Source organism: Myodes glareolus, chromosome 22 (genome assembly GCF_982192425.1).
Source record: "Myodes glareolus chromosome 22, mMyoGla1.1, whole genome shotgun sequence".
NCBI lineage: Eukaryota > Metazoa > Chordata > Mammalia > Rodentia > Cricetidae > Myodes > Myodes glareolus.
In genome coordinates, this window is record NC_142047.1 from 7,416,064 (window position 1) to 7,488,152 (window position 72,089).

Consider the following 72,089-nt stretch of genomic DNA (forward strand, 5'->3'; position numbering starts at 1 on the left):
CCATTGTCTTCTGGTGCCAAATGTAAGCATGTTACATGCTCCTCTGTGCTTTATTTCTTCATTGGATTCGATTTGATTATTCCCTTGGACAAGTTTAGAAACTGGACAGTTGAGACACTTTTTTTCTGTACCCTGACTTTCAAGACACGCTACTGGACACACTGGTCCCACATCTCTCTGTTTAGGAAATAATAATTTATTATTTTGTCATGATCTCTCTTTTATGTTTTGTTTCTTAAGCTCCTTTTAACTCCGAGTGGAACGTGCCTTCTGCCTTCTGTTTCCTGTTTTGTTTTGTTTTTATCTTTTTGTTTTTGTCTTTCTTTTTCTGGGGGAAGCTTACTTCATGGAACCAGTGGCCTGTGACTGTGTCTTCACAATAAGCAGTAAAAAAATTGAGAAACGGTTGAAACCTCCCTGGTTACAAATGAGGATCCCAGTCTGTCCTGGTTATTCTCTGTGGTGGGCTGAATAAGAACAGCCCCCATAGGCACATAGGGAGGGGCACTACTAGGAGGTGTGGCTTTGTTGAAGTAGATGCGATCTTGTTGGAAGAAGTGCATCACTAGGAGTGGGTTTTGAGGTTTCAGAGCTCAAGCCAGGTCTAGTTACTGACTCTCCCTTCCTGCTGCCTGCAGATCCAGACCTAGACCTCTCAGCATCTTCTCCAGCACCACGTCTGCCTGCATGCCGCCATGTTTCCCACCATCATGATAATGGACTCATGCAACGAAGCAGATCTTGCTTCCTGAGACCATCTCTAGAGTGGCTTATCTCCGCACTCTTTACTGACCCACAACCACTGCTGTTGTGTTGGGGGAAGCCCGGGTAATGATGGCATAGGCTATCTCAGAAAGCCAGCTGAGTAAGTTAGAAGAAGGGCGCCAGTAAGCAGCACCTCTCCATTGTTCCTGACCCCAGGTTCCTACATTGAATTCCTGCCCTGACCTCCCATGGTGACAGATTGTGACCGGCATGTTTGAGTCTTTCTTCCCTAAGCTCCTTCTGTTCATGATATCTGTCACAGTGGTGCAGGATACTGAGCAAAGGTGGCTGGCCTGGAACCCTCCCTTTGGCTTCTCAAATGGCTCAAGCACTGGTGTGTGATTATCCGGCTATCAACTGCCTCATAACAAGCCACTCAAGATGAAACTTGATGTACATCAGACATTTGTCTAGTGATTATCTAGCTTTAATTCATTCCCATTCTCTGATGACATGTGGATATCAATGGATACTTTCCTAAATACGTCTTGTCTTTCATATCAAACATTAACTTAAAACATTGTCTTGGATTTGTTTTTTCTGATACACAATTAGTAAGTATTATATACTAAAGAGAAACGGGGGGGGGCAAGAGATGGCTCAGCAGTTAAGAATACAGATTGCTCTTCCAGAGGACCTGGGTTTGAGTCTGAGTACCTACATGGCAGCTAACAAACACCTGTTACTTCAGTTCCAGAGGATTCGGCACCATTTCTGACCTCCATGGGCACAGGGGCACACATGTACACAGGCACATATGTACACAGGCATACATGGACACAGGCACACATGGACACAGGCACACATGGAAACAGGCATACATGGACACAGGCACACATGGACACAGGCACACATGCACACAGGCACACAGGCACACAGGCACACATGGACACAGGCACACATGGACACATGCACACATGCACACAGGCACACATGGACACAGGCACACATGGACACAGGCACACATGGACACAGGCACACATGCACACAGGCACACAGGCACACATGGACACAGGCACACATGCACACAGGAACACATGGACACAGGCACACATGGGCACAGGCACACATGCACACAGGCACACAAGTACACAGGCACACATGCACACAGGCACACATGCAGGCAAAACACCCATACATCTGAAGCTGAAAAACAATAAGAATAAAAATTAAAGAGAAAACTGGGAGAGTTTTAGGACAAATCAATAGAAGATCTTAGATTTCTTATATATAATATTAAAATAGAGTGGTAATAAAATTTAAATCAGAAGACCTACTTCACAGTCTTTTTCTCCAAAAGATTTCAGCTGCAAGGAAAAATGCCTTTGTTGTTCAGATATTTAAACATTACACACTGATGAGCCTTTTCCCTGTTGCAATCTGAGGGATAATTTCTCAATAGAAAAGAGATGAGAACTACTTCTATAAACAATTCCATCCTTTAGAGCAAATCACTTCAACTGTACATTATAGTTTGAGAACCTGCATCTAGGGTACCATTTAGTAAATCAGCGCTCCATATGTACGCACTGCTGTAGTGTTCTTTGAGAGTGTCACTGTTGCTAGAGTTCCAGCGCTCTGGTGATGGCCATCCATCCACTCACGTGTGAGCAGCACTAACTAAACTTAATCGATTATCACCAAAAAAAAAAGAGCAGAAAGTTTGGGGTGGGCAAAGTTAGAGGTGCAGAAATGATAGGGGAGTTCCAAGCGCACTCCCACTAGCGCTCTCTCTCCTGGCTCCTGCGTCCTGACGGATCATTTGGATTCCAGTGTAAGCTGGTATAAGTCTTACATCTGTTTATTAAAGCTGTATATTTTGTATTAAGATAGTCTGGGGACTTTTCATTACCGATCGCCCTGCGGCTTCACAGAAAGCTTAAAAGAATATATCTGATTGCATTTTGTTGTATACATGTGTGAAATTATCAAGGAATAAAGGGAAAAAAATACTAAAGGAAAAAACTCATTCTTCCAGAGCATAAAATAGTATTCTACCATGTTCAATATTCTATCCAAAGTGTTTATAGAATATGTGAAACACAGTAAATTAGATTTAATCACTGAAAGCAAACATATTACAGCACACACCATTTTCCACAACACATATCAAGAGGTTTTACGCAGCTGGAACCAGCACCTATGAAGAGGCTGTTTCTCAATTCCCTCTGCCTTCTCTCAGAATCGTGTGTAACGACCTACACAGTTATTGCAGGTGATTCATAAATATGGATTGCCAAACAGACCAAAAGCATAGAAGATGACTCCGAAGTAGTTAAGCCCACAGTGGAGATTGAAAGGAGATATTCTCCATCTTTAATTCCTTCCAGAAAGAGAAGTCAAAGAGTCATGCTCTCTCTGAGCAAAATACATGCTTTCGAGTCTTTTCAAACTGTGGACTTTAGGTTGTTGTAAAGGCCTTTGAGTTTAATGGAATGAGTGCTCGGGTATAACTCTTTTGCTTGTATGAGAACAGACAAATCCGCAGTATTCCCAATGAATTCCAGGTCGTAGGGGTCTCCACACTACTTTCCTACCTTCTCACCTCCCTTCCCTCCTTCCTGCCTTACCAGATGACAATTGGTTAGCAGCTAGAGTGACTTCTTTCAAAATTATGACAGGGCTGTTCCTATTTAACCTTCTCTCTGCGCACCGAATCAAAGTACCCAGTACTAACTGCCTCCTGGTGATACTAGACAGTGAGATGTCTGTAGAGGACGGCGTCCATGACCCTCACATTCCTCTAGACATTCTCCAGCCTAGAAAACAAATGCTCACCATAGACACGAAGATTCACTTTGCACACCGTAAATCTCTCTGTATGTGGGCATCATGCTCACGTGCTCAGAAAGGGCAGCCATGTTCTGAAGAGCATCCTGCAGTTGTTGGAGTGAATTTCAGATTTCAAAAAACACATCTATAAAGAACAAGTCTCCTATAAAGAACAAGTGGCTGTAGAATATCAGAGTGGGTCAAATTTGCAGGTGTGAAATGGCAACATTCAGGAGTGTCGGGGAATGAAGAATAAGATCTGGCGCGGTTCCTGAAACACTCTGGTTCTCATTTTATGTGAGCTCCTCGGGCTTTCCAAGAAACTGAAATATCCAGCCACTAATGTCTGTAACTGGCTTCCACTGTGAAGTTCAGTTCCTCAGGTTCAAGGGCTACCTAATGAGTTCTCAGATACTGCGCACATCATACTCCATTCCCCGAGAGGAGCTGCCTAACAGCAGTGAGCCTTGAACAACTGCCAGGACCCTAGGATAGCTTGTAGATGAGGTAGCGGGGCACTGGATGACAGACACAGGCTGTGATCACATGGAAAGGCGAATATGTAGGCGGAGAAGTGAGAGGGCTGGGTAGGAACGAGAAAGAACGTCTCCAGACTGCACTGATGAAGCGGAAAGGGGAAGAAGACCCCAGTTTAGCTCACTGACACAGGTCCCTACCCTACTTCCGCTGCTACACACGGTTATCTGGTTCAATACCAGGTGGCGGAGATGGTGAAGCTTTGCTTGTGAGACTGATGCCTGCAGTCACTGTGGGGATGGATAGATCACCCCCCTCTCAACTGCACACAGTAAGAAGCACATAACAACACAAGAGTGCCCAGGACTTAGGGAACAGAGGGCAAGGTTGGATCATTTCCCCCAAATGTATTCACTTGGGTCCATAAATGGCAAGATCCTCCCAACCAAAGGGAAAGAAATCCACGTGTCCTCTGCCCTTTCAGGAGCAGCGGTTTCTCAGCTGTGGTCAGTCCTGTTGCCTCGTGGGCTTCATTTGCATTCCCATGTGTACATGATTACGGCATCATCTCCTGTGCTACGAAAAGCACAGCTTTCCCCGCATGTGGCTGACTATGGATTTCAGTTTTAAGCAGTTTAGACTTTTTACAAAAGAGGAAACACCAAAGGATCGGTTAAATGGCCACATTTTACTTTGACACTAGAGCCAAAGGCATTTCCCAGCTGCCTTTGACACTGGTGTCCTCTTTTACACAAGCAAACCAGGTCAGTGTTCGGGTTTGGCTCTTTTCCTCTCTTGCACATACCTACTGTTGAGTTGTTTCTGTTTTGCTGTTATCACATGTGACTATTTTACCGTCATCCAAAAGTCTCATTTCTTAAATTAATGCTCTACCAAATATGGGGCTGGGGAAATGGCTCCACTGGCAAACGCCTGCGGTGAAAGGCTAAGTGTCTGAGTGTGAATTCCTAAGGCTCATGCTAGGATCTGGGCAAGCTAACGTGGGACTGCCTCCCCCACACAGAGAGAGAGAGAGAGAGAGAGAGAGAGAGAGAGAGAGAGAGACAGACAGACAGGCAGACAGAGACAGACAGACAGAGACAGACAGACAGAGACAGACAGACAGACAGACAGACAGAGACAGACAGACAGACAGACAGGCAGACAGACAGAGACAGACAGACAGAGACAGACAGACAGAGACAGACAGACAGACAGAGACAGACAGACAGACAGAGACAGACAGACAGAGACAGACAGACAGACAGACAGAGACAGAGACAGAGAGAGAGAGAGAGAGAGAGAGACTATCAGATTCAGACAACAATCTGATAAGCCTTTAAGTATTGTTAATGTGTTACTGACATTATCATAGCCCATGGCCACTGATGGAACAGCTCCTGTTTAGCAGACACAAATCCATTCTTTTGTTTTCCCATAAGTTTTAGAGGCATAAGAGAATTTGGGACATCTTTTGACTGTCATCAAAGTTCCAAGGAGACAAACTGAAAGCGCCCTCTTCACCAGTGTTGGCACGGACTAATTCCTCTCGTGACAGGTCGTGTTCACAGACCGTAAATCACATTAGTTAAACCTACCGTTAGCAGCTAGAAAGGTCTCAACAGAAGGAAATTACTGACGGGCACGGGCCACTGAGACTTCAGCGGGCCTGTCACTCCCCTACACACTAGTCTTGGTCGCCTCACCTCGCGAGCCAGGAGGCACAAAGGGAGCTTTGTGGGAAAGTGATGACAATGGTCTTGTCTATAGAACCACAGAGGAAAGTGCGGGAATGTGCAAGAGAGCAGAAGGGCATGGCCTTTCACCTCCTTAATCTCTTCCGATTCCTTCATCCTCCAGAGAACCCCCTCTGTGGTCCACAAAGGGGCCCCTTTTCTCTGTCTCCTTCTCTCTTTTTTACCACTGCTGGATTCCTTTCTCTGCCTGTGCCTAAACACTCACAAAAGACACCCAGCGATGTATCAGCCACCAGTTATGAATGAGCTGGACATACATTTAACTTCCCCAAAAACCTTCAATATCAAAAACTCTTCAGAAAATATCATGGCTACATGCCAGGGCCTCCTCATGGAAGCCGCAGCCCTTCTGAGAGCGGCTCAAGCCGGCAGATCCCCTTTTCTCATTTGAGGAAACCATGGAGCAGTTTCCCAGGGCACACAGCACTGGAATTTTCAGAGTGAAGTTGGCTGAGCAAATGTGATTGTCACCCCCATGAAGCTATCCTGTGAGTGAGGTGTCTTTGCACAGGGTTGTAAGACGTTAGGATCACCCTTGGGAAAGTTCCCTTGAGGGAGGTCACAGTCATTTAACTCAGAATACTTGTCTCCGTGCTGAGCAGAAGATTTCAAGACAAGAGGTCTGGGAAGGGAGGAAAGGAAAGCAAAGGGTGATGGGAAGCAGAAATAGAAGGATCTTTTATTTGCGAGTCTAATCAATAAGCAATTTTAACTAGCAACTAAGTCCCCTTAACTCACAGCAGCTAGGAATTGGTCTTAATAACTCAGGCCCTTGCCTCTCATTGGCCAAATCTTCTTTGACCTCAGGACCTTTGTACATAACTTCCCTCTGCCTTTAAAAAACAACCACATACATTACTGTATCAGAACCTCATTCAGATTCTGTTTCCCAGAGGGTTCTGTTTTTCTTTCTGTTTTTGCAATTGTTTGTCCGGTCTTGCTTCTCATTTTTGCCATCTCATTGTTTTATTGCGGTTGTTGTTATCTTTGCTAGAAGATTTACTTTTTAATTTTGGTGTGTGATTGTCTACAGCTGTGTATTACTTGGAGGTCGGAGGTCTTCCTTTATTTTTCCTACTTTAGTTTTTGAGACAGGGTGTCTCACTGAGAGTGGGAGACAGGGTGTCTCACTGAGAGTGGAGCCCATCCATTCAGCTAGACAGACAGGTGAGAAGAGACACTGGATCCTCCGTCTCCACGTGTCCAGTGCCGGTGCTGTGTGCCTGTCTCCACCTCCTCTGTACCAGAACCACAGCTATCCTAGTCTGCAACTGCACCTCCGCCACTACCAGCAGCCCTCAGGCCAAGAATTCTGTTCCCTAAGGCACCGACTCTTTCAAAATTACAAAAGGAACTTACCTAAACCTCTGTCCCTCTAAAGGGATTCAAAGGTTGAGGTGGAATTCTGCTCCCCAGAGGGACTGAATAGCAAGCAGCTCACCCACCTCACCTCTTCTCAACCCCCAAGAATTCTTCCTGCTTCTGCTCAACCCTCCCTGACACCCTGGCTACTCCCTACCACTTCCTGTCAGCGAGTTGCTTACTCAACCTCATGACCACAGGTGGATTTTATTAAACAACCACCCTTGTGCCCCATCATAGTCTTATCTGATCATAGTCTATATGATCATTATCTGATCATAGTCTACATCCACTCTCACAGAAAAGCTGGAATGTTCTCATTAGTGCCTAAACCCATCATGATTTTCTTTTCCTTGGTCTGAACCCCTGGGTGACCAGAAAGTTTTTTTTTTTATTGTGTAATTATACATTACCCCCTAGGTCTATAAGCTGTTTTTTTTAAAAAAAAAAAAAATCAGGGCACATCTATCCCAAGTACTAAAAGTAACTTTTAAGAGATGAGTATTCTCCATGTCTCCCTGTGATAGCAGAGGTGGGGTGGGATGCTTAATCAAAGAGGAATCTCTTCTCCTAATCAAAAATGAAGGACTGAGATGGATAGACTCAACTGCCTTACTTTTAGATTACAAAATCTTAGCCCCATGAGTTATAAACATTAAAACTGTGTCCATCCCACTATCATGCTAATATTCAACATTAGTATTAATTAATGAACACTTGCATTCTGCAAAAAAATCTGATATTCATTATCATGTGTGTATTTGGTATTATTTAACATTATTTTGTCCTAAAACATCTAAAGTAGTGATTCTCAACCTGTGGGTTGTGACCCCTTTGGGGGTCAAAGGACCCTTTCACAGGGGTTACCCAAGACCATCCAAAAGCACAGATATTTACATTACAATTCATAAGAATAGCAAAATTGCAGTCATAGAATAACAGCAAAAATAATTTTATGGTTGGTGTCACTATAGCTGAGGAACTGTATTAAAGGGTCATAGTGTTAGAAAGGTAGGAACCACTTATTTTTTTATTTTGTAGATTTAAAATGATCTGTTTTGTATATTTGGAATTGGATACAATCAAGCACTTTCAGAAAGTAAGCCACTGACAAAGTATCTCAGCATCTGGCTGCAGGGGTGAGCCACTGACAAAGTATCTCAGCATCTGGCTGCAGGGGTGAGCCACTGACAAAGTATCTCAGCATCTGGCTGCAGGGGTGAGTCACTGACAATGTATCTCAGCGTCTGGCTGCAGGGGTGAGCCACTGACAATGTATCACAACATCTGGCTGCAGGGGTGAGCAAGTTTAACGGTTCAACTTCCCAAGAGGGAAACCGTGGTGCAGGTCCACAGAATCAAGGCCAAGAGGCTGAAAGGTACTTGAAAGAAGCTTATCGTGCATAAAGCTTACTCATATTTCATTACAAAACAGACAGGGAGTCCAGTGTTAAATGTAACAGCAAGATGAGCCCAGGAAGTCAGAAAGGCTTTCACTGAACAGGATATGATAACTTAAGAAATCTCAGAACAGACTTGAAAACCTAAAAGATAATTATCTTATAATTTTAAAATCACACAATATGCCAATTCAGCTTTTAATCAGGGCCAGTGTCTGAGAATTTCCCAGGCTCCTCTCACAGGTTCACAAGTTTTTCCAGAAATCAAGTCCAGCCTTTTGTTGCCTTTTGCCTCTTGAGAGAACACAGCTTGTGGGTATTCCCAGGCAGTTAACCCCAAACAACGAGAGGATACTTTTTGAATACAGGCATGCATGTGCATTAGTGTGTGTGCATGCTTGCATGTGTGTCCGTGTATGCGCATGTGTGTCCATGTGTGTACCTGTGTGTATGTGTGTGCATGTGTGTCCGTGTGTGTGTGTGTGCATGTGTTATATGTGTGTGCATGTGTTATATGTGTGTGCATGTGTATGCATGCTCAAGGATTCATAAGCCCATGTTTGCTCAGTGCCTTCCTCAGTCTCTCTCTGCCTTACGTTTTTGAGACGGAGTCTCTCAGTGAAGCTAGAACATCTGGTCCCTATGTCTCTCACTGAACTTGAACTCAGTTGCCACTTTGGTCCCTTTCCTGGTGCTGGAGTTACAGGTGTCATCTCACCTCGCTTTAATGTGCGCATCTAAACAGCCATCCCTGAAGCCCCACCAGGCGCTTCATCTAGGGAGATCAAGGTTTCCTGCTTGGGCTCTTGTCCCATTAATAAAAGAATTTTAAAATGAACTCAGAAGGAAACTTAAAGACAATTTTGTTGGAGTCGAAGAAGAAAATAGAGTGGGAGAGCTGTAAATCTTAGCACGGACCCGAGAGACCTGGGGGAGAGAAAGCTCCACGGTGGTGGTTGGGAAGTAACCACGCACGCGCGGAGGGGCGGGGGGTGGGGGCGGCTCAGAGTCAGAGAATGAAGTGGCCAAGACTGAAAGCAGGGGATCCTTTATATAGTCAAACTCCAGCCTGGGGTACATAGCAAGTGATTACGAAAGAAGAATTTTTGCAATTAATTTAGTTAGCAGACATATCATCAAACATTTATGGTCAGCCAGTTCTCAAAACATACCATGAAACAGTGGAAACAATCTATGATGTGCAAATCGTTTGGCTGGAATCTCCAGTCACCCCTACGTGACCTGCAAAATCCCATTCCTCTCCCTCTCCTCCTTTCTCTCCCTCTCTTCCCTATCCTCCCTCTCCTCCCTCTCCTCCTTCCTCTCCCTCTCCGCCTTCTTCCTCTCCTTCTCCTCCTCCCTTTTCTTCTTCCTACTCCTCTCCACCTCCCCACACCCACCACCACTCAGAGTCTTGAACAAAGCAAAGGTGCCAGCCAAGAAGCCTATTTCTGCATTGCATTCTTGATAGCTACTGCAGCTTCCTCTTCTGAAGTTACCAGCTGCCCAAGGTCCCACCTAAGAGTTCAGCTTCTGATCATACTTAGGCACAAACTCAGCTTGTGGTGGACACGTCACCAGCCCTCAGCTACAACCTATATAATCTCCCTGCTTTAGTTCAGGGTTCTCAGTTTCTGGGACTGGAGAGCCAGCCTGGGAGTTGCTTTGCTCAAATCACCTGTTGATTTTCCAATTGGCTTTGTCTGGCTTAGTGCGTTGGTAGAGAAACCTATTATGGGGACAGAGGGCAGAAAATCTATTTTAAATTATATAAATCACAAAATCATAGGGGAAGAACAAGTAAAAAAAATGACCTTTATCTTAGGACAAGAAAAAAACAAAAAAACACCATGGGGAATAACATAGAAATAAAATCAAATTCTAATATTATGTTTAACTAGGAAAAGGAAAAAATGGAGTCAAGCGGCCCTTAACAATGATCTACTGACAGCATAATTGGTAGAGAGGCTTATCTGAGCGCAAAATTTCTCATCAGTCTCTGAGGCAGGTTCCAGTACCAGGAGGTTCATCACATTTCTGAGATGCAGCTAGAGGAGCAAACAGCTGCCCTCTCAAATTGCAAATCCTTTGGCAAGTACAGAAAATCTAAAATCGTCTCAATAAAGCCACATTGCACAGGGAACTGCTTGGGACCAAGTTGTCATGGAAGGTACTGGTATCTACAGACCAGTTCTCAAAAAAGATTTTAAAAAAACCCCATAATTTGGAGGGAATGAAGACTTTGTTTGGAATCTCGAAAGGAAAACCCAGCGATCCATAGTGTGAACAAGACTCCAGATGATGTAGCCACTTGCTACTGTGGAAAGCCAGCGTCCTAGAGTTGTCTTGCACCTACATGTTCAGTGCCCCCACTTAATTACTTGGAAAGTAGATTCTCTAACAGCTTGTCTCACAGCTGGAAAGTTTTCTAATAGAGTCAAAAAGTGGGTTTGTAGGCCTTTCAAAAAGTTAAATAATGTTAGCTAGTGGAGCAGTGAGTCTCTTCAATCACAGCCGAGAGAGGAGAAAGTTCCAGTGACTCTTCCATCAAATGCAAAGCCTTCTGCTACAAGGAAGGTGAATAGGTGACTCGAGAATTTGATGTTTCCTGGGGTCAGATTCTGACATCATTCCTTTTTATCAGCTGTGCTATTTGGGGCCCAACAAGGAAAATCGGGAGCCCTGATTTCTTATCCCTTTTCCGCTTTGGATTCACCATGGTCTGAACAAGTTCCTGCCTCCCAGGGCTAGCTCTTTCTTCTCAAACCCTGGAGATAATGATACAGTGTTTCAGCCCTTAATCTTGGTAATGATGCCGGGGTTAATGAGAGTGTTTGGAAGGGGAGAATGTCTTTGAGAAAGGATCAAAGTGTGGGGTGAGTACATTTTATTAGAAGCAATAATAATGGGCAAGCAAACCACTACCCTTCTGGCCTGCATTAATTCTTGAACCCAAGGGTGTTAATTAGAGTGAAATGTATGTGCTGCATGGTACCCAAGGCCCTATAGGAATTAATCCTTCTCCAAAAGGTGGCTAATTTACCTCTGCCCTCCCCACTAGAATTCTATTGTTAGTGCAGAATAACAAGACCCTTCCAGTCTCTTATCAGGCAACTTTGCTTCCTCCCATTTAACTAATAGAACAAAAAGAACCCAAAAGTGCTATTGGAGTAAGCATCTCCTCCTTAAATATTTAAAGAAATATTCATTGTTGAGGATAGCCCCAAACTGTGATGATCTGTATTTAAGATCCGCACTGTTTGCTGTTGCCATGTGTGCAGACCCCATCTGTTCAGTTTAGGCAGAACACGTTTAAACCTCTCCCTTTTCAGATCCACTCTTAACGCCTTTGCATTTTGTCTCATGAAAAACTCTTTCCACTCCTTCACTGAAACAAAATTCCCCACGGTCTAGCATCGATGTCACCAAGACCCCAGTCAAGTCACTTAGACCTATTTGTCTTAGCCAGCGCAATAAAATAGACCCTTGGTGTTTGGTGATGGTTATCATAGAACTTCTCTTTATAATTGCCATTTTACTTGGAAGGATTATTCCTTTGATATTCATTGTTTTCTCATTCATCGTAAATAAAATCATAAAATAGGATTGAGCAGAAGTGAAAGGATCTAAAGGTCCTAAAGACACAGCAGGGAGAAGCCACGCTAGTGTTGGAACTAGTAATGGGCTGCGGGGCAAATCATGCTGAGCAACAGAGACAAGGATCACATAGCACATCTCCCTAGGCAACTGGAATGTCCTTGACAATGACCTAATTCAATTTTTTTATTTTATGGATAGAATGTCCAGAGCCTAGAAAGGAAGCTGGCTTTGTCCCAGGTTACACTTTCCCATCCAGGACCCCCTGCACTAATACAAGTGAGTTCAGGGAGGAGAACGGAACGTGCTTTGTCTACAGAGTTCCCAGTTAGTTATGGTTTTTCAGATATCTCACAGAAAAGTCTCCTAGAGTAAAATCAACGTTATTTGATTCAAACTGAGAGATTACTCTTAAAGTCAGTACCAGCCCTTATCCAGTCCTGGGTGAAATAGTAATGCTAGCTTGCCATTTAGGTAAATAGAAAGGCTAGGGTGGGTTGCAAAAGGTGTGCCCATGCATGTTTATTTTAGCTTGCTCTACTATACAACAAACATGAGCTCTTGACAGCATGAATAATGAAAGCCTCTCCGAAATCAATTCTATAACAGGGAATCCCCAGCTCTCTCTAAAGAATTCACCTGGAGAGGCAGAGCTCATCACAGAGGCTTCTGGGGCTCTGCATGACCTGGCCAGGGCTGACAGCTACACGGAGAAGCACCTCTGTGGGTCACGGAGCGAGGAAGTGCAGGGACACTAGTCTGCTACTCTGATGAGGTGAAGCAGGAGTCAGCCGACAGGGGATCTCTGCACCTTACTGTCCACCTTCCTACCTTAAGTGAATGCAAAAGGAAAGAAATACTCACAGTTCCCTAGGGAACTCTTCAGAGAAGTTTCAAGGATTAATTTTACACTCCAAAAGCAGGAATTAAAGATTCTTTTGACTGAAGCATAAAGTTCAAGACAATACTTATGAGAGTTAGGGATGTATTCAGTCAGATGATTATACAGGCATTGTCCAGTTTAATTTAATTTGATGTCTATGTATATGGGTGTTTTACTTGCATGTATGTCTGTCTTTTTATTTTAAATTTTTTAAAAAAATAATTTATTTAACTTTATTTTATGTGCATTGGTACAAAGGTATCAGATCCCCTGGAACTGGAGTTACAGACAGTTGTGAGCTGCCATGTGGGTGCTGGGAATTAAAACCAGGTCCTCTGGAAGAACTACCAGTGCTCTTAATCCACTGAGCTATCTCTCTAGCCACATATATGTCTGTCCATCACTTGCATATCTGATGCCTACAAAGGCCAGAAGAAAGTATCAGACTCCTGGAACTGGAGTTACAGATGATTGTGAGCCTCCATGTAAGTGCTGGCACTTAACTGCTGAGCCATCTCTCCAGTCCAACATTTAATTACTTACTTACTTATTACATTGATTTATAGATACAGGTCATGTAAACATACTTGCACACATGTGCTACAGTACACGTGTAGAATCATAGGACAACTCATAGGACTGGGTTCTTTCCTTCTCCACGTGGATCCTGGGAGTCCAACTAATGTCAGCTTGACAGCAGAGACCTTTCCCTGCTGGTCCCTCTGCTGACCCTTCATAAGGAGTTTAATCTGAATTTACCTTTTCTTTATCCATTTGCATTCTTTTCAACATCTGAAGACTGTCCTTGTGTTCATTTCTTAGAGACTTTGTTGCTGCTACTGCTGGTGTTGTCTTAGTTTGTTTTTGTAGGAAATTATATTTCAGGAACTTTGGAATTAGCATTGAGGCATTGCAGTCAACTGTGACTGACTCTAACTTTCATTTTAAAAAAATCAACAGAAATGGATATTTGAGCTACCTACTTATAGTTAAAGGAATTGCAAGAAACTGAAACTTTTTCTTCGTTATAGAGCACTCAGAATTCCCGTGGTTCTTATCCACCAGGATTTTGTTCATATTACTCTTTGGGCATCTATGGACCTTGCACAGAAGGCAAGCTCCTCCATGATGCTAGGCCAATTCTATGCATCCGAAGCTCCCAGTGCATTCCAGGGTAGTCCTTCCCTGCTTTTACCCACCAGGACATAAACTGTCAGCTGAAGGGTTTTGCTGGGAGCCTGTGTATTCCACAGGAATGCTTCACCTCTGCCTCTCTCTGCCATTCCAACCTCCAAATTTGGAACTGCAGTACAAATGTGCATGCTTTATGGAGGGAGGGGTCTATTCCTATGGTGAGAAGCTACACATTTCTCCTAACTGAGCCAAGACCACTTCTGATATACCAATCACAAACTAACCCTGAGTAGCTTCAAGGTAAATGTAGATAAGGTAAAAGCAAACAGAGATCCAAATGTCTGCTCTGCAATGGTAAGTTATATCTCCACACTAAAAGACTCAACCATTGAACTATCTCTAGATGCCCAGGTCCCATCATGAAAACACAACACACACACAGAAACAAAAACAAGACAGTATGTCTCCTCCAAAAGTGCCCTCTGAGGAAAGCAACTTAGATGATACATAAGACAATGAGTTCAAAATAGAAGTTATAAATATGTTTGATAAACACAAAGATGATATGAATAAATGCTGGAATGAAGGCAAGGAAAACATAAACAGCTAACTGGAATAAAGAAGATGAGTCAGGATATGAGAAGAGAATTCACTAAAGAGATAGAAATTCCGAAGGAAACCCAGCTGAAATAAAACTTGAAATGAAAAATTCAATGAGTCTAATAAAAAGTCAGGGGGAAACCTCACCAATAGACTGAATCAAGTTGAAATCAGGCTTGAAGCCAAGATGAAGGAATTAAAATAGAAATAAAAACTTAGTTCATCATTTAGGTTTCTGACCATGCTCATATTCATGCTCTGGTATATAGTTCAAGTTGGTGTATCTCCTTTACTAATAACTTACATAACTTATTTAAAAACTTGAAGTCATTTTTTCCTATATTAAGGTGTCTAAAATGCATTAAAGGCTAAATCTGGTAACACCCTATTTTGTAGAAAAGTATTGTGAACTGACACTTATCCCTTGTTTTTGGCGTTAAGCATTCATAAGAGCTGAGGTTGTTCTCTTTTTATGTATAAACTTTATTACAAAAAAACCTTAGGAATCCAAAAAAAAAAGAAGAAGAAAAGAAGGAAAATGAACCGGACTCAAAGTCCAGAAGAAGTTCACTGAGGCACTATTTTTCTTGAAGACAGTCTACAGGCCATTGACCTGCTGTTCCAGGTTGAAAGTGTGTATACAAACTTTCCAAAAGAGAATGTTCTACCCATTTTTAATGTTCTCTTCTTGGAGTTTGATTTTAGAATTTTGACTTATCTAAGAGTTAATACCGACAACAGATTTATTATTCAGCAGTTCCTAGACACCTACCTTTCCAATTTGTGAGCATATTTTCTGGCAGAGGTCCGAGACCAGATTATTTAATAATGAAATATAACCCTGGGAACCCCTCGAAGTCCTTTACCTTTGGGTATAAGGTCAACAATAAGGAAGTTCTGGTTAAATATTACATTAATTAAGGGCTAGTCTCTCACTGTTCTGAATTCAATCCCCACTTGAGTCCCTGCCTTAGGCAAAACTCTCTTTTTAGATGAACGGATATCTTGAAAAGAGGGGGAAAGAATTCTTCATGAAAGATAAAGAGTCTTTCCACTCCAGCTTCCTTTGTAAATTCCCTTTGGAAGAAATTTGGTGGAAGTTGAACAGCTATGAACGCAATCAGTTTGCCAACAGAATGTGGTGTGCGGGCCACCGTGATATGGATAGAGATATTATTCCCAGCCGTCATAAATATGACTCTGTTCTCAGAGTCCTTTGGAGGACCTCCAGCAAGTACCAAAGAAGCCAGCATGAATGGCAATAAAGATGGCTAAAGAGTACAGAAAAATAATTCCCCCAGTTCTTATTTGGGTGTAAGAGAACTGAGGTATTTTGCTACAGTGTTATTTCAGACATAGGCTCAATCAGGGAGAATTAATCACTAATCCATTAGCCAGTGCATGGAAAATTACTGCAACTGTCTATTTAGAACTGTGTTCACATGTCAGTGAAAATGGAAGTTATCAAAAAGTAAAAGAGATTATTGACATCTGAGAACTATACACAGGCAATGGTACACCTTGTCTCCTCCAAAGTACAAATGTAACAAACATTCATTTATTTGCAAATTCTCAATACTTGAAAGAGACATAAGATCTTTGGCTGGTAGGCCTAGTACTCACTCTTTGATGGAGGAGGGTTATCCGTCTATTGTGTTATTTTCATTGGTCAATAAAGAGACTGCCTTGGCCCCTTGATAGGACAGAAAATTAGGTAGGCGGAGAAAACAGAACAGAATGCTGGGAAGAGGGCTATGAGGCAGACGCCATGGAGCCAGCCACCAGGTCAGACATGCTGAATCTTTTCCGGTAAGCCACCACCTCGTGGTGCTACACAGATTATTAGAAATGGGTTAATCAAGATGTGAGAGTTAGCCAGTAACTAACTCTCTAGAGATAATGGGCCAGGCAGTGTTTTAAATGAATACAATTTGTGTGTTATTTCTGGGGCTAAGCTAGTTGTGCGGGAGCCGGGCAGGACGAAAAGCAGGCCTGCCCGCAGCCCCTCACTACAACTCTTCTCATTACAGACTCTTGAAATGTGCATTGTGAGTTGACTGAATGTGGTCTCTAAAAGGCATTGCTTCCAAATCAGTGGATTGGGTAACAGACAAAGTAGGAAGGGCTGGGGTTACAAAGGAGGGTGCAATGCTAGGTAAGTCTGAGGTGTATCATGTAACATGAGTGGGGCATGTTTATTTGTGTTTTTTTCTGTCCTCCCACCAGGTCCCCACAATTGTTTAGTCCCAGAGAAAATCACCCACACAGAGGACTCCGTAAGTTATAAAGCTGATTGGCCCATTAGGTCAGGCTACTTATTAGCTCTTATAACTTTTGTTACCCCATTATCCTTATCTACGTTAGCCACACGGCTCACTACCTTTCTCAGCTGGGCAGGTTACATGCTGCCTCTTCGGTGGTCTGGGCAGGAATGGGAGGAATCAGCTTTCTCCTTCCCAGAAGTCTCCTGTTCTCCTCACATCATTTCCACTTCCTGTCTGGTTTTCCCACCTACACCTCCGGCCTGGCCAATCAGCGTTTTATTTAAAACATGATTGACAGAATACAGACAATTCTCCTGCACCAGCATCTGAAACAAGTGTGAACATACAGAAGACTGATGAGAAAAGAGCTGGAGCATGGGGAACGGGGGTCGTGAGAATCCACGGGCCAGCCAGCCAGACGTGGTGTTTCTTTCAGAGGCGAGAGAGAACAGAATGTTCTACACAAGGAGACAAAGCTCATATGGGAGTGTGCCGGGCTTAGAGGCTGGCAGCCTGTGAAGGGAGAGAAGAGCCAACCTCGGGTACAAGTGAAACATCGCACTTATGTGTGATATTCCTTTATACTGTGTGAATATATGTCACTGTGTTTAATAAAGAAGCTGACTGATCAATAGCTGGACAGGACAAGATTAGGCAAGAAAACCAGACTAAAGACACTGGGAAGAGGAACAGTGGAGTCAAAAGAGTCACCAGTCAGACAGGGAGAGGAAACAGAAGGTGCAAGATGAAAGAGAAGCAATGTCACACGGTAGAACATAGGTTAATATAATGGATTAATTTAAGTTGTAAGGGCTAACTAGTAACAAGCCTGAGCTATTGGCTAAGAATTTATATTTAATATTAAGTTTCTGTGTGATTATTTGGGAGCGGCTGCTGACACACAAAGAACTCCACCTGCATACTTAAGTGTCCTGCAGTATGTATAAGAGCAGTAAGTATTCAGCCACACAATGGCCACATGGGAAAACTCACATAAAGAAATAAGAAGTGCAATCAATACAACATTCAGGACTCTAATTCTACACAGATGTTTGATGCCATCTCCATTAGAAACAGAAAGGGAACAGGGAAATTACTCAAGACTGCTGTCTTTATGCACTTTTTTTCAGAAAAAAAGATATAATTAGAGATTCTCCAGCAGAAGAAACTTTTCTGTCCTGTCTTTCTTGATGACCGGTTTCCACAGTGCATTTTGTACTTTAGACAGAAGAAACTGTCTCTGTTATTCTGAGAAAAAGAAAAAATTTAAGTTACAATTACTATTTCTGCTAAATTATGTGGAAATTGGTGAAGAAAATAAATTTTCACACTCCCCATGTCTTGACCTTAACAAATGGGGCTGTTATATTCCAGCTGTTGTAAATGAGATTTTAGCTTTAAGAATCCTCTGGAAACCATATGAGTCTAGAAGGTAGGGAGTTCCTAGGCTGGCCTGTGCTAAAGACACTGCTGAACCCATGGTAGCTGAGAACCAGAGACAGTAAGAAGAAGAGAGAAACCAGAGTTTCATAATCTTCAAGGGCACACCTTCTGAGTCACATAAAACTTCAGGCCTCCCAGTGGTTCCCACCTCCTGATGGGCTCACTCCCAATGGCTACAAAGCTGTGGACTATGTTCTTCTTGCATGGGCCTTTGAACCATCAAGCTAAAATTAAACCACGGCCAAAGTCCATACTGATCTTCTAGGGAAAACGCAGTTTCTTCCAGTCTCTCCTTTCTAGTTGACTTAGGAATTTGTCTGCTGTGTATATATTTTGTCACTAGTTAATTTATTCAATGATACAGGGAGCAGTTGGGATTTGTGGTAGATTAGTGTGACCTTTCATCAGCTATTGTTAAAAAGAAGAAGAACCAAGATGAAGTCTCTTTGGGAAGTTTGACAGTGTATAAACTTGTGAATGATGTAGAGGTTATAGACAGTTTACCACAAAACAGGGAACATTAAGAAAGTTCAAGAACACCACCAAACCTTGATTCTTTTGTTTTTTGGGTTGCCCTCCTCCCAGATTTTTTTCCTTAGTGTGGTGGTTTGAAAGAAAATGACTTCCAAAATGAGTGGCACTATTAGGAGGTGTGGTCTTGTTGGAGTAGACCTGGTCTTGTTGAAGAAAGTGTGTCACTGTGGGGGAGGACTTTGAGATTTCTTTTGCTCAAGCTAGGCTCAGTGTGACACATAGACCACTTCCTGTTGCCTGCAAGATGTAGGATTCTTAACTAATTCTCCAGCACCATGTCTGCTTGCAGGTATGTCCCGCCATGATGACAATGGACCAACCTCTGAACTGTAAGTGAATCACTCCAATTAAATGTTTTGCTTTACAAGAGTTGCCATGGTCATAGTGTCTCTTCACAGCAATAGAAACCCTACCTAAGGCACCTAGAGGGTCCTCCATCGCTATAATAAATCCCTTTGCACTTCTCTGTTATGAGCTTCCTATAACAAACCTAAGAAGGATGAGCAGTGGTTGGTTGATCATCTGGAACTAGGGCAACAGAAGGAGGCAGAGAGTTATGATCTCAGACTTTCACATCTATACATCATATACATGATGACTGGTATACAACTCATTGGTAGAATATTTGCTTAGCGTGCATGAGCCTGGAGCCCAATCTCCAGTACTGCAATAACTAAGTCAATTAATTATTAATTAAGTTAAAAATAACTGTTGGCCAGGACTGCCTCTTCCCCAGATACTCCTCTAGACACACCCACTCCCACTATCTTGTTGCCAACCCCAAAACTAGTCTTTGTGTCAAATATCTGAAATTGAGATAGATTTTCCCTTCTCCAGATGCTTTTGGACTCTGTTCAAGAAAGCAAATTATATTCTCTACTTTGGTTTTTTTATATCTTTACTTATTTACTTTGTGCACACACAGGTGCCATAGCACATGTGACGTCACAGGACAGCTTGCAAGTGGTGGCTCTCTCCTCTACCATGTGGGTTCTGAGGATCAGACTCGGGGGGTCAGGATTGTTAGCAACAGTCTTACTCACCGAGACTGCCTCTAAACTATGTTCTTTATGCTTCCTTTTTTTCCTAAAACATCATGTGACAGGTGTGACCACTTGCTTCATGTCTGTCATTGTGTTTCTCTGTCTTTGCAGGGCCATTGGGCAAGGCTGAAAACCTGTGCTGCTGCCATTCAAACAATAGCCACTCCTGTAACATCCCCTCTGGGAATCCCAGGACTTTTCTTTCCTTGTAGCTCACAGATGCAGATGTGCTTAAGTCTCTCCAAGAGGTGTGTGTCAAGAAGTGCAAGGCTTCAAAGAAACAGATGGTTTCACTATGTGAAAAGCCCATACCTGAAACCCAAAATAAAGCAAAACAAATCCCTGGCATTGCCTTAGAAATCCTGAAGCTGGAACACTCACAGTTCTCCTAACTAAGGGAGTTTATTTCATGTGGAAGCCACTCTGCCTGCATCTGGATTTCATAAATGGCAATGATTGAGCAATAAGGGATGATAAGGAAGTGAGGTGGGAGACTTGAGCTCCCTCCTGTAACGTCGCTCCACCTTCTTTGCTCTGAGAAACAATAAGTCACAAAATTCCCACAATACAATTTGCACACTTTGCTCTCTTTACATTATCTTTAAACTAGCAACTGCACTATGCAAAAGATCATTCTCTAATATTTTGTTTTAGAGTTCCACAAAGTCAAGAAATCATCACCATGAGATTTAGAAAAAAAAAGACTCCAGGTTTTTCTATTTGTAAACTTTTATTTTATTTATTTTCTCAGCATGTAATATACTTTTTCTTCTTTCTCTGCCTACAAAAACAATAAAAAAAATAGATCCAGCTTAGTAAGAAAATGGTTGAAGGTGCCCTTTGTAAATCTAGGTATGAGATAGGCAATTACACGTTACATAATTCTAGACTGATATCATCTTATGTGAATAACTGCACTAAGAACTTAAAATGGACTTATATCACACAGGTATGCCTAGGGAAACATGCTAAACGGTTAGAATTGAAACCGCATGTTCTCTATGTTAACTGAAGAAATTCAGTGATAAACCTCTCCGACATATTTATGTTCATTAAGTTTATGTTCATAGAGTTCATTAAGACGGTATAAACAGCATTTTAAATAATGAAGAATTAGAAAATCTTTAATACTTAAGAATCTTTTGAAATCATGTTCAAGCAAACCTGTGATGCTTGAGAATCAGAATGGCTAATGAATGTCAGCTTGTGACCATCAGGCCTTAGGTCCAACACCAAGAGAAACAGAAACCCAAGTGAAGCTCATTCACAGATCTGATGGACATTAAGCCAACTTGCTGCCAAGACAAACATTTTTCTGAAGACCCTTCCTACGTACGTGGGAGGAATTCACTAGCCAGATGTTGCTGCTTATTTTTCAAATCTGTCTTAGGCTGTGCTTATTTTTTCTTGACCTCCCCCAGATTCTCCCATATATACCACACAGGGTGTGGGGAGCAAGGCTTGCTCACACAGGGTCTGGGGAAAGCAAGGTTCTGTAACCCTTGCTCACATGGGGGTGGTGGGAACAAGGCTCTGTAGCCCTTGCTAAGGAAGTACCTAGCTGTTCTAATCAGTACAGACATCAGTTTCAACATGTGTTCTTGTTTATGTGTCCAGCCTAACTGCTGATGGATATTGAATGATTAGGTCCCCCCACCTCCCATGCTATCTGGATATCCGTCAGCACGACAGACTGTTTTACAACTTGGCATCATGAATGACATCCTTCTCTCTTGTGATAACTAAAAGACTATTAAATCCAATTCTAATCAAGATAAAGGAAATAAAATGTCAACATGAAAGGAAAATATTGCGTTATTCTTTAAAGATGTATGATGCCTGGCTTTTCCAAAAGATCACACAACCATTATGTTTTACCTACTGGGGTTCAAGTAGGAATTTCCCTGCAGTCTTGCTTTCTGCTCAAGACAGAGCACCAGACAAGCTGATTCAGCAGTAAGGTCTTGATAATTCTCCATGTTACCTGTATTTTATTGGCCTTAATCTAAAATCACATTGGTATTGGTGTAGGCCACAACACCCTTGGGGGGTCTCCCATCCAGCCACATGCCGCTGTCAACTTGCCCAAAGCCAACTAACAAATCTTATGGTTAGCAGACACTGTGTGGGCTTACTTCTAACACTCTAAAGGGACTTCATGAATGTGTGGCTCTGCCGTCTTCCAGATCACCCCATAATTAGGAGCGGACCAGCATGTCATGGAAGCCGAGAATTAGTTACTTTTCTGTTGCTGTGATCACACACTATGACCAAAGCAACCTGAAGAGGAAAGAGTTTACTCTGACTGTGGTAAGAGCAGGGAGAGCACAGCAGCAGGGTGGGGCAGCGGAGCAGGAAGCTGAAAGCTCACATCTTTCAAATGCAGAGAGAATAAACCAAAGTAGGAAAGACCTTTTTACTCTGAAAGTGCACCCCCCATGGCTTACTTTGTCCAGCAAGATCGTAAACACCTACACCTCAGCAAACACTACCATCAGTAGGGACAAAGTGTTTAAATGCTTGAGATTGTAGGAAACATTTCTCATTCAAACCCATTATAGAAAGAAATCAGAGTGGGAGCCTAGTCAGCTAGGGATATTGTATGAGTGAGCCTGACCGAGTTGAGGCCATGGAGTCCCACCAAGAAGCTCAAAGAGCTGTCAGTTTCAGTTACCTTTACATGTATCTGAGACAACTTAAAACATAGGTAACAAAGGAATAGAACCTCTTTTGTTATCACTAAATTGTGCATGACTACCCAGAGGATGGGTCATAGGCACATAGTATATACATATTTTTCATTAAATAGGCAAGTGGGTAGATGGGTAGATGATCAAATGGATAGAAATACAGTATAAAATGCTGTGTAAACAATTGAGCACAGGTTTCCTCCTGCATTCTGCCTGGGCATGTCCAGAATTCTCCTCAGCCTACTTTCTCCTGTAACAAGACTGAAAATACCCAATCATACAACAGACACACTGTAACCTGCTGCTCACACTCATCACATAACAGACATGCTGTAACCTATTGTTCACACTCATCATGTAACAGACACACTGTAACCTGTTGCTCACACTCATCACATAACAGACACACTTAACTTGCCATTCACACTCACCATATCATCACATCACATACACACTGTAACCTGCCATTCACACTCATCATATAACAGACACGTTGTAACCTGCCGTTCACACTCACCACATAACAGACACACTGTAACCTACCGTTCACACTCACCACATAACAGACACATTGTAACATGCCGCTCACACTCACCACATAACAGACACATTGTAACCTGCCGTTCACACTCACCATATAACAGACACACTGAAACCTGCTGTTCACACTCATCATATAACAGACACACTAAAACCTGCTGTTCACACTCATCATAGTTTCAGTTCATGGCACTTGTGACTTGGTTGTGTTTTCTCACAATTGTTCTCAAACTGTGTTTAAATGTGTTGGAAGACCATACTGTTTTACAACTACCAAAAAATGAAAATGAAAACAAAAACTCCATTTTGTTTTTTATTAGATACAGCAAACACAAAAGTGCATGACCACTAACTTTCTTTACACTACACCACACAATCCTAAACTCTCAGGCTTTGTGTTTACCTGGTCACAAAGCATCCACCCTTAATCTGTTTAGTAGAATCATCCTGTGGGGCACACTGAGAGTCTATTGACTATGTTCGGTTTTCTCCTCGAGTTTGTTCAGAGTTAGGCAGATTTACAGGGACAGATGTAAGACTTATAACTCTATATAACACTTGACATTAAGCCTGCACCAAAAAGACTCAGTCTGTGTTTTAGAAATTCATTTTCAGTCATTTTCAAACATGAAGGAAGTTACTTAAACCACTGCAGCCCTCACTCTGTAGAGATGATTTTTAAGTCAGGATCAAAAGGAAACTAAAACTCTAAGTGGATGTCTTTTTGTCTTTTTTTTTTTAACTGACGATTACTGTTTATATTTATCTCTGTCTCCTAATGGGATGTTAGAAACCCTTCTTTCTCAGCAGTGTGGACCAGTGAAGATGAATGCTGAGGCCATGCTGGGTTCAGGCAGAAGACTGATTGTCCTCTTTGGTGACTGGGTTATTTTTGGATGCCAAAAAAAAAAATGAGGGAGTAAAAGATTATGTCATATGTTCTTAGGTTTTATGTGTTCTTTCTGTGTTTCTCTACACACACACACACACACACACACACACACATACATTCAAAAAATGAAATAACTGAACATAATCGTATGACTGAAACACACACAAATACAGAGAGGAAGTTACTTAGAAGTGAGGAAGTCACTTAGAGTTACTGAGCCATGCCAGATTTCTCATAAATTCTCTCCCAATTTCCCATCTAAAAAAAGAAAATTCCAGCTTCCTCTCAATAACTGCCCAATGCAATGGCTGTGTGAAGAGGAATACTTCCTCTAAAGCATCAATAAACAAAGCGCCCCCACAGTGTCAGCCTTGCTCACCTCCCTTAGCCCTGGGCAGGAGTGAGGTCTTCAGAAGATTGTCTCCTTGGGATCTCTCTGAACCCTGTGGAGCTATTCGCACTCTCAGAGGCATCTTTGCCCAAGTTCACATCCCGTTCCCTAGTGCAGAGCCTGATATTCCTCTTCATGCTGGGAAGGGGCCCTTGCCCCAGTGTTGACGGCTTCCAGATTGTTTTGGTGACTCAGTTGCCAGCGTCTGTTAGTTTTGGACAGGGAGACGTATGGAAAACTGTTATCATGTTCTTTGGCTCTTATACTTTGTGTGTCAGACGAACCAGCAATGCAAAAATCAAACTCTTCCAGGCCGAGAAAGACACTGAATTCCCTTAAGCTTTTGTGGGAGAGAGGGAGGAATTCCTACTTTGCAAGCCTGGGCATGCATGTTCTACGTTCAGCACTGTTGCTCATTCTGCTCTGAGTTTCTCTATCTCTACCTCACACTCAAGAATTCTTCCTAGACTGAGATTTGATGATCACTGTTAAAACACAGTACTATGGGTTAAGTCTGAAATGACTCTGGAAGATTAATACATCAAAGTTTGGTCTCCAAATGGTGGCAATACTTATAAAGATTCTAACCTCGATGGACCAATTCACTGATAAATTCATATTGAATGCCTGCTTGAAGGAAGTAGGCTGCTGGGGGTGGGCCTTGAAGAGTAGATCTTGTCCCTGGCTGCTTACTCTCACTTCCCTGTCTCATGTCTGCACACAAGAAGACACTTTGCTTCACCATAAACTTCCTGCCGTAATATTCTCCTGAGCCACATTAGCCCAGAGACCATAGAACCATCTGAAACTGTGAGCAAAAGAAAACTGTGGTCTAGCAAGAGGGCTCAGCGGGAAAGCGTTTTTGGTACAAAACCTGATAACCTGAGTTCAATCCCTAGAGCTCATATAGCAGAAAGAGAGAAAAACCACCTGCAAATTGTCCTTTGACACTCATATAAATAGGTTACATGCACGCACACGTGTGCGCGTACACACACACACAAGAAAATAAAATTTAAATATTTTCTATTTTCATTTTTTTTTGAGATCTTTCATTCATGTGTAATGTGTTTACATCTTTTCTACCCCTCTTTCCCAGCTCCTTTTCTTGTTTTCTCCCACACTCCCTCTCAGATGCATGGTCTTTTCCCCTTTAATCGTTATGGCTACATGCACACAGGGGGGGAGAGCTTGCTGAACCCATTAGGTGTTGCTTAGATGTATGTTTATTTAGAACTGACCATTTCCGTGGTATTGGATCATCCCAGGAGAAGACTGGTCATGCTTCACTCAACAACTGTTAACTAATTGCTGGTGTCTCTGAGCGGGGGGTGGAGCCTTGTGAAAACATCCTCTGCTAAGTCGTCATCTCTGTACCTTGTCCTAGAGTGAAATGAATGACACACAGAGCATCTCAGAGGAGTATCTTCAACAACTTCCTATATTTACATTAAGAGAAGTTTAATTGAAAACTTGGGTTTTCTGTTGTCTAAACAAGATTTGAAATGGAGTGCTCTCAATTAGTTAAGGGTTAAACATGTCTTAATTACTCTATATACTTTATGAAATCAGGTGAGCTAAAAACATGCCTTCTGTCTATATTCCCTCTTCCTCCCTGTGTCTCTCACCTGTTTCTAGAACTGGAAACTGATCCTTCAAGCTATGGAAAAAAAGAAAGTATATCTGATTATGATTGGTTTTATATAGCAAGGACAAGTATTGACAATTTTAACTCACATTGGTAGTTTAAAAGTCACCTCTGCTACAGAAAATTTTAAAACAGAGCAAGCCGTTTGATGATGACTTTACCTCTGACCGTCAACCATACTTAATAATTTTTCTTCCACACGTTTCAATAAGTTTTGGAAGGAGTAGAAACCCTTTGCTATATTATGAATGGAGAAAATGAATTCTATAAATAGTATTGTCTTGACTAAGTTAGAAATTATCTAACTTGTTATGGATTTGCATTCTCAATGGCTGTATACTGCTTAAGAGTGTATGCGTCAAAATTCACAATCGTCCCCTTGCAGGTGAGCATTTCAAATAGCAAGTCACTAAGTGATAACACCTTTCTGGGCTAAAGCCATAAAGCTTTCTCCAAGGTGAACTGTAGAGTGTGCCATACTTGGTATCCAAGCAGGAACAGAGAAAGACAGCACCCAACTCTTCAGGGTGCTTGAGAAGAGGCTCAGGGAAGCTGAGACTTGGAAGTCAAAGAACTTAGCATTCTGGTAACCAAATCCAAACAAAAGATTGCTCCCAGAAGTCCCATTTATTCCATAGCCAGGAAGAAAGTTCATCAAAGAAAACCAGATTTTCTACAATATTAGAAAATGTCTTTGAAAGCAGTGTTCAGTCAAAGGCCCCATGATATGTTGCAAATTCCAGCACTCAGTGGAAATGGAGCAAGGTACATGAGCCATCCCTACAGCACAGATGCTGTAAAGGGAAGAAAGTTACCTTTCGGTACCTTTATATTAGTAAGAAAATGCTTTTAACTACTAGCCAAGGTCTGCACAAAGTCTTTTTGCTGTGGAATAATCCTTCTGTACACTGTGTAAATTACACTGTGATTGGTTTAAAAAAGAAGCTGCCTGGCCAATAGCTGGACAGGATAAAGTTAAGTGCGAAAGTCAGACTAAGGATACTGGGAAGAAGAAAGGTGGTATCAGAGGAGTCACCAACAAGACACAAAAAGGAAACATGCAAGATGAAAGAAAGATAATGCCACATAGCAGAATGTAGATTAATATAAATGGGTTAATTTAAGTTGCAAGAGCTAGTTAGTAATAAGCCTGAACTATCAACTGAACATTTATAATTAATACTGAGTCTTTTTGCTGGTTATTTGGGAATTGGCGGGTGGGAGAGAAAAGTCAGCCTACCTCTTTTAGGTTATTTGCAGGGTTGTATACATAACTTTCCTTCTTTTAAGTCAAACTGGAGTTGGGCGATGAACAGAGAGTTGGTTCTTTTCTTACAGAGCCATCTTAGCTGAAGACAACATTTACATTTTCCCCAACCACCCTGAAGAAAGTGGAAGGTATGCCATCGTTTTATCAGGAAAAAAAAATCCCAAGGGTAGTTTAAAATATATCTATGGTAATAAGGATCACTGTCAGTGACTTGAAGAAATACTAAATTAACATGACTTGAAACCTGAATACAAAGGGTAAAGGTTTTGCAAGATTTTAGAATTTAAAAATCACGGGCTGGGAATGTAATGCGCAGAGAAAGTTCTTACTTATGATGCACAAGGCCCCAGGTTCAATTCTCAGGACTGTGTGAAACCAGTCATGGTAGCACAGACCTGTAAAGCCAGCACCCACACTGGGTGTGGAGGCAGGAGGCCCAGACATTCAACATCACCCTCTGCTACAGAATGAGTCTCAACCCAACCTGTGCTACATGAAAATCTGTTTCCCACCCAAAAGCAATACAGAAGGAAACATAACTTGGGCCCAAAAAATAATTAAAGGGCAAAAAGTTATATTATCTCAAGATGTAAAATATTGGAATCTATGAGTCATTTTCTGTTTTCCTAATTGCAATTGGAGCTTTAAAAATATTAAAAGGAAATTATTTTGATGATGACATATTCAGAGACTTGCTGAGTAATCTTCCCTCTGAAGCAGATATTTTAAAGATAGGACTTTCTCTCTCTAAAAATATTGGGAAAAGTTCTGAGTGAGGGGGGGAGAGAGAGAGAGAGAGAGAGAAAGAGAGAGAGAGAGAGAGAGACGCCCTGAGCACAACAGCTCTTCCCCTGCACTAATCCCAGATCCACTCCTTACTCAGTTCCTAAGAGGTAACCCTCACAGATTAAGAAATGAATACTTTTTTTTTTCTAGTCTCTTCTTCTTTGGCTTGGAGAGCTATTTTTAAATTAACATTTCCTGTTCTTTCCCAAGAACCCTGACAACTTTGCAAGCCATTGTTAAAGACCTATAATTTTTCCCATATCCATCCACTGTTTCCCAGACACACAACACCCACGTGAAGGCATCACCGTGTCACGTGCTGTAAGGAAGACAAAAATGAAGCAGCTGCTAGACATGGGCTTCATGTTCAAGAAAATTCTATAAAGGAGGGAGAAGCTTTTTGCTTTTGATAAGAATTTCAAGTTTCTAAGCTCTGTTCAGCTATTCAAGTCTTGTTTGCTACATACTGGCATCAAGCTGTATTTCAAACAATGATTTCTTTGGGGCTGCACACCTGTCTTGTCGTACAACACCTATTTGTTGGCATCAACTGCAGCAATGTTCTGGTAATTGTCTCCTCTTTTGTAAAGAAAGAACACAAAGCACATTGGAGAAAACAGCGAGCATTGATCAGTGAGCCCTTTACACATAGACACACACACACACAGAGAGAGAGGGGGGAACAGACATACACACACACACACACACACACAAATACATACACACACATACACAAAGAGAGAGAAACAGACAGACATACACACATATACACACACAGAGAAAAAAACAGACAGACACATACATACACACAATAGAGAAAGAGACGTGCATGAGAGAGACGTGTACACACACAAAAAAAGAGAGAAACAGACACACACACAATAGAAAGAGAAACAGACAAGCAGACAGACAGACAGATGAGAGAGATTGAGAGAGAGAGAAAGAGAGAGAGAGAGAGAGAGAGAGAGAGAGAGAGAGAGAGAAAGAGAGAGAGGAGTGAAACACACACACTCACACATACATGAAGAAATATCAAGAAGACATTTTCTTTCACTGTCTTTCAGAGAAGAATCTTTGCAAACATATCTAACCAAAGATTTTTTTTAAATCAAGCTAGTATTTGTAAAAAGGGTTATTTGTTTGCCTTTTAGGTATAGCAATAAATTGTGTAATGCAGAAAGATGAGAATGCAAAACCCACAAGACTCTGTTTTGTCTTCCCAAACAGCAGCAATGGCCCTTTAGAGCAGTTCACATCACTACAAATCAGTTCAACTGACACACTGTTGATGAAATTTTAAAATAAAGATCTAAGTCTAAAGATCTTAGTTTCAATGACACAAATGTCCAGACTATAACTTTGTAAAACAGCAGATAGGACTGTATATTGTCTCCCAATAATCAAAGAGATACTTGACCTAAGAATAAACCACAACACTGGTAGTCTGTACAGCCCCCTTAGCTAACATAACCGACTAACCAGAAATAATTTCTACCTTTTGGTTAGTGGTTATTTGAGCTTTGTTACTTGGATTTAGGGGGGGAAAGGCTCTATACATACCCTAGAAAAACATAGTTTTGCCCAAAGACTTTGAAACCCTTGAGAAAGTATGGCGTTTGAAACCCTTGAGAAAGTATGGCGGGGTGAGGGGGGGGGGTTATTGCTGATCAGATTGTGGTATCTTGTTGAATTTCTCTCAAACTTTAGGACAAATAAGGTTCAATTCAGCACCTATAATTCATTGCCTCTCAAAGATGATTCGGACCTGACAAGCTTCAGGATGCTGGTCAAGACTTCATACCCAAGATCACCCACATTTTGCCACAGAAAGTAACTTGTAGATGCACCCTGCTTCCTCAGGTCTCCAGTGGAATGTGGTCTCTCTTCAATTTCCAGGCTGCTGGCTGCCTCTGGTTTCTTTGTACACAGCCCTTCCCTGGCCTTTAACAACTCACCATGTCTGGAACCCCTCCAGCTGTGGGAGAGCAAGCTTAAAAAGCTTTGGTCTCCTTAAAGCAGAGGGACTTTTGTAGACTTCAGGGAACCACAGGATCAGCTGACCCGAATGAAACAACAGCCTGGGGAAGCTCCAGACTCTTCAAACACCCACAAATTCCCCGCTGACAGTTTCCTGTGTGCACATGGACAACAATTTCCAATGGTGCAAAATTTCTCTGTGAAATTTTGCTAAATCTTTTGCCATGTCAAGATTTGTTCTGGGCAAGGATATATTAACAAGCTTTGTGCCCTTTGCAGCATCTCAGTTGCCTAAAGAAGAGTCTTGAACATCTCTGGACCTCAATAATATTTATTAAATTAATTAACAGTTTCTTGTCTTGTAAATCGTGTGACATTTACAAACTAAAAGACATAATAAATCACAGAACTCTTGGTCAAAATATCAATGGAGCCATCTTTGCCCATCATTAATTTACTAGAGTCAATTCCCATTTTGCAACATGCTAATCAATGAAACTTACTTCAAATGGAGTCTTAGTCAGCATGTCTTACCTGTACATACAATAGTATACAATTCCAGATGCCCAGTCTTAGTTTACAAATTTGAATTGCTCAATGTCCTATAACACAAGATGGCCCTGGGCTCCAGCTAAATGTATTGTTAAGCACAAGTTTCCCTATTGCTGATTCTCTATTTATAAAGCTACAAAGACATTCATGAAGTAGCCACCTGAAGAGCACTGTTATTCAAGAATTACTACTGGGCTTTTCTTGAATGGACACCTCTAATTTCCTATTGATCCATCAGTAGAGTTTTTCTCCTGCTTAGACGGGAAGCTGAGGCCCGTTCTATTTAAGCATATCCTCAATTACATAAATTATAAGTACAACTTTTACTTACTCAAACCTCAATAGACTCTGTTCAATATAAATGATATTGTCAACCAAATCATAAATTTAATTATAATCTGACTCCCTAGGAAAGTTGTTTATGAGATCTTATGGCACTAAATTCGCAATGTGATTTCAAAAACTAAGCTATTTTACTAACAACAAATTTATCATTTGTATTATTAAACCAAGAGCTTGTTTTATAAGGCTGGGTAGTATTCATTCATGTTTTAGAGGGAGAGACAGAGCCTTTTAAACACCAGCAATCATCAGCCAGGTAAAACCACCCAGGGAAATTCTTTCCTTCAATCAACATTCACTGAAGACTTTACTAAGCCAGCATTAGACAATAATGACATGTAGCTGGGGTTCCTGCTGTCTATAGGGCTAACACTGGGGAGTGACATGCAGTTGGGGTTCTTGTTGTCATTAGGGCTAACACTGGGGAATGGTATGTACTGAGAAAACACCAGTGAAATTGGTATTAAGAAGTGTAAATGGGGAAAAACATGACATCTAAGAGATCTCCTTGGAGATGTGGCATTTAGACTGAGGTCTAAGCCTTGAGGGACAATTCACCAAGGAAAATGAGAAGGATCAGCCAGCTTTGTCCAGAGGTAACAGACAGTCATCTAAAAACAACAAAAAAAATTGAACAAAACTTACTAAAGACACGGCAAAGAGGTGGAGGCTTGGGCAGGTCTCAGAGTGGAAGTTCCTGCCACCATGCAGCACTTCTGACCCCGCATCCGCCAGACAGTATTAACAGCACACTGGGGAGGGCAAAGCAAGCATCACAGTCATATTTTTATGCACACACAGATCAAGCAAACAACACTCGGGTGGCTCTTTTTGGAGCTGCCTTCCTCAGGCCCAGGTTTTCCCTAAGGAGGAGTCTATGATTGCAGGGCTTCTATGTAGCTAGTGTGTTTGATTCTGGGACTCTGCAGGAGGGGAGAGAGATGGATGAGATGGAGAAGGAGGCACCACCAATGTACAAGTGCAAGGCTGAGCTCAACGTTTAGTGCACCCAACAATCCCCTGATGGAGAACTACGATTAAAATATCTGATTCCATTACTACACAGAAAAACACCCCAAATCCATCTCAAAGCAACAAGAGCCTTTTGTTGCCTCATTCATATCCCACAGCAATTCAATAGCGTGGTTTTAGGCCATGATTTCCCATGAAGTTGTCGTTTAAACACTGACCATCTACTGGGTGTGGTGCACACCCTTTAATCCCAGAACTTGAGAGGCAGAGGCAAGCGGATCTCTGTGAGTTCAAGGCCAGTCTAGAGAGAGAGAGTTCCAGGATAGCCAGGGCTTTTACACAGAGAAAACAAAAACAAACAAGAACACAAACCGTGGTTGTCTATATCTGAAGGCCTCCCTGTGGGTAGAGATTCTAAGATTGCTCACTCACCCAATCCCGGGATTGGCAGGAAACCTTAGCCATGTGGCCTTTTCCTCAGGCAGTACCACAGCCCTCCACGTGGCCTGCTGACTGTCACGAGCAGCAGTGCTCCTGACACCTTACCTCGGAACTCACACCATCATTCCCATGACACTGATCTTCCTAAGTCTGCTGTACCAGTAGGGAAGCAACTGCACATGGCTGTGAACACCTGGGGACGTTGACCACAGGTGGTCACCAGTTTACACTCAGGCTCCTGGGACCCAAGGACACAAAGTAACTTTGCAGAGGCCCCACAATGAGTTGTGGACCTGGGATTTAAACAAACCCAGTTTTCTCAAAACCATAAGCTCTAAACCACTGTACACACTTCTTCTTCAAATAATCTAATACTCAGAGACAAAGACATTTATCCACATAGGGAACTGTTTAAAATAATACCAAGAATGCAAAATTAAAAAAAAGAATCCTGGAGCCTACCAATAGACTTAATTTGGCTCACATTTCTGACTCCAGCTTTCTTCATCTCCGGACTTAACTTGTCAGGTTTATAAACACAGGTGTACTCGTGCCAGAATTAATCAAGTATTACATGGCACAGTAAAAGGGGGCACAATCTGAGAAAGTTTAGTTTAGTAAAATAAACTGACTTCAAAGCAAGCCAGATGTTTTCCATGCTACCTTTTTAAAGGAGAGGCGGAGATTCAAGCCACGATAATGAGACATTCCGTCCTTGTCCTCTCGAGGAGATGGAGGCCAGGACTGCTTTCTTCTACTTCTTTACAAGACACTAAAATCCAAAGGCTGGGTGATTAAATGCTGCCATAAATCAGTTCTGGGCAGTGGGGGCTGTACAAACAAAGCTCAGAGGACTCGGGAACAAAGGAAAGGGGCATGGAAGAATTGTCTCCACCTGTATCTAAGGGGCGACACCGCACAAGGCCTTGCTGTATTCATTTCATAAGCCATCAGCATTGGTGTTTGGTTAGGACCATGAGGGCACGAGTCTTATTTATTCTGTAGTCTGGGGATTATGGAGTATGCTGATGACTGAGCTACCCAGAGAAAGCCTAGAGACAACACCTCAGTGTAGAGGGGAAGTCCCCAGAGCCCCTGCTCACTACACCAGGTCCTAGCTTTGTAACTCCATGGCTTCTACAGACCCATCTATGAGTGGGGGAAGGCATTCGCATTCTCTCTAAAGAGCATGTTAGGACTGCTTTCCCAAGTCCCAGCTCCCTGCTCCTGGAACCACCGGAACAATACCCCATTGTTCAATGGAAATAACAATCTCAGAGCTTCAAGCGAATAGTTCTTTTCAACTCTGGCCATCCCGAAAGCCTTGCCCTGTGTTTCTTTCTCTCTAATGAAAGCAAATGAAAAGCAGGCATATCACGGGCTGAGATCCACACAGTAAATTAAAGCCATTCCCCACTCCGCACTTCCCAGCAGCTTTTCATATCTGCAGGCCAGGCTGCAAACTTAATCATTTTCATTCACTGCAACTCCTGTTTCAAAGCATTGGGACTGGAATAAATTAACCAGCTCAACTGGCCTCTATTTCATAAGAATCCCAGCATTATTTCTTTAAAGAATGTTTCATGGAATAGACAGTATATTTCTTATAAAAAAATTGTTTAGCAAATGGGTAAGAGATCTACAACAGTGTTCAATAAGATTTCAAGGAATATAGAAAAAAAGAGACAGCGTGCTCCAGCACAATAAAGCACTTTGAACTGTGCAGGGTCTTTGATCAAGAAGAAGGAGGAGGAAGAGGAGGAGGAGGAAGAGAAGTTGCTGTTGTTTGTGGGAGTTTTATATAACAGTCTCCTGCAATGTATCTAGCAAACTAAAAATGTGAAGAGTGGAATACTGAACATCATCATCTACCCCCATTCTACCCCTGCTCCTACTCTGTTTGCTATACTCAGATGCCAGCTCTCAGAAATATGTCATTTCAAATGATGTGTCATTTGCATCTGTAGGAAAAGCACAAAAAAAGACCCTCCAAATCTATCATAAGAGCCAAAAGAAAGTTTTGTTTGGTTTTGTTTTTAACATTGTGCTTTGGATTGAGGGTATTGGATGGTAGTATAAAATAAAGATGAAAAATGAGAATAACAAGAGAGGCAGAGTCTCTTATAGAAGACAAGAAAATGTGTCAAGTACGTTTCAAAGTTAAAAACTGGCATTGGTCCCATGTAAAGCCAGAGCTATCTGTACAGCCCATTTCATGAGACACCCGAAAGCCTATTGTAACACCGGGAGCTTAAGTCTGGGCTCTCAACTGTATGGGGTCCTTCTAAGGGTGATTCGATTCCCAATTACATTTGCAGTTTTGAGTCTTCTTTTTCCTATGGAGCATCCTTAAACTGTCTAAGATGAAGGGCCTTTAAAATTAGGAGTCTTTTCTGCTTCTTGCGTTTGCAGAGATCTGCCTTGTGAGCACATCACCCAGAGCTAGTCACGGTGGCTGGGCTGTGAAACCTTCATGGCTTCACATGAGACTCTGAAGAAGACTCAGATTCCTCACTGGATTCTGTACAGCCCTCCAGTCAGGCTCTTTGTTCTTTAACAACAAACCATTCCACACTCTCTCTGACCTGTATCCCAGTCCGCAGGCTCCCGTCACAGCCCCTCTGTGATAGCAAACTGCCTCAAAGCTTTTGCTCTTTTCCTCTGCTGTAAACACAGGCTCCCTCACCCTCTCTCCCTCACCCTCTCTCCCACCCTCTCTCCCTCACTCTCTCTCACACCCTCTCTACCTCACCCCACCCCATTTTCTCTCTCTCACCCCCTTTCTCCTCCCCGCTTCTTATTACTGCCTCCAATCAGGTTTTTTTTAGGAGTTCTGTGGCGCCGTCTGGAAATTCTCAATGATCTGCCATCCCTCTACCCATCACACCCATTCTTGGGGTTCCACATCACACCCCACTCTCATAGCCTTTATTCAAGTTGGACTCATATGTATTCCTTTTCTTTTTTCTAATGTTGTGCTTAATAGGCCCATCATTCCAGTGCAGTTCAAGCCCTCAGGGGGCACTAATATTTGTTTGATTCGCTGTTGTGGACACAACTCCTAGTTGGTGCCTGGTATGTATTACATGTGCCATAAAAACACATACAAAGGACGGTCAGTGACTCATACAGCATAATAAATGTTCCCATTAATTGAACTTAAACCTTTAAGGAGCAGACACTAATAAGATTAAAAGCAATAACAACAATCTGCTGGAAATCTTAACATGCCTTTAAAATTGACCATTTGGATGCAATGTAAGCTTTTCCTGGCAAGCTGGGGCTGTATTAATGAGTGGTACATGCTGCACCTTGTATAAGCTCTGGAAGCTGTTCTTGGACTCAGCTCATCATTAGCTCATCAGCGACCGCACTCATGTGCCTGAAACTGCTGTGCTTTTGAATTGTGAGTCTGCTCTCTCTGTTTCTTCTGGGTCTATCATTGCTGGCTTGTCAAATTGCCACTTTTTGGAGAAAGACCCTTAAGCAACTCACTACCTTCATCTGCTTGGTTGCTTCAATCTGTTTATGAGCTGGGAAGTTAGATCCTAATCATGGAACAATGTGGATCATATATAGCAGTAGACAGACTTCTCGAACACCCGTCAGAAAGCTCAGTGAGCAGAACAACCTCTATTTCAGCCTCTGTCTTCATGGCAGGGGCTGCTGAGCTACAGGAGTCAGCAAGGCGAGCATCCCCTGAGAAGGTGGCTGTGCTCGGGCTACAGGAGTGGGCAAGGCCAGCATCCCCTGAGAAGGTGACTGTGTCTGGGCTACAGGAGTCAGCAAGGCGAGCATCCCCTGAGAAGGTGACTGTGCTCAGGCTACAGGAGTCAGCAAGGCGAGCATCCCCTGAGAAGGTGACTGTGTCTGGGCTACAGGAGTGGGCAAGGAGAGCATCTCCCGTGATTGAACAACCACGTGGCAGAGCCCCACGGCCATCTCAACTCTGTGTATTTCCAGGCTAAAAGACACAAAACAGATGTAAGCTTAAATATTTGTGCAGAAGTATGTGGGAAAATTGAATTTGAATTATTTTGTAGAGAAAAAAAATATTTTGTGTGAAGGATGTGCATCAGGAGTTAAGGATTCAGAAACTTAACCAAAAGTAATGGCACCCAAAGCAGGAAGCTGGTAGATTTAGCTAAGAATGGCCCATGTTTCATTCATTAATCTCCCATTAGCCAATAACCAAGTTAATGACTTCCCAATGAAAAAAAAAACCTTCTGAGTCTGAAGAAGGTAAAATGGAAGAGCAGGTGAAAATGGAGACATTAAATCTGTGACTTTTTGATTTTTTAAGGATGAGTCACTGTGAATCTTCTCAATGGTTGATCGTAATGTGTGAGAAAAAAAGAGCATATTAATCCATTTGAGCCCAGTGGCTCTCTAGGGATCTCCCTCCACAATTTTAACCATTTGATTGCATAAGCTAATGCTGCACATATTATTAAAGTGGAACAGTCCCAACATTTGGTCCTTTTGTCCGCTTGGAGTAGACTAATGTTATTTTCTAAAGTGAAAATCCATCTTGTACTACAATAGGCTTTTTAGTGTATTTTATGTTTATTTTTTAATGTGGACTAGGGTATGTATGGGCACATGAGTGGAAGTGTCTATGGAATCCAGAGGAGTCAGTGTCCTGGGACCTGTAGTTGTAGGTGGTTGTAAGTGTTGGAAACAAAACCCTGGTCTTCCCCAAGAGTCATGCATACTTATACCCACTGAGCCAACTCTCTAGAATCATATTACTGTATTGTTAAATATTTTGATTGCATCTTATCCAGTTTCAAAAATGATAGAAGGGGCTTGCAGTAAATAAACGCACAATACAAAAGCTAAAACCGAGAGGGAAAACTAATTCTGCAGCGGGAGCTAAGTCCGTCTGCAGCAACAAGAACAGACAAGGACAAAAAGCAGCCAAAGTCAGTGGAGCAAGTGAGAGATCACACATTTCTTATCCGAACAAAATGTATCCCATATTTAGGAGCTACCCATCTTCTAAGAAATATGTATTGCATGGACTCTTTTACAAGTGACTTTAGAGAAAATAATAGACAACCAGAAACAACTCCCATCCAGACGTCACTATGTTTACAACATAATTGTGAATGATTTCATTACTATAAGACCACTGTGAGTGCATGCAGACACACTGCTGGGTTTTACCATATTTTTACACATATTTATGTACATGCATACATACATCCATAGGTACGTGTGTGTGCATACACACACATATAAACATAAATACATAAAGTAATTCAGAAAAATGTTTTGCTAAAGAGGTTAGGTGATTGGAGGCATACAGACAGCTGGTTCGGACAACCACAACAGTCTCCTCATTCCTGTGTGCTGCCAGGTTACAGTGTGACTAGGTCATTTCCGCATCTGGTGGTTGAGTGCATTTCTTCTTCCCTTGAATGTGGGATGGCCTTGTGAGCAGTCTGAGTCCATGGACGTGAGATTTCCGTGATTTCCTAGCTGGCTTCCAGAGACCGTGCCATCATTTCTGCTCTCACATCAAGAAGCTCACGACTGTGGGCTCAGCGTGAGAAACTCACCCAAAGAGGCCCTGGCCTATCAAATATGAGAGTAGGGCCTTTTTAGGCTCTTCTGGCCTAGGCAAGATCCATAGCTTCATGGCAGATCCCAGAAAAGACTGAAATGGATCAAACTGAAACAGGTGAACATCAGAATCATAAGCTAATTTATTAAGCTAATGTCACGTTGGGTAGTTTTCATTTTGTAAAGCAACTACTTACGGGCATTTTCAATGGAGATGCTGACACTCAAGGTGTCCATGCCTAAAACAGAAAAAAAAGTCTAATTCAAGAAATTATCTTACAGGTCTTGTGTGTTCATATTATACCTTCTTTTGTGTTTGTATGGGATTTCCTGTGTGTGCAAATGTCTGTGTCTCTGCATCTAGATATGTTTCTCACGTCTTTTTCTTCTTCCTGTTTGTTTTGCCTGTTTCAATTTGCTTGGTTTTGCTTTATCTTATTCTATTATTTATCATGATCATTATCATCGTCATCATTATTACTTAAATGCCTATTTGCTTTCTAAGGAAAGACATAAAGGGTGTGGATCTGGATAGCAGGGGAGGTGGAGAGGAACTGGGAGGAGTAGGGAGAGATAAAAAATCTGCAATCAGAATACATTGCAAAAGAACATATTTTCAACAAAATAAAAAACAGAAATGGTAGCTATCTGTACTGCATTAGATGGAGCCTTTGCTTACTTCCATTTATTTTTTGCATGCTTAGTAGAATAATAAGTAGGTTGAGTATACAACTTGGAGGAAGACCCAGTAGAATTTACTAAGACCCTGATGTTCTGGGAGGAAGGTTCTGGAATAATGAGAACAGAGAATAAAGAATTATATAAATTGGAGATGTCAAAGGTGGTGAAGTTTCTCAGGCAGATAAGATCCAAAACATGTGCACAGAAGTATGTCTGTGGGAGGCTAAGAGAGAAGGAGAGAGGGAATAAAACCAGAAAGGCAGATTATTAAGTGAGAAGTGAAAATATGTGCAGTGTGTATTAACAACCTTGTGTCAGTTGAGCCAACTGTGATCATGACGCAAAGAGCCAACTGTATTCTGTGTTCTGACACAATCCTTTAAACGAAGAGCAACATCAGCCTACCTCATACCTACCCCACCAAAGAAGCAGTCCAAATGGCCACCACTAACTACACAATATACAATAGTCAAAACGTAGAACAAAACCCCACCTCTGTCCTTGTAAATCACTCCTGACACCATGTCACATTCAGAAAAAGACCAGCACCAACCAAAGTACCACTGGAAAGTATTGGAACGCTTACAGTAAGCCTCCACACGGTGTCACAGGTGAAGAGGGACCTCATCCTTATGCCACCTCAAAACCCTTTTACTCTCAAAAGTCCACACACCAGGACTAGGACCACAGCTGAGTTGGGAAAGCGCTTGTCACACAAGCGTGAGGACCTGAGTTTGTTTCCCCAGAACTCATGTAATGAGCCGGGCATGGTGGCATGCATTTGTAATCCAGTGTTGGAGAGATAGAGGCAGAGGGATCCCTGGGGAACATTGGCCACCCAGCCTGCCTAGCATTGAGTCCCAGGTATTAGGTGGAGACAAGGGAGGTGGCTCCTAAGAAATGAAATACAAGGTTGACCTTGGGCACGTGTACATATACATGTACCTCCTTGAACATGCATACACCTGGGAGGTGAAATGATACTTGAGGTTGACCTCAGGCACATGTGCACATACATGCACTTTCAAGACATGCTCACACCCGGGGAGTGGGGGTATCAGTTGAGTCAAGATCTTTCTCCATACCTCCTCAGAATTATATCAGAATCTCATCTCATGCTAGGCTTTGTTCTTGTGCCTCTCAGTCATCTCTGCTGTGACTGTCACCATCATTCTGAGTACCTTTTTTCCCAACATTAATCATTTATGCTGGACTCTGGTCCTTTTGAGGAACCCAGTTCTGTGTAACAAAGTTCTGTTCAGAGTCTAAGCAGTAAAGCCTTATTCTCTCAAGCAGGTATTCAGGTGCTGTGACATTTTGATGGCGTTTTTCTCCTGACACACATTTAGAAAAGTGTTCCTCAAATTTCACAGTGCACTAGAGTTCCCAAAGGAGTTTGTTAGAATGCAGAATCTTCAGTTCACCCTCAAAGATTTTGGTTCCTTAGGTATGGAATCTAAGAATTTTCATTTCAACAAATGGGGGTGAACGTCTGTATTGTTGGTCTGCGTAGTCAAACTACAAGTGTCAGGCCAGAGAGAGACCCTGTGGAAAGAAACAATGGAGGGTGGAGAAATGGCTCTTGGGTAAAGTTCTTGCTATTCACAGTGTGAACTGCAGTTTGGATCACGGGAATCCACGTGAAAGCTAGGCAGGCTTAACAGCGTACCTGTGAGCCCAGCACTCAGGAAGTGGGGGCATTTGATCTCCTGGAAAAGCTAGCTAGAGGAAATGGTAGATTGGCAAGCTTCACGTTAGAGCCTGCCTCAGTAAGTAAAGTAGAGAGTGATCAAGAAAGATACCTAACATGTTTTACATATATGTGAACATGCACACTTGTTTGCATGTCCAACACACACAAAGACTGACTATTCCCTGAACCTGTCTGCTGACACTGAGGTTGACTTCTGGCTTCCACAACACACACGGCCAAGTACACATATAGCACAGATACACACACACACAGTCAATCTCTGTCTATTTGAAAATAGCTGCATTCTAGTTTTTCAATAGACTGCTTGTTTCTGGCGTTACTGGCATCTCTGAAATCTGAAGCCTTGTCCCAGTGCCTCAAGCTTCCTGTCTTACAGGTGGGGAACTGACCGCCATTGCCGGTGTCAGTGCCATGTGTCATTTGCTTCTGTTGCTTTTTCTGTGGAAGTGGTTAAGATCTCCTCTTTATGTCTGAATTTCTGACATTTCACAAAGTTCAAAAAGATTTGGGACTGGTCTTTTTTCCAAACATCGTGTTACGTACTTGGTGACCTTTACAACTGTAAAGTCGTGTCCTTTGGTACTGATAATCCTTTGTATAATTCCTTCAAGGTGCTCCTACTCCGTTTCCTGAGTTCTCTCTCTGAGATGCCTATTATCTGCGCCTTTGACTTCTGCTGACTATTTCCCACCCTCTCTCTCATGCTCTTCCTTCTCACTACAAGTTCTCAAATTGTCTCCTAGCTTTCCATGAACTGTTTCCATCTGCCATTAATGTTCCCATGAGCACCAGTCCACTAAGGCTTTAGTTCCTCATTACATGCTTCTCAAAGGCTTCTTTTCACTAATGTATATATTATTTCTCATCTAAGAATAGCCATTTCGTGGGGTGTGTGTGTGTGTGTGTGTGTGTGCGTGTGTGTGTGCGTGTGTGTGTGTGTGTCTGCATATTTGTGTGCATTTTTATGCCCCCTTGCAATGAACTGTTTCCTTGATTTTGTTGTGGATGGTAGGCTGGCTCCTGTCTTCACGTCAGGAACTTTTCTCATGATTGATCCTTTGTATCTAACACTGATTGCTTCTTCCTTACTGGAAGCTCCAAGTGCATGTAATTAGAGACTCCTCACAGGACTCTAACAGGCAGGGGTCATTCAGATTTCTCTGCTTTCCTATCAGTGACCTGGGAACAGAGCAGTATGTAGTTAAGGGTCTCACACTAAAGTGCATGCTTCATCTAACCCTACTTCCATATATGCTGTGGAATATTATTTTAAGATGTGTACATTTGTTTATTCTGTGCAAGATCTGTTTAATGATGATACAATGTGTTGCATTCTTTTATGTTGCATTTGTTTAACTCTGTGAAGCTGTGTTACTTTGCCTGTCTAAAACACCTGATCTAATAAAGAGCTGAGCGGCCAATAGCAAGACAGGAGAAAGGATAGGCAGCTCTCACAGGCAGAGAGAATAAATAGGAAGAGAAAAAGAGGAAAATGGAAGGATCAAGGATCTAGAGAATGAAGAGGAAAGGAAGACTTCAGGCGCTAGCCACCCAACCACCCAGTCACACAGCTACACCACAAGCTACAGAGAAAGAAGAAAAGAAAGGTGTACAGGAACAGAGAGAGATAAAAGCCCAGAGACAAAGGATAAATGGGGTCACTCAAGAAAAACTGGCAGGAAACAAGCCAAGTTAAGGCTGGGCATTCAGTGTATGACTAAGACTCCAAGTGTGATTTATTTGGAAGCAGAGTGGCGGGCTCCCCAAAGAGCAGAAGAGTAAAATAGCAGCTACATATAGAGCCTCAAATTTCATTTTTAGCTGACAGCGTTGTTAGGTCTCAGACCTGGGACAGACATCTGTGGAGGCTACCAACACCAAAACTGACGAAGGCCCCAGGTTCTCTTAGCATCCCTCAGTCCCCACCTGCTGCGGGCTCTTCCTGGCTGTCCTTCGCAGCCCTCTCCGCTAAACTTCTCCAGGGGTTGAGCTGCCCTTCCCTCAGCTTTCTTTCCTGTGTAAACCAGTCACTTTGGCTACGCACCCCCTTGCCCCCATCCCCCTTAAGGCCTCTGCCTCCTGGCCTCTTAGCTCCTGTCCCTCCTTCCCTCTCCTCACGGGGCCTAGCTCAGCCTTCTGGCCATGTCCACTCTGAATTCTCCCAGCTAGCTCTGCCTCTACCAGTTTTTTTCCCTTATATCCATAATAAAATCCTCAACCCCATAGGAACACTCATGTCTTCCTTTTAGTTATTTGGCTTTTTCTGTTTTTCATGGAACACCCAGATTTTTACTCCTCATAATTTGTGTCCTGGGTCCTCAGGACAACAAGGGCACCATCAGCTTGGAGCCTGTAGTATTAGAATAGGCCTAATATTAGGAGTCTTATCATGGGGAGGAAAGTGCGTGGAGATGCTAACACTCTGGCTCCGGGAAGTAAGGGGGACAGCAGAAGACACGCCCCCAGGCACTTTGGCAAACATCCTCTTCTCAGTCTCAATGGGTCAAGACAACTGTCTTGATTCTCCCTACTCACTGCTATCTTGCTCTTTTCTCTTGGTCAGGGGTGTCAGGAAGGGTGATTCTAAGACCAAGAGTTGACAAGATGGGAGTATCAATCGACTCTCTTTAACGTGTAGGAAGGTTTATTCAGCTAAACCTGTTATAAGCTGAGAACAAGGCAAGTCAAAATGTTTCACCTGCTGCTAACAGTGCAGCTCAGAGCATTGGTTGTCTCCTGTCATGAGCTGATGACCGTCTAGGAACTGGACTTCACCTCTGGCATCCTAGTGGAAGAACATACGTCAGATCACAAGCCCAGAGAAAGAACAAAATTCAGAGTTGAAGTACAATCTTTACTGAACGTAGATCACTTTTCCATCAATAAAATTGAATGGCCATATTTATCTCCATTGGATTGCCTACTGGGCCCATTCACTGGTCCCGGAACCACGACTTTGGTAATATTATCACATATATGCAGAAGCAGAAATTCTGTTTGGGATTTTTCTGTTTTATTTACCCAGAAAGATCATTTTAGAAACAAACCATGATTGATATTTTACATTTAGGCTTCAATTTTAAAAGGCACCTCAAACCTTGTACATCCCAACCATCTAGAGAAATTTTCCCAGCCCTCCCCCTATTTCTCTTGGACCATCAGCAAACTGAATGGCAAGGGACCTAGAAGATCTTAAGTTATCCTGCAGACATGAAGACATGGGAAGTTGGCTATAAAATTACATTTGGGTATTTTTCTTATTCCCTGCTCAAACGCTGTCCAAATTTTCTTTATGAAATTGGAAACCGCCTTCCTTTTTCCTGCCTCTGCACTCTGCATGTCTAGAGCTAAATAATCTGCCTTTCTCTCCCTACCCCAGTGCCTAGAATACTTAGCAGCATTAGAAAGTCATTCTTCACTGTCTGAACTACTAAAAGAAAAAAACCAGTCTATAACAACGAGCTTCCTACCACTGCCAAGATAAATCGTAATCAATCACAAAAAGAAAAAGAAAAAAAAAAAACAAAAAACAGGGCATAATCCAAGGAAGTACCAACAGTTTAAAAGAAAAGTAAGTTGTGTGCTTGGCTAAATGGAGTGGGCTCAAAAGCATCTAGAAATCAGGCTGCAATATAAAAGGTGTGTTAGGGGTGTTCATATGGTACCCAGACAAGAGTTCACACGGTATTTCAGTAAAAAACACAATGCACTGTCCTCCTGTGATTTCCTTTGGTTTTTCTCACCTTTGATTCATCTCAGGGTGAGAGATAAGAATTGGTGTAGTCCACACTCACTACAGAACATCCTGGCTCTTCCCCACTTTTACTTTGAACACAGGAAGCGTGCCATATATGTCAGCTCTGTGTCCCACATCTTTAGCATAATCCACAGTCCTAGAATGTGAACAGCATGGTGGATCCTCAATTCTAAACCATGCAAAGCAAGTCTTGTTTAAAAAGCATGTGACAGGGTCAAGCCTGAATTATCCAAGGATTCCACTGCATAAACTACATTTATTAATGCTCCTTAAGGGAGGCTAGGCTTGAGCTCTCCCATAGGACAGGGGGAAGGGAGAGAGAAATCAAATCAATTCCAGCTAGATAAGCAGTCTGAGTGTAGGACAGGAATGGTGGGGGCAAGGGCTGAGGAGGTCATAAAGTCAGGAAGCAGTAAGGTTCATTAGACCAGAGTATGAAAGGAAATTGTCCACACAGCTAATAAAGAGGTCATGACCAGAGAGATTGGTTCCCAGGACCTTGTGCGAGTCAGCATCTGGCAGCGGACTTGTATGTATGACAACGTGAACAAATTAGACAGAAGACTCAGTGGGCTGAGAAATCAAGAGCGTTCAGGAGAGATGCTGGAGTCGTGAGAGCCCTGAAGTCATGAGAGAGGAAATCAACTAAACTTTCACGTGGAACAAAGTGGTCAGTTTCCAAGTAATCTTCAGAAGAATGAAAAGGTCCGTTAGGAAATTCAGAGAGATTAAAAATCAGTCTGTGTCGGAGCACATGGTCTCTTCTGCCTGTCCTGGCTCATGTGCATCTCTCACATCCATCAGCTTATACTTAGCATGCGTCAACAGAACAAGATCACTTGCCAGAGTTCACCAAGGACAACCCACAGCGGCACATTTGCTATCCCTGGTGAGAATTCTTATTTACATGCACGAAAAAGCAGCATTTTCCCTAACGTACTTACGAAAAGAGATTCCCCACCCCAGCTAGCCTTCCCTCTGCCGGAAATGAGCGTCCCATGTCAGCAATGTTTCCTGTGTGCTGAGCCTCACCCCACCCCAGCCACCCGAGTCCAGCTTCTCTTGCTAATAAGGGTTTATCTCTCAAGGATATAAAGCTCTGTGCACTAACTGAGATCCGTCCCAAGGGACGGTGGCTTTCTACCTCTCCTATCTTCTGGTGCTTAGCCACGCATCTAGGACCACTCCATGAGAGTGGTCGCACGGGCACTGACTTGGCACTTTCAAGCTAAGAACTTGATAAGTTCCCTTCATGTAATAGTCATGTTTGTCACCGCGAGAGTCATTCAGCTCAATGGTAAGTTTGTTTTCCTGAACCTGTCTTAGTTTGAGTAGGCCGTCAAGCATCCTGGTTATTGAATCTGAGGCCCAGCTCGTAGTCCCAGCTTCCCGCCCATGCCCATGGCAGAGGCCCAGCTCCTAGTCCCAGTTTCCCGCCCATGCCCATGGCAGAGGCCCAGCTCCTAGTCTCAGCTTCCCGCCCATGCCCGTGGCAGAGGCCCAGCTCCTAATCCCAGCTTCCTGCCCACACCCACAGAGAAAGATGAGCCTTGCTTCAGAGTCATCTGCCGCATGAGAACCCAGATTCACTCAGAAGATGGGAAGCTGAAGGGAGCACCAGTCTTAGAAATCCCACAGGAAAAAGACCGAGGGTTTTTTATTTGGGTTTTTGTTTGTTTGTTCAGTGTGGGTAGTGTCAAACAATGTTTCTCTGTGTAGCCCTGGCTGTCCTGGAATTCACTCTGTAGACCAGGCTAGAGTTGAACTCATTGACATCTGCCTGCCTCTGCTTCCCAAGTGCCAGGATTAAAGGAGTGTGCCACCACCGCCTGGCAGTTTTAGTGATTTGTTTATTTATTTATTCTTTCATTGACGGTTGTCAGGTTGCTTTCCCTAAGGTACTCTAAGGCCTGTCTTTATAGAATCCAAAAAGCCAAAATATTCAGCTAATTGGTCTCACCCTCCATTTAACCTCTAAACAACAAGTTCAATTAAATTGAATTTTAAAAAGGAAAAGAAAACAGAGATGAAACAAGCAAATGCATAAGTAACTTTAGTTTTTTTCATCATTATTGTTCTGGATTTTTAGAGCAGGCAATGGGACCTGGAGAGGTGGCTCAGTGTTAGGAGGACTTGCAACTCTTGCAGAGAACCCCATTCAGCCACCAACACCCATGATGGGACCTGGAGAAGGGGCTCAGTGTTAAGGGGACTTGCTACTCTTGCAGAGAACCCCATTCAGCCACCAGCACCTTATGAAGGCTCACAGTTCTCTTCAGCTCCACTTCCGAAAGATCTGACCCCCTCCTCTAACCTCAGGCATGAGGCATGCACATGGTGCACAAATACACATGCCTGCAGACAACATGCTTACATACATCAAACAAAACATGAATCTAAAAACAAATTTACAGCAGGCCATGGGACCTGAATATAAAGAATCGCCTGCCTTTTCCACAAATGATGCTGATGACAAGCACCCATCAAAGAAAGAGCCAATTCTTAATGCTAAATGAACTAAACCTTGTCAGGAAAAGGACAAACTAAAGATTCCTGTAATTGTTGGTTGAATGCACATTGTCTTTCTCTTTTTGCTGTGAAATCAACTTTTAATGAAATGAGGTGACTTTTTACCAATGCATCCTAAGAACTTTATGCTAGATAACAGCCCACTTCCCAATGTCCAAAGCAAAATTTCTAACAGCAAACTATACAATTGCTCCAAGTCATAAACAGTGGTTGACCTTCACCAGGTAAGAGAAATCTTTATATTTCACAAAATCTATCACAGTTTCAGTATGTAAGGTTTAACAGATACATTTCAAATGCAATATGTTTTAATGTAATAAGAATCTAAAAGTGTTTAATCTCTAAAAATAAGCTTCATTTTCAGGGTTCAAAAATTCCATCCTTCAAAAGAACCGTCCATCGCCCTTCCATAGAACCAAGCTTCCCACGCCTTGACTGTCCCGGGCCACTCCAGACCAACCTGTCACGGCTGCACTCACTTCATCGCTGTTGTCCTCCCAAAGCAAAGTTTAAAAGTAGAACATGGGATATTCCATGAATTTCTATGTCATCCTCACACTGGAGCCATGCTAACCTTCTCTGAATTGTTCCAATTTTAGTACCTGTGCTGCCAAAACAGGTACAACAACATTTTCTTAGCCTGGACAGTGTGTGTGTGTGTGTTATATTATACTTTACATTTATAATATACTTTGTATATGATAAACTCTGTAAGTGAGAAAGGTAATTCAGTAATAAAACACATACAAACAGAAGTCTTAACAAGTGAGTAAATTCTCCAGAGAAACCCAGTGTTCTACAGCCCTGTCAGTGAGGGAAGCCAACCAAAATGGGGCGTCTTCCACGTATATGCAGTGTTCTGAACAGAAAGTTGCTCTAAAGACAATGTGTAGACAGCAGTTAGCTGGGGCTATAGAGAAGCATGGGAAGAGTGGAGGGAAGTGAAGGTGATTTAATAAATGAAGGTTTTGCTATTCAGGTGAGGAAAGCATCTCTTTTATTTCTCCCTTCTTTCCTGTTTGGGTACAGCCTCCTATAAGTGCTGTACCAGTGAGTCACATCCCAGACTTCAGAGAAGAAAAATATCCAAAATTTAAGATGATGGTGATATTCCTACTTCAGTGACTACAGTAGAAACGCTTAGTTTGCATGTTTTGGATGGTTAAATATGATGCATGAGACTGATATGAGCTTTAAAAGCAGCCTCCAGGGGCTGGAGAGATGGCTCAGTGGTTAAGAGCACTGAATGTTCTTCCAGAGGACTGGGGTTCAGCTCCCAGCACCCACATGGCAGCTCACAACTGCCTGTAACTCCAGTTCCAGGCAACCCGACATCCTCATACAAACATGCATGTCAGTAAAACACCAATGCACACAAAATAAAAGTAAATAAACCAATAAAAAAAATCAGAAAAAAGCAGCCTTTAGATGTTCAGCTACCCAACACACACACATAAGTGTGTTTGTTACTTTTGTTGTTGTGATCAAGAAGACGTACCCGATAAGAAACAAGTTAAGGGCAGAAGGTTTAACCAGTTTCCGGTCTGAGAGGGTACAACCAATTGTGCCAAGGAAGGCACGGGTGGCATGAGTGTAAGATGGCTGCTTGCACTCCTTCAGCAGTCAGGGAACAAACGAGGACAGAAGGCAGGACAAGACTAGAAAGTGTCAAGGCCCACCCCAGAGGCCTACAGCAAGACCCCACCCACTAAAAGTTCCGCACATTGCCCCCACAGCATCACCATGAACCGACGGAGACATCTTACACTAAGAGGGCTGCACTGAGTCAGTATGACCCAAACAAGATGAGCAGAGCAGCACCAGCCTGTGCTGCCCCTCCTCCTTCTTTGGCCACGATATTCCCTGCTCTCTATTTGATCTTGTATAGCTTGTATAGCTGAGGATGACCTTAAATTCCTGATCCCCCATTCCTCCCTCCCCCACCTTCAATTCCTGATCTCCCACTCCTCCCTCCCCCACCTTCAATTCCGCGGTGCTGTTTACAGCCATGAGCGATGCTGCTGTAGGAGCCACACCCTCAGCCGTCCACTAGTCTTCTAGACTATGCACTGATCAATGGCCCTGGCCCTGGATCGTACACAAAACCGGGTACCTGAAACAAGCAGTCCTCCTAGAAGAGCATCCTCCCGATTCGGCCAGATGTCCATGCTTCCACCCACAAACCTCTGTCCTAGCCCAGAGATGTTGAGTAAGGACTCTGGTTGCCTGTGGATTAGACCTCTAGAAAAAGACTTCACTAGGTCTTGTAGCAATCATGTGTGCCAGAATGAGATGCTCTGAGGTGCAGTTAATGGAGACACACACCAGAGAGCACACAACCTCTCCTGGCTATTAGCCGTTGTAGGTTCCTTACGGTTGTCCCATAGAGCTGGCCATGTTGTTCTCCATTAGGAGGACAGAATGTGAGGAGCTCAAAGCGTGCTGTGTGTGCCTGGGCGTCAGGGATCCCCGGCCATGCATACCACGCAGATCTGAAAGCCCCACTTCCAATGGTGAACTTGTGTTGGATAACCATGTTTGGAGTGGCTGAGGAAGAGGAACGCTCCTAAGGGCTTGTCTGAGCTCATGGGTGTACAGATGCCAGACACGTGGTTTCCCTGAGCAGCTCTGCCTTTCCCAAACGTCCCCACCCCACTTCCAGAGCTCCTTGCTTTCCTCTGCAGAATCTCTTCAGGATGTGGGACTTGAAGGAACCCCTGAGTCACCAAGCTGTCTGTGGTCTGACTCCCCAGGGCCTTCAGTTTTGACTTGACAAAATTGCATGAGGACATTGATCTCTTTCTTGCCACTGACAAATGGCAAAGTTTTCACAGGCTGAAATCAAAGTTCTTAAGTGAGAAAGAAAAGAACCAATTTGTCCATCATTTTGTTACTCTTCTCAAACACTTAATAATTAAGGGACAGGCTTCAGCATCCAGTTAATTGCCTAAAAAGCTTGTTCTAATTTTCCTTTGAGTTTGCAGTGTTGACAAACTGCCAACACCCTAAGAAAAATTCTTTTAAGCAGTTAGGTGAAAATCATCAAGGAGTTTAGGTAGGTCACTCATTCAAAATGAAATTTAAATTTCCACATAATAATTTTGGTTTCATAAAATTTTATATTTAAAAAAATTCCATATAAGTCTCTCATCTAAGAACCAATGAACAGGAGCGGCTTGTTCAAGTTCCTGTAGCCAACATTGGTGTAGCTAGGGTCAGGAGAACCCAGGCCTTGGCCTCCTAAGTTATCACCACTGTCTTCCCCAGAACTGTGGCAGTTGAGGCAGGGACGGGGGTGGGGAGGAACACTTGGCAGAGCGAGAGAACGAGATAACATCTCTAGTCAGAGTACTTAAGGACTAACCTACTCCCTGCACTGAAAATGCAGACTTCCTGGCAGTCAAATAAGCTGGGAAAGAGACCTTCCCAGCCCACAGCTGCCTCATAAGGTTCGGAAACTAAAACCCAGCGTTTACTGTATCAGGACCCACAAGGCCAAAATGAACTGTGACTCACGCCAGTCTTAAATAGTTGCAATTATATCTCTTAGTATTGCTTTCATATCAAAATAATAATAGCAATTATATGCACTTACATTTTATATACAAATGTATATTTATCCTTGTAGGGCCATGTAATATAAGAGAAATAAAGAATTCCAACAAGGAAATATTACTGCTCCATTGCATTGATCTTGCTGCCCGATTTTCCTTAGGGCTGCTACCCCTTCTGTCCGCAGACGCTGTCTGAACCTCTTTGCTGTGAGCTATTTCTGACATTGCTAATGTGTGTTTCTGCAGAGTACTTGTCCTGGGGCAGAGGGCAGTTGAGGGAGTCCTGCAGGCTCTAGGAAGACAGTGAGCTTCTGAGTCTGAATAAGGAAAATTGAGGTTGCTCATTAGGTGTCGGGCCTATCAGTTAATGTTCTCCTTGGAAGAATTTCTCAGAACCAGACAAGAACCTTTTAGGGAGATTCATACAAGGCAAGCGGTGTTGGAGCAGGCAGCAGCAGTTTTCAGCAAGAAGCATAAACCCTCATTCCCTAATCACTGCTGGGTTCGTTACTGAACATGCCTGCACAATAAGACGGTCCATAGGGACACCACAGGCTTTTGTGAGCATACAGTGGCATATATACGTGATTGTCTCTAGCCTGTTACGTGCACAGACTGCATTTTCCTGAAACAAATACTTTTCTTCTTCTCCTCATTCCTCTCCATCTTTCTAAAAAGTTTGTGTGTGCATGTGTGTGTGTGCGTGTGTATATGTCACAACACACATGTGAAGGTTGGAGGACAACTTTGTGTAGTCTGTTCTCTCCACCCACCTTTATGTGTGTCCAAGGTTTGAACTCAGGTCACCAGACTTGGGCAGCAAGCATCTTTACCCACTGAACCCTTACAATCTCAACTCTTTTTTTTTTTTCTTAAGGAAATCAACTCAAAGTTCTGGTTGTACTGTTGAAGAGAAAAGACAAACCACAAGCAGACCGCTGGAGCCATCTGAACTCCAGGAAGCATAGGTCTAAACTGTGGCTCCCAGGGAGGTCAGGAAGCACCAGTCTGTCTGCCAGAAGAGCAGCTGCCCAGTGGTCAGGTCTTGTTTCACTCTGTGGCCCAAAAGTGTCACTATCACCTGGACCTTCTAGATGTAGAACTCCTGAGGTGGGACCAATGGCTCTGTGGCTCCAGCAGTTCTTCCAGGTAATTCTTGTGCACCTTCAAGTGTGAGGAGCCCCACACAAAAGAACATACTATCGCAAACCTGAAAGAACAGCAAGGCATTGGCCAGACAGCAACAGGAGTTCCAAGAGCTAAAGTCAAAGAGACTAAGGAAATGTGGAACAGTCAAAGCCTCTGGAAGGACTTCAGGAACCATGTAGGCATTATAAACATCAGAAACATCTTCATTCATTTAGTCGACATGAACCCACACGCTGCTCATTCATCTTCCTACTAGAGATGAGCCAGGGAATTTATTAGAAATGGGCTGGGCAGGATGATCCCCAAGACAGGAAGGGATCAGCAGTAAAAGCCTTGAAGACCTGAGGCTTTAGCGACAGTGAGAGAAAAGGAAGACGTGAAGACAGTATGCTACCAGTCCTGGGAAGAAGGAAGCCAGGGCAGAAGTACACGGTCCAAATCCCAGGGGCTTTAGGAAAGAGAAGGAAAGTAGGGCTGAGACATGCTCCGTCAGGCTCACACTGGCAGGAGTCCCAGTGGGGAGGCTCCCCCTCAGGAACTAACATCTGCCTTTCTTCACGTCTCTGCTACATGCTAAATGACCTGCTAGAGAGCAGTTTCAGCATCGCAAAGTTCAGGACACAGGATGCTTACAAAATTCAGTCACATGCGTAAACACTGAACAAGCTACTTCCTTGAGGCTAGCAGACCAGTTTATTGGAAGCTATGTCGCTTTAGTGAGCCACTGTATTTTACTAGGACTGTGTGAACAATATATGCACAGGTATGTATAGTATTAAGAATATTATATAAATCACATATATATGTATATATACATATGTATCTCTTGATAAAAGTAGGAAATGTGTTGCGTGTGTTAAATAGGGTTTATCCCACTCATACATCTACAACTACAAATTTTCCAGTTAAGATCTTAATGGCATACCTGGGAGAGTATCAGCTACTGATCCACTGGGATTCTGTTTGAGGTTAGGGTTGTCTGAATTCACTTCTACCTAAATCTGCTCTCTAGGACTGAGACCTGATATGGTCTTTAATCTATAGAAATATCTAAGTGCTCTTTTTCCTAGACCTACTCTGCCAGTCGTGTTTCTATAGCTGTGATAAAAGCACCATGACCAAAGGCCACTTAAGGAAGAGAAGGCTTGCTTTGGTTTGTTGCTCCGGAGGGAGAAGGGTCCATGGTGTGGAGCAGAGACACAGCAGCAAGCCACAGCCGCGGCAACAGCAGCGGGAGGCTGAGAACTCACATCTTCCAACACAAACACAGCAGACAGAGCCCAGTGAACATCTACTCTCAAAGCTCGCCCCAGTAATAGCTTTCTTTCTAGCTCACACCTCCGAACCCCCTCAAACAAGACCAAGTATGAAAATACCAAAGCCTAAGGAGGATTCTCTTTAAAGCCACCATACCTAGAGCTGTAAATTGTTGCATTCCCTTGGCTTCCCTTGTTCTGTTTTAGTATGTACCTACCTCACATCCCTCTCCATGTACAACCTGTGACCCACCCAAGCCCTCCGTCAAGGAGGCCACCACTGTAATTCCTGCAAAAAGAGGCTAAGCCACTTCCCAGGTGCTCTGACTTGATAGGAATTTTAAAAAAAAAAAAAACTCAAGCCAGCTGGTAGTGGGAACACACCTTTAATTCCAGCACTCAGGAGGCAGAGGCAGGCAGATCTCAGATCTCTGTGAGTTCAAGGCTAGCCTGGACTACAGAGTGAGTTCCAGGACAGCTAAGGCCACACAGAGAAAGCCTGTCTGGGGGGAATAAAAAAAGAAAAAATGAAAAGAAAACGCAATAAAAAGATTGGCAAGTAAACACGGTCTAAAAATAGAGAATCGAGAGACAGAAGATAAGTTCTGAGAATCTGGTAGGGGAATAATAAGCTTTATGAAATGGGACTAAAGAGCAAAGAAGGAATCCACAATTAGAAATTTAAGGAAGCTTCCCAGAACCGAGGTCGTGTGTTCGATGTGGTGCGTGAGCAGTGAGGACTGAGTCACGTAGGGTTGGCACCCGGGGCACTCCAGAATCAACACAAGGATGTTGCTACGCCCTGGTCCCAGGACAAGTACAGGAGACAAGTGCAGAGAACTGGAGGGTAATCAAGGTTTAAAACGTAATAATAACTGAACACTGGTAGAGAAACAGCTTCAAATTTCTTAAGGAAAATTATTTTCAATACAAAGTTCTACAAGCGTCAGGAACAAAAAATGCCGTAAACGTGGCTGCGATGGATAGTAGTAATTGTGAACGTGATGAAATGCAGATTCCTCTAGAAGAAGGGTCTCTGTGCGTGCCTGTGGGGTCATCTGGGTTACAGTAATTGGGGTGGAAAGGTCCACTCACTCTGGTTGGCACAACCCCTCCCCCCCCCCCCCCCGTGGGCAGGAAATCCTGGCCTGTATAAACGAAAAGCAGGAACTGTAGCAGCACGCATTCATCACTCTCTTCTGTTGACAGCAGACACATGGTGAGCGGCTGCTGGAGCCCCTGCTGCCATGCCCGCCAAGCTCTGCCGCGCCGCGCCCCGCCACGCCACGCCACGCCACGCCACGCCCCACTAGGAGCTGTACCTTGAGCTGTGAGCCAAATGAACCTTCCTCCTGTAAGTCGTTTCATTATCATTGCAACAGGAAAGGAGGCTGAGGCCACAGCCCAAGCTTTCAGAGTCAAGCAGTTATGGTGGCAACCGCGAAGACACAGTTGAGAGCAAGACAACTCGGAGAGCGCAGACAGTCATGCAGGAGAGAGACAGAGGCCATGTCCGTGGTCGTCCACGAGCAAAGCCCAGGACTGGTAACATGAGCACTGATACAGTGCGTTGGATGTAGTTCCTAGAACTTATGGGTTGAAGACTAAATTTCCAACGTAGTGGAACTGTGGGGCCTTTAAGAGGTGATCCGTCATGAGGTGTCCGTGCCTTTCTACCAGGTCTAGGTCCCTTCTTTGGAGAGTGGGCATCACTGAAAGGTGCTCTCTCTCACGTATGTCCAATCCCCTTCCTGCTTTGTGTCATGGTTGGAACTGTGCAAGGGCCTTGTAGGGGCCATGCTCATGGACTTCTGAGTCTTCAGAACTAAGCCCAAACCAATCAGCTAGCCAGCCTCTAATGTTTGTGTCACAGGAACGGAAAATAGACGAATATGCTAGCCTATGATACAACCGAAACAATTCTATTAGGATGCTAGGGAATGGAAAGAAGTGTGCACACACGTGTGCGTGTGTGTGTGTGTGTGTGTTCACATGCACATGCATGTGAGAGAGAAGAGGATTGCAAAGGTCTTCTTCCAGTACAGAAGAGGGGAGATGTGAAGAAATGGAAATACTTGGCTAATAGTCAGAGGTTCGGAAGAAAGTGCATAAACTGTGAAGTGCTTCTGAAGACAGAAGGCAGGAGTGGGAGCTCAAAGTGAAGAAACAATTACTGGGTTTGTTGCTAATTTTTAGAGCTTCTGACTCTTAAATCTTTTGCTGCTTTAAATAAAAGTTTTATACAACGTATCTTGATTGTATTATTCACCATCCTTCAATCCCTCCCAAATCCTCTGGTTCTTAAATTTTATTGAAGGATTTGATAATGTTCATACAAATAAATGAAGAAACATACCCTGCAGTGGCAGATGCCACGGGAGAGCAGACAACACACAGCATCTGAACTTGGGTCACGTTGAACTCTGGCTCCTGGTCAAATTCTGTGACCCTGAGCGTCTTGACCCATGTGGACTTCAGTTCCCTCAACTCTGTGTGGTAGGAGTGTTGGTGTGCAGCTTAAACAGTGGAGGAGAGGAACAGATAAAAGTGCTCAGTAGTTTTCAGGCGCACCGATTCCTAGCATGTGACAGCAGCCACGGACGTTCGTCACACATCAGTGATAAGCAGTGTCCCTGCTACCAGAACTGGCGGGAGAGAAGGACAAGACACAAGAAGCAGATTGTGAAGTAGATTATATGGCACATCTAGAACCGTACGGGTGGTGCAGACTGTGAGATGACAGAGCAGGGGTCAGGGAAAGTGTTTGCTCAAGACAAACTAAGGGGGTGGCTCAGTGGAGCACTAGGCACGCACAAGACCTGGGGTCCTATCCCCAGAAGAAAGAGAAGGGGGAAAGGAGCGAAGTTAGCTGAAGTTTAGCTGAAGCCCATGGTGTAGGAGAAGGAACAATGGAGCTGTGAGAACATTCCCATGGACACAGGAGCCAATTCTCTGAGGTTTAGCTGAAGCCTGTGGCTCAGGAGAAGGAACGACTGGGGAGAGAACAGTCAACGTCAGATTAAGAAGAATCTTATCATCACCTGACAGGATGTCGGATGAAGATGGTACCGAGAATGAGGACAGCCACCTCTCCAGCTGGCCGAGGCTCTCATCGCTGGTCTGTATTCACCGGCTGTCAACTTCATTCAAAATCAGAATACGGACAAGAACTTCAGGATGCGATCAGAACTTGCCCAGAAAACACTTCTACTTTCTGCCTCAGGAATTTTCAATGATGTCTTCACCTCCGAATGCTCCTTTTCATGTTGATTTCTTTTTTCAGTCTACATCAGGGAGTCCTTTCCTTGTGTCCTGCAGAGAAACCTACATCTTTGTATGGTTTATAAAATCACCTATCAGCTGACCTGACGAGTCTAATGGCTACCCTTGTACTGTGTGTCTGCTTTACAATGGCTCACTGGGGTCAGAACAGTGACCAAGCCTCAATAAAGAACCTTGAAAATGAATTGAGCACTCACTAACACAGCCTTTGGCTCTCTGTGAGCATGGCTTCTGCCTTTGATCAGTTGTTCTTATGCACAACCCTTTGCATGCCCTAATAAGAAAAAATGTATCACTCACCCAGCAGCCTCCGAGACTGTCTAGAACCCTGAGTATCTGAAGAGGTCTCAACTTTAAAAAGATATCTTACAGTCTCCAGAGGCTCCCTTCAAAGCACAATTCCATTTCTGCCAAAAGCCAACCACAGCTAATGCTGAGCATGAACCCATTTGGGCCCTGGAGTGTGTGACCTTGTTCCATCCCAAAACAGCCCTGGAAAGTGCAGCTATTTGCAAGGGGAACCCGAGGCTCAGAGAAGCCAAGTGATGACACAGAGTCACACAGTGTCACAGAGCTGGGGGGAAGGAGGAAGGAAGGAAAAGCGGTAAAGGACGTAGTGATGGTCTTGCAACCCTAAGAGCCCAATTCCAGAGATCACGCCTGTCAGAAAATGAGGTAGGCTGTCCAGAGACCTTATCCTCACTCTCTGCTCCCCCAGATCCAATTCCCTAGTCTTGTCCCTAGCACTGAAACAGAACACCAGCTTTAGCCTTTCCTCATCCCTACCCACATCTTCTATGGCTCCCACAAGCCATCCCCTCCTAGCCTCCACCTCTCACACACTTGTTGCTATGTCCCATACCCCAACTCTAGCAGATACCTTCTGCTAACCTCCCAACCCAACAGGCAGGCTGAAGGCAGACCCACATCTCTCCTTTTGCTCCTGAGATCCAACCCTCCCATCCCATCCCCAACTCTGTAGTTAGAAACCTGCTGTAGTCTCCCCTCCCTCTCTGATCCCATCCCCAGTGGATCATAAAATCCTTCTCATCCAACCTTCCTTCTCCCAACCCATCCCAATATCCCAACTTCCAACACCAGCAAGCATTCCCTGTGAATGCACCAGCTCAGCAGTCCAGAAAAACAAGCAACACACCACATTCTCCAAAACTCCAGAGAGGAAACAGAAACCAAGGAACAAAACACCCACCCAACAAAGACAAATCCAAACCTATAATAATTCCAAGGATATTCCAGGATGCCCGAATAAAAAACACAATCAATAACAACAGTCAGTGCAACATGTCTCCACTACCATAGATGAAGAAAATAAGGTATTCTATAATAAAGTGAGATTTAAACAATATCTATCTACAAATCCAGCCCTAAAGAAGGTACTAGAAGGAAAACTCCAACATAAGGAGGTTAACGACCTGAAAGAAAGCTCAGGGAATAAATGATCCCACACCAGCAAAACCAAAAGAAGGAAAGCACACACATGCACACACACACACATGCACACACGTACACGCACACACACACACATGCACGCACACACTCACACACACACACACACACACCCCTACCACTATCACTACCAGCAAAAACAACAAATAACAGGAGTCAGCAACCATTGATCACTGACATCCCTCAACATCAATGGACTCGATTCACAAATAAAAAGATACAGACTAACAAGATGAACGTGAAAACAGGATCCATCCTTCTGCTGCATCCAGGAAACACATCTCAAAATTTAGGATAGACATTACATCAGGGTAAAGGGTTGGAAAGAGCTATTCCAACCAAATAAACCTAAGAAGCAAGTTGGTAGAGCCGTTTTAATATCCGATAAAATAGACTTCAACCCAAACTAATCAGAAGAGATAGGGAAGGACACTGCATACTCATCAAATGAAAAATCCACCAAGATAACATTTCAATGCTTAACATCTGTGCCCCAAACACAAGAATACCCAAGTTTGGAAAACAAAGCAAAACAAAAACAGAAAACACTACTATAGCTTAAATTACATATTGACCCTCACACATTGATAGTGGGAGACTTCAACACCCCACTCTCACCAATGGACAGGTCATCCAGACAAAAACTAAACGAGCAATACTGAATTTTAAAAAAAAAATTATAAAGCAATGGACCTAATGACATCTACAGAACATTTCACCCCAACATGAAAGAATGTACCTTCTAATCTGCACCTCACAAAACTGGCCACATACTTGGACATAAGCAAGAATAGTGCTAATATGAAGACCCCTTTTTCTGCACTATATGCACACAAGGTAACTAAAACAAAGCCACTTTTAATTCTTGAAGGTATATCCAGGTTTATGACAGTAATTGTGTTTACATTTTATGGTGCCTAGTATTGACAAAATGCTATTTCCCTATATTAAACAGATGAATCCACAAAAAAAGAAAGAAAGAAAGCTGAAGTGACTCTATGCAGCCAATCAGACCACAACAGATTAAAGCTGGGTGCCAACAACAGAAACAACAGAAATCTTACAAACTCAAGGAAACTTATCAATTCTCTACTGAATGAAACCTGGGTAAAGACATAAAGACTTTAATATCTAAATGGGATTCTTAATAGAAGAAGTTCGAATGGCTGAGAAGCACTTAAGGAACTGCTCAGCCTCCTTAGCCATCAAGGAAATGCAAATCAAAATGACTTTGAGATTCATCTTACCTCTGTCAGAATGGCTAAGATCAATAACACAAGTGGCAGCTTATGCTGGACAAGATGTGGAATTAGGGGAACACTCCTTCATTGCTGGTGGGAGTGTAAACTTGTACAGCTACTGCAGATATCAACATGGCAGTTACAGAAAGATGGGACTCAATCTACCTCAAGACCCAGATGTATCATTGTGTTTTGGTTTTGGTTTTGGTTTTTTTTGTGGTTTTTTTGTTTGTTTGTTTGTTTACTCAATGGGGTCCTGCCACCTAACTCCTCCCAAATAAATACATGGAGACTTATTCTTACTTACTTTGCCCAGACTTAACTTGGCTTGTTTCTAGACAGTTTTTCTAACTTAAATTATCCCATTTCTCTTTAACTACATTTTTCCTCTGTGCTTTTTTTCCTTTATTCTATATATCTTTCTTTCCTTCTTACTCCGTGGCTGGCTGAGTGGCTGAGTGCCTGGCCCTGGAATCCTCCTCTCCTTCTCTTCTCACCCCTCATTCTTCTCCTGAGCCTGGATTTCTCCTCCTATTTCCTATTTCTCTCTCTTGCCTGGCTATCGGCCATTCAACTCTTTATTAGACCAATCAATTGTTTTAGGCAGGCAAAGTTACATAGTTTTACAGAGTTAAACAAATGCAGCATAAAAGAATGCAGCACATCTTGGCATTAAATAAATATTGCACAACATAAATGCATCTGACACATCTTAAACTAGTATTCCACAACATACCACTCTTGAGCATATACCCAAATGCCAAGCTCCATGCTACTACCACAAGGACACTTTCTCAATCATGTTCATTGCAGCTTTATTCATAGTAGCCAGAAACTGGAAACTACCTAGATGTCTCTTAACAGAAGAACAAATTTTAAAAAATGTCAAATCTACACCATGAAGTATTACTCAGTGTTAAAAAAAAAAAAACGACACCATGAAATTTGTAAGCAAATGGATGAAACAAGAAAAAAATCCTGAGCGAGGTAATCCAGACCCAGTAAGATATATTTGGTATGTAGTCACTTATAAGGGGATATTAGCCATCATGTAATGATAGCCAAGCTGCAACCCATAGAGCCAGAGAAGTTGCATAAAAAGCAAAGGTTTTAAAGGGAAATAGAATAAAGTTTATGGGTGACCTAGAGGTAGATAGGAACAGAAGATGGGGGTCAGGTGATAAGATGAGGGAGAACGTACATGGAGAGATGACAAGGATTAGGGGAACATTTGGGGGTGGTGCCAAAATCCAATGCAAGTGGAAACTTCCTAGAATCTCTGAATGTGACTACTGAGGACTCCTAGTAATGGAGAATATGGAGTCTTGGCTCCTCATCTCTGGTTGTCTCTTCCAGGTTTCTAATGACAATACTGGGTTGAATTCAATTGAATTGTTAACCAAAGAGGTCCCATGGAAATCCCCAAACACCCCAGACTGTTGCTAAGACAAAAGGTTGCTCTCTCTGCAAACTGCCAGAGAGACCCCACTGCCCAGGACAACATCCACATAATTCATTGAACATGGAGAAGTTGAGTTGGTGCCTACATGGAGTTTTCATCTAGTCTTTTTGTTGTGGAAAGGTACTCTGAGGCTACCAAAAGAGAAACAGAAATACCAACCCAGCCTCAAAACCTGTGACCTACAATCTGTCGTGTCTGCAAGATATGCTAGGGCAATGGTGGTGCACAACTTACAGGAGCAGCCAATCAATGTCACTGTAACTTACGACCCACTCCACAAGAAGGAGCCCATACCCAGCACTGCACTCCTTGGGGAGCCGAGAGCCAGAGACTAGATAGCCCAGAGACCTAGAGTCAAACTAAAAACTACTGACCCAAAAAACAAAGAAACAAAACAAACAAACAAAAAACAATAAAATGACTCCGAATAGTATTCTGCTATGCTCATGGATCAGTGGCTTATCCAGGCATCATCAAAGAGACTTCCTCCAGCAGCCGATGGGAACAGATGCAGAGACCCACAGCCAGATGTTATATGTGGGGAGGAGTTAAATTGGAGGTCTTCATCAAATCTCTCCCCTCACAGCTCAGGGAATCCCTTGGAAGAGAAGTTGGAAGGTTTTAAGAACCAGAGGATGTGGGCAAGGCCCTCTGAATCAACTACATGAGGCACATATGGGCTCACAGAGACTGAAGAAGCGCACAAAGGCCGTCGTGGGTCGGTACCAGGTCCTGTGAGTATACGTTATAGCCACCAGCTTAGTATTTTTACCGTCTCCTGAGTGCGAGAATGAATGTCTCTGACTCTAGTATGTGCCCTTGGGACTCTTCTCCTTCTGTAAGATTCACTCTGCTTCAACTTATTCTATTTGATTTTGTCACTTTTGGTTGTTATCCCTTAGAAGTTTGTACTTTTCTAGTAAGAGACAGGAAAGAAGTAGGCCTAGAAGGGAAGGAAAGTGAGGAGGAACTGGGAGGTGTGGGGGTTAGGAAAGTATGCATAATAATAATCAGGATATATTGTAGGAGGAACAAGTAATTAGGATATAATGTAGGAGGAAAGAATCTATTTTCAATAACAGAAGAAAAAGAGTCTCAGTCCCATCTCCAGAACTCATATGAAAAGGTAGAGCGTTGGTGGTGCATTCTTCAATCTCAATGCTGGGGAGGTGGGCAGAGGCATCCCCGGAGCACACTGGCCACCCATTCCAGCATCATCAGTGATCTCCAGGCCAGTGACAGGCCTAGTCTCAAAGGAGGTAGATGACATTTCTGAGAATTACAGATGAGGTTGTCCTCTGGCCTGTACATGTACACAGACACATGCACCCACAGGACCTCATGCACATGAACACATGTGCAGATGTGCACATGAACATGTACACACATGCACAAGCCCAAACAGACAAATGAAGACCTAACTCATTTTACTTTCCACCAACAATACTCTGCTATCAGATCTTTTTCTCTTATGCTAAGAGGGCTTTGTTGTTGCTGTTGTTGTTGTTGCTGCTGTTGTTGTTGCTGTTGTTGTTGTTGTTGTTGTGTTTCCCAGAGATGCCCATTGTTTTCACATGCCGATTAACCTCTCACCATGTGAGCACCTTTGGAGACCTCGAGATCATAGCTCTTCAAGAGCAGGCTGAAGCCCAGCAACTCTGAGAACTAAGATGCAGTTTCCAGGATGGGAAAGAAAAACAAGTTCTCGGCTGCCTGCACATCTGCTCACAACCTCGGATGTGAGCCCTGGAAGGCTGATGCCCACCCAGGAAGAGCTGCACCGTTCTGTTGCTTCTGTGGCTGAGTGCACAGATGTGCACTGGCCAACACCAGGAACCTGATCTGCAATGACAGGCTAATCCAACCAATGCATCGGAGGCCTTTATGAACATCCCAGATCTCCAAAATCAGGTGTATTCTGCCCTTCACATGAATGAGCTATGCTAGTTTCAATTGTGCTATTTGTGGACACAATTTGATCTGAGTGATACATGCTCTCCACTTTTGCTCAGCCATTTTTTATAGAAAAAAAAAACCATTAAGTACTATTTTTATTTCTATTTTCTTCTAACCTCTGTCACTGCTCCTCCGTATGTGCGTGTTTATGCCATTGTGCTGTGCAAACGTTCTGTTCTGTATTACAGTCTCCTTGCTCTGCTCACCCATCCTTTGTGCCTAATTAGGCCCTGCTTGCCTGCCCGTCCCGGAACAGGTAGGTGCTATTCCTTTGGAATGCTCTTATAATTTATCCTTTTTTTCTTCATTTGATTTTTTTTTTTTTTTTGTATCTGAAGTTATAACAAACTTTTTTAACCCTTCGTTGTTGCTGTTTTGGTTTTTTGGTGTTTTAGAGACAAGGTTTCTCTGTGTGCCCTGGAACTCACCCTGTAGACTAGGCTGACCTAGAACTCGGAGATTACCCCCTGCCTCTGCCTCCCAAGTGCTGGGATTAAAGACGTGTGCCACTACCACCCGGCTTTATTTTCTACTCTTTAAACCGAGTTTTCTGAATGTCGAAACACGGTGTTTACATTTTCCTCTGTAAGAATACACTAGCACAACAGTTTCAACTGCATTATTTTTCTTCTAAACCAGAGTTTCCCAACTTATGGGTCTCAACTCCTTTGGGGTCAATGACCCTTTCACAGGATTCACCTAAAAACACGGGTATTTACATTACAATTCATAGCAATAGCAAAATTACAGTTAGGAAGTAGCAACAAACAGGAATTTTATGGTTGGGGGTTACCACAGCATGAGGAACTGTGTTAAAGGGTTTATGAACTGTACTAAAGGCATTAGGCAAATCAAAACAACTCTGAGATTTCATCTTACACCTGTAAGAATGGCCAAGATCAAAAACACTGATGACAACTTATGCTGGAGAGGTTGTGAGGTAAAGGGAACACTCCTGTATTGATGGTGGGAATGCAAGCTGGTCCAGTCCCTTTTGATGTTAGTGTGGCGATTTCTAAGAAAATTAGAAAACAACCTTCTTCAAGACCCAGTAATACCACCTTTGGGTATATATCCAAAGGATGCTCAGTCGTACCGCAAGGACATGTGCTCAACTATATTCATAGCAGCATTGTTTGCTATAGCCAGAACCTGAAAACAACCTAAATGCCCTTCGACCAAAGAATGGATAAGAAAAATGTGGTACATTTACACAATAGAGTACCACACAGCAGGAAAAAAAAAATGGCATCTTGAATTTTGCAGGAAAATGGATGGAGCTAGAAAACATCATTTTGAGTGAGGTAACCCAGACCCAGAAAGACAATTATCATATGTACTCACTCATAAGTGGTTTTTAAACATAAAGCAAAGAAAACCAGCCTACAAATCACAATCCCAGAGAACCCAGACAACACTGAGAACCCTAAGAGAGACATAGATGTATCTAATCTACATGGAAAGTAGAAAAAAGACAAGATCTCCTGAGTAAATTGGGAGCATGGGGACCATGGGAGAGGGTTGAAGAGGAGAGGAGAAGAAAGGAGGGGAGCAGAAAAATGTATAGCTCAATAAAATCAATTTTAATTCCCCCCCCCAAAAAAACCACAAAACAAAACAAAAAAAAGCATTAGAAATGTTGAAAACCACTGCTTAGAACCTAAACTCTTAGCTTAGTCGCACATTAACTGAAAGTCTAGTAAAGATATGCACACATAGATGCCCTCACACACAGAGAGCCTAACCTTGTTGCCCATCCCCCATTGCTCCCAGAGCCTGGTCAGAACCTTACTACTGTGGGTGGAGTTCAGGGAAACAGAGAGGAGTTCTTAAGTCTTGGGGTTTTCCAGGTCAGTTTTGTAAGCTCCATCTCCAAAAGGACTCTAGCAAGTTCTAATGCAGAACTGCACATAACTGTGCCTCCAGCACAGCCCACAGCTGCACAGCCCACGGCTGCTGTGCTCTATGCATTACTGTAGGGAATGATCTGTGGTATCTAAACAGTATAAAATACTATACAAATGCTCTTCTAAAATTCAAACCCTCGAGCCAGACCTGGTCACCTGGGCCTGGAATCCCAGCTACTTGGGCTGTTTAGGTAGGAGCAGCCAGGCCTGCCTGGACTACAGAGAAAGGCTAAAGCCAGAGACTATTCAGCTCAAACGTTCTGGGGATAGGACTCAGCGTAGAGTATTTGAGCAGCATGAGTTAAATCTTGGGTTCAAGCCTCAGTACCACAGGGGAAAATTAGAAGTCAAATACTCAGTTTTGAGCAAAGCTGTTTTGCCACACTTCAGTTCTGTTTTCACTATTCTTTGGAGTACCTTAACTGTGGTCTCATCTTAAAATCAAATAGGTTCTTCATATTGATCTATTGTAGAAATCAACAAATAATATTTACTATATTTATATCATTTTATAAATTTATTTTTTTCTCTTGCACATATATGTAATAATATGTGTAGCTACTATTTTGCCATTTGGATGTTTCCTTTGGAATGTAATCTTATTGCTCTTTGCTCTACAGTACTTTTTAGAAGTCTGTACTTAAAGCCCCAAGTGTGAAGCTAAAAATCAGGAGTGAAGGTGGACTCTAGACCCTTCCACAGACAACCCATGATGGAGTCTGAGAGAAGCTTTGCCATAAGTCAGCTAGTCAAGATAAGAGACTGATATAGATATGAATAATTTGCATTGGTATGAATCTTGGTTTATTGACACAAATTTGTGGTCAATTTTGTTATATGTAAATATATTTCTGATCTTGATTAAGGTATTGTGTTTGTGTAACTCATTTAAAAATATAATTTATAATTAAGAAATATACATTAATAGATAATCATCTATAATATTCAAGCTTGTAGTCACATTAGTTAGATTTTCTAAATATATAGAGATATATTTCAGTTAGATAGGTATACTGCAAATTTTTCAGAGACCTTCAGAATATGGCATTTAAAATGCTTAAGAACTTAGGACTTTTTATGACAATGAGACACGTCTGTCTGCACCTGGAAGCACCAGTTACTTCAAGAGGATGATGGGCATCAAAGAGGCTCCTAATGGAGTTGGTTATCCATTTGGGCAAGAAACTGCTATTGTCTGGACTGCTTAACTAGCCATGCAGGATCCACAGAGAGATGACTACTGAACTTGCCTAAAGGTGAGACGATCCTTTGGGGTTTCTGCTTCATGAAAGAGACTGCCAGACATTCTGCAGGACACAGAAAAATGTGATGGACAAACTGCCACTATAGGCAGAACTGTCTTTGAAATTTCCTGCTTCATTGAAAAGTCTGCTGGATACTATCCATCTGTAGGTTGAAGATGGATGCCCCAAAGGTACAGAAGAATTTTGGGTGACTATCTAGGAGGCGAGATGTCTCTGTTGACAGAGACATCTAGAGTTTTGGAAGGTCCTTATACTGTACTTCCTGTTTACTTGGATAATATTATATTCTTCTGGAGTCTTTGATGTAACTGAAGAATTGATAGTTATAGTTTTCCTTAGTTATGATAAAAGATAACATAGATATAAATATTATAACTGTAATTCTTGCTTGATAACTGTTTTGTTATATGTAATTTTACTATGTTAAAGCCTTCCTTTTTTGTTTAAACAGAAAAGGGAAAATGGTGTGGGAGGTTCTTCTGTCTGTGTGTTGCTTTCTTGGTTAATGAATAAAGAAACTGCCTTGGCCTGTTGATAGGGCAGAACTTAGGTAGGTGGGTAAGACAGAACTTAATTCTGGGACGAAGAAGGTAGAGTCAGAGAGATACCATGGATCTGCAGCCAGAGGTAGATATGCTGAAACTTTGTTGGTAGGCCACGACCTTGTGGTGATATACAGATTAATAGAAATGTGTTAAATTAAGATGTAAGAGTTAGCCAATAAGAAGCTAGAGATAATGGGCCAAGAGTGATTTAATTAACACAGTTTCTGTGTGATTCTTTTGGTTCTGAGTGACCAGGACAAGCAAGCAGGCCCTTCTCCAACAAGAGACTGGGAGGGGAGGGGTAGACCGGAAGCCTGGGAGTTACTGAGGCCTCAGAGGTTATAGAGAACAGTCTCTGTCCACCTAAGATGAATCACAGTCACCAATTCTTACTCCGTGCACTTTACTGCATGGATTATTAGGGATAAAAACAAGTTAGTTCAGCAGGAAAACAAGCCCACAGCAAACATCCCGCCTCCTCTGTGATATCTTCAGTATTCTCAAATCTGTGAACTTGTTTTCTAGCTATAAAGTTTCTACCTGTTTCCAAAGAGCAATAGAACAAGTTTGCACAGGATTCACACTGTGTGATCTGCACACAATATAATGTGAAAATAGAGTTGGAAAATATGGACAGAAGGAACAGGGAATAGGAGTGGAATCTCAAGAAGAGGGAAAGGAGACAGAGTTGTCTGAAGGAGGTTGGGCTAAGCATCTCATGTCCTTCTTGGGTTTTGTTTGTTTCTTCTTCATAACTCTGGAGTTGCTTTTGTAATATATGATGCATCTATCACTACTTCAATTTAACCTCTACCAGGTATCTATTGTCCCAGAGACGTTTCGTCTCCCTGGAACACTCCTGCCACTTTCTGTTGGTATAATATTTCTGATATTTATCTGTATGTATACTACCCAACCCTTCAGGGTCTTGCTGTAGTTGTTTAAGTTTTTGAGACCAAGAAGTAAATCTCAGCAATTCTGAGTCTTCCTGTACTTGGCAGTTTGTCCAGTGACCTCAGTCCTCTGGGTGCCTAAGAAACCACCATCTCTTTCTCTTTGTTTTACTTGTTTGTTTGAAGATCATGATTGCAAAACCTTACCAGGAACTGGAAATGGCACATGGCTTCACCACGTTAATATACAGCAAAGTACAGCCTTCTTCTTTAAACAGTCTTTTGAGACTTTGGTCATAAATTTTCTTATCTTGAAATAGCATGAAAATATTACACTATTTCATTACCCAATATACCCCAATACCAGCAATTTTTAATTCATATTTCATCCTTGAGTTTTTTTTTTCAATAAGGACACCAAAGTGAAGTAACCGACTTCATTCTGTATGTGTTGGGGAGTAAACTCAGTGTTATGCACACCAGGCAAGCACTCTGCCATTGCACCGCACCCCAGCCCCCAGATGTTCCTGATGCCTTCCTGTCCTCTACAGCCTGCGCTTCCAGGAAGCAGCACAGCTTTCTTCAGAGAAAGAGTAAAACCAAAGGCACTCTTGCTCACAGTTACCAGGGAGTTTCACTGAATACGATCCTGAGCACTTAGTTTAAAACAAGAGGCACAATACCCAAATCAGAATTGTCAGGAAATTAATTTCAATGACAGGAAAGTGTGAAGTGAGGTTGGGATGCTTCCAGGGCTGGAACTGAAGGCTAAAGGAGCCGTGTAGGCCAGGTACATCCCTGTGACTATGTTAGGCCCCATGGTAGTTTTGTTCAACCCCAAGATCAGTACCTTCTATAAAGATGTCCATCTTTATGTGGGGAAGCAAGTGGTGGCCGGGCAGTAACTCATGTGCAACCTTGACAGCTTTGTCACTATCCTGAAATTTTTTTCTTCAAAATTAATTTGTTAGTTCTAGTGTAGGTTTCTTGACATAACTTCTTTGTTTTTCCTAGTCTATATATCAATGTTCTAATAACATCGTTGTCCATGTTTTTATTCATACTTCTGTTTTCATTACATATAACTATTGTAGAAATTTGGATTTGCAGTCATGTAAGTACTTAAATAACAACGTAGACTTCATACTGAGGAATGGTCTTTTCTCGTTCTTCCCCTCTAAGTTTATGTTCCTTATTTATTTGCATCAATTTCATATTTAATTGCAATTTGTTTATAAAATTTAGCAACATAAGCACCAAATAGAAAGAATAGAAATTATTTAAAATGTGCTTTTATTACTAAAACTTTTTGCATTTCAGTTTTAATTCAAATTCTTAATTTCTCAGTAAATCATGTCAGTGGCTACAGTGCCAACTAATTATATAACACTTGCCTAGCAAGGCTAAGTGTGTCTCCAATGACAACTCCCAAAGTAAGATACAAGAAAATACACTCAAAGTAAAATGTTCGTTATTCTGAAGTAAATAATTTAATCTTAACTGCTGTTTTATTAAATTTACATTTTATTGATGGGGCTATATTTGTTTATTTATTTGGAAGCATTTTTTTAATGGCATGGAAGTTTGGGTGCTGCCATTTTATGGACTTATGTGACAGCTATTGGAAGAAAGCCAAATTTGCCAAACAAGAGGCCTGCCTTCCTGTAGGAGCACCAAGCCCATTGCCTACAAAAAAGAACGTACCCAGGGTAGAGCAAGGTAAGCCACAGCCAATTAATGTGAGGGCTGAGTAGTCTCTCACTGGTCTATTTATCTTTCTGACTCTACAACACACACACACACACACACACAGATACACTCTCACATTCACACACAGACATAAATACACACATTCACACACATATACTCTCATACACGGAGACACACACACAGACATACACACATTCACACACATACACACTCACGCACAAACACTCTCATACACACAGAGATACATACACACAGACATATACAAACATTCACATACACATATACACTCACACACATACACTCTCATACACACAGACACACACACATTCACACACACACACACACACACACACACACACCATACGTTTTTCAAAGGTACAGGAATATGCCAAGGGCATGGGAAAGGTTTCTGAAGGCCAGCCATATTGCCTTTCCCATAGTCTCGCTTTGGAAAGCTCCTAAGGAGAGCAGTAACTGGACCAGGGCTTAGGGCTAACTCTGTGGGCACTGTCTCACTCCCTCCGCCCTCAGATCCTGACTTGCAATACTCAGCTCACTCAAGCTCAGCCAGACTTTCTGACTTGAAAGAACTTCTCTCTTCAAGGTGCTTTCAAATTCTAATGAGATCTCCAGATGTCTATTGTCCAACACCTGTGTATCCGGACCACTCTCCGTCATCTCTGGCTCAGAAACGATCTTCTTTCATCTTCAAATAGCCTCCATGTGTTTGAAAGCTGATTTCTAAAAATGTTTGTTAGAACACAATTCAAGATATTTATATTTTTATCTAAAAGCTTTGGCTTTGAGAAATTTATTTTTATATCTGAGGACATTTTCAGGTTACATGTTTGGCTGACAGGTCCTGTTAAAAACAAGTTGTCAGCCTGACTAATGTCTTTCCTGAAGACCTAAGACATTTTCCAGCATGCTATGTAAAGCTGCTTGGCCACACCTTTGTGCTGGTGGGGATATTGGCGGGAGAGGGGATTGTAGAGGATGCTCAACACAACATCATCTACACAACCATAACGTGTGCTGGGAGCATCCATCCTCCCGGTTTATTTGCTAAAAGGTAGATTTGACATTGGTGTTTATTTTCAAGTAAAGTAAGGCTTTCACTACTAGTGACATAGCTTTAAAAGATGGGGAAAAAGGAAATGCTACTTTACAATAAATGATGTTTTTGGTTTTGGTTATTGTTGCTGTTGTTGTTTTGAGACAGGGTTTCTCTGTGTAGCCCTGGCTATTACGGAACTCACTCTGTAGACCAGGCTGACCTCAAACTCAGAGGTCTGCCTGCCTCTGCCTCCCAAGTGCTGGGATTAAAGGTGTGCACCACCACTGCCTGGCTGCTTTGCAATAAATGTCAGCCTGAAAAACAGCAAAATCCACACAAGGCCAGAAGCTTCTGAGAGCCCAGAGCCATGTCTTCCTGGAGGTGACATTCCTCTGTTTAGACTTGCTTGGTGAGCAGACCCCACCTTCCCATAGGAACAGGCTTCCACCGTTCTGTGCAGGACCATAATCAGCAAAGAATGACTCTTCTTCATGTGAACATTTTTTTCTTTTCTCTTTTTTTTTATTTTATTTTAATTTTTTTGGTTTGGTTTGTGGGGTTGTTTTGATTTTGATTTTGGTTTTTTGCTTGTTTGTTTGTTTTTGTTTTCTTGAGACAGGGTTTCTCTTTGAACAGTCTGGCTATCCTGCCTGGAACTCATTCTGTAGACCATGCTGGCCTTGAACTCACAGAGATTCGCCTGCCTTTGCCACCTGAGTCCTGGGTTTAAAGTCCTGGGATTAAAGGTGTGTGCCACCACCATACAACTCTCATGTGAACATTTCTAATATTATGTAGCATTTATTTTTCCTTTATAACAACTATAAAGCAAAATGTCACTCCACAAAATTCACAAATTAAACTAGAAACTATCAAATCAAACAAAATTCAAAATTGGAGTCACAACATTAAGGCTATGGTCTATTCTGTTATAAAATAACTTGCAAAGAAATAATAAGATAAAAGTTTCTTGTCAAATAAATTGACTTCAGAAAAAAAAACCAACAATCTAATGCTTAGTGAATGTCAAAAGGTGTTTGATTAGTTCTTAAAACACAATTAAAATTGGCTAATATCAAAACTATTTTATGGGAACTGGAGGAATAGCTGTGATCAAGAGTGCATACTGCTCCTCCAGAGGACCAGACCTCAGTTCCCAGCTTACAAACTCCAGCTCCAAGAGACCTGACGCCTTCGTCATAGACACTACACTCTGCATAAACTCCCTCACACAGATGCAGACACTGACATATAATTTTAAAGTAATAAAAATAAATCTTTTAAAAATATTTTACTATATTAAACTTTTTCAGTTATATAACTGAACTGTATGACATAAAAATTTTAGTTTGTTTTTCTATTCTAGTTGACAAATCTTCAACACATTATCATGTATAACATGGTATTTTGAAATACGACTTGATTCTGGCATTGGCCACATAATACTTTGCGATATATCTTAGTTCCCTATTATTTTTATAAAGAAAACATTTAAAATCTTTTCTACTGATTTTCAAAAATATAACACATTGTTTTTAATTATTGCTCCCAAATTGCACCACGGCTGTCTTGTTTATAGTGTTGATGTTTAAATAACACAGCACCGAGGAGTCTGTTACACCATCTTCCAATGTCTACAGGCATCTGTTGTGCTTTAGGATCTCTATTTTCACCTTCATTACTTTTTAATTCAATCCATACATATGAAATTCTCCTTTCACATAAGAAAGTTATATAATTTTCATGGCAAAATTCTACACCAGGAGTTCACATGTGGAAACACGTATTTCTGTAGCCCACAAAACTGATAACTGTTCCCTTCATTACTTGACACACATTGTATCTGAAACAGTTGTAGTATTTTACAACTGTTACCCAAATGATTCTGTTGTGATTTTTACAGTTGTTCCCTAAGAAGTTATGCTACAGTGTTGCTAGTGTTTATATTGAGCACAAATGACTTCTGCAATAATATCGAGTTCTGCTTTGATTTCTACAAAACATAGTAAATGGTCATTAGCACACTGCATTGTTTCTTGAATGATTTTCTTGGTGCTAGATCCAGTCTTGTCAACAGCTGGATCACGTACATTTGGGGCTTAGTCAAGCATACCAATACTTTCCCCTTCTTGATATAGCCTCTTTCCACATGAGCATTTTTTTTCTTTTTTTGGTTTATTTAAGACAGGATTTCTCAGTGTTTTGGTGCCTGTCCTGGAACTAGCTCTGGTAGACCAGGCCTCGAACTCACATAGATCTACCTGCCTCTGCCTCCCGACTGTTGGGATTAAAAGTGTGCACCACCAGCACCCGGCCCCTACATGAGTAATTACTATGTGGAACTGTTTACCTAATTGTTAATGTACTGCTATTGTTTTATACTCATTAAGAAACAATATAACACATACTGAGTTACTGCACACTGTTTGATTTTTTTCTGTCCCAAAAGTAATCTTTTGAGGTAAAATTACTGTAATATAGCCATTTTCATCATCTGGAAGAATTCATATGTCATTGTGCTACAGATCAGACCGTGAGTGCCCTAAGCCATGTGCTGAAGGACT

General features: G+C 42.4%; 2 long non-coding RNA genes and 1 other non-coding gene across 3 annotated transcripts; 1 reads left to right on the forward strand and 2 right to left on the reverse strand.

Moving 5' to 3' along the window:
- Positions 1-16,429: 16,429 nt before the first annotated feature.
- On the forward strand, positions 16,430-21,839 carry LOC146890325 (uncharacterized). Its single transcript, XR_014999194.2, has 4 exons — positions 16,430-16,556; positions 16,974-17,023; positions 19,278-19,317; positions 20,143-21,839. It is a non-coding gene; the product is annotated as an uncharacterized LOC146890325 (long non-coding RNA).
- A 15,765-nt stretch (positions 21,840-37,604) lies between these two features.
- Positions 37,605-49,275, reverse strand: LOC146890326 (uncharacterized). Its single transcript, XR_014998991.2, has 3 exons — positions 48,895-49,275; positions 43,194-43,280; positions 37,605-38,339 (listed from the first exon to the last, which is right to left on the reverse strand). It is a non-coding gene; the product is annotated as an uncharacterized LOC146890326 (long non-coding RNA).
- Positions 47,298-47,404, reverse strand: LOC125410646 (U6 spliceosomal RNA). Its single transcript, XR_007235156.2, has one exon. It is a non-coding gene; the product is annotated as a U6 spliceosomal RNA (small nuclear RNA).
- Positions 49,276-72,089: the final 22,814 nt, after the last annotated feature.